The sequence below is a fragment of the Mustela putorius genome, unplaced genomic scaffold (genome assembly GCF_011764305.1).
Source record: "Mustela putorius furo isolate JIRA1106 unplaced genomic scaffold, ASM1176430v1.1 tig00003909_pilon_pilon_pilon, whole genome shotgun sequence".
NCBI lineage: Eukaryota > Metazoa > Chordata > Mammalia > Carnivora > Mustelidae > Mustela > Mustela putorius.
Window position 1 is genome coordinate 10,092,221 of NW_025422057.1, and position 72,089 is coordinate 10,164,309.

Here is a 72,089-nt window from a genome sequence, read left to right on the forward strand (position 1 = left end):
CATTTATCAATAAAGGGAGTATATATATATTTATATATATATTTATATATTCAGGGTTTTCTTTCCAGTTGGAAGCTAGATAATTTTATTAGGAAAAACAGATAAATAACAGTTGCCAAGAAAATTCTGAGAAGCAATGAGGGGGATAAGCCCAACCAGACAAAACATGGTAGAAAATCTGTTTTAATTATAGAGGTTTTACACACACACACACATGTGTGCACGTGTGCGTGTGTGAACATGCCTAGGAGTGCACCCGCACACACACAAAGTATCTTTAATTTCCTTGCATTAAAAAAACAATCTAAGGGGCACCTGGGTGGCTCAGTGGGTTAAACCTCTGCCTTCGACTCCGGTCATGATCTCAGGATCCTGGGATCGAGTCCCACGTCGGGCTCCCTCCTCCGCAGGGAGCCTGCTTCCCCCTCTCCCTCCGCTGCTCCCCCCACTTGTGCTCTCTCTCCTTCTCTCACTCTCTGTCAAATAAATAAATTCTTTAAAAAAAAAGCAATCTAAGAATAAACCATTCATTTAAAAAAAGACTACTTTTGGGAAGAGGGAACTCAGCTTGGGGTGACAGAGATGGAAACTAGCCTCCTTAAATATATTTTGTTTTGTTGATTTGATTTTGGAAACATGCAAATGTTCCACATCATTATGAAACTGATTTTTAAGACAAAATTTCAAAAAGTAATCTCTAAAAGCTGAGAACAAAATGAAACAAAATGAAACAAAACTGTGTATTGTGCTTGTAGCATAAACAGGGATAGATTCCTCCAAGTGACTTTTAAATATGGTAATCTGTGTGTCCCTAATGAGTACACTCTAGGAACAAAGAGAACTGCAAAAAGAAATCTTAAATTGTTTTCAGTAATCATATGGTTGGTGCTTGTGCTTATATTATTATTCTGATACTGTCATAGGCGTGGTCTGGGATAAAGCAAGTGAATAATCATGTTAGTGTCACTGACAAATGGAATTTGGGACAAGAGGAGAGATACAATTGTAAGACTGAGAAATTTTAGTAAGTACTGTCCACTCAAAAGACCTAGAACCAAAAAACAAAACAAAAAGACCCCCCTCCAAAAAAAAACCCATAAAAGACCTAGAGCTCATGACCAAAAGAACAGCAATGAGCACACCTAGATTCAGATTTTGGTTTTGCTAAACAGTTCTACCTGCCAAAGCTTCTTGGCAAGATAGAGGATTTCAGGTTTGGGAGGAAATAAACAAGGTGAGCCTGGGACAACTTGTCATAATTGAAAGCAAGGAAGCTATCAAAGACTAGAAGGGACACGTCAAAAGAACTCAGGAACCAACTTGCAAAAGCTCCCAGAGGGCAAATATTTTCACATCAATAAAAGTAATAACTAAATGGATTGAGACCCATCAAATATGTTTGAATCCATGAGTTCAAGATGTTGTTGGAAAAATCACTGGTGATCTTTGGAGAACACAAGGAAATCACTCATTATTTGGAAAACTGGTAAATAAAGAAAAAAAAACATGTATCCTATGTTTTTGTTTTTGTTTTGTCTTGTTTTGTTTTACATGAACTGTACCTGAGGAAACAAAAGTTGGTAAGAGGAAGTCACCCTTCATGAAAGTGTTACAGCTAATGGAGAGGGATGACAAAAGGCCCAAAGCCAGTAAGGATAAAACCTTAGCTTCTGATACTCCTCTTTGGGGACCCAGGTTGGAGAAGGGAGGGTCTTTACAAACCCTGATGACTTAATGGATCTGGGCAGTGGCCCTCACAAAAAGAGAAACAACCCAACGGATGAAAGAACACACCACTACCCATGAAGTGGTTGGTCTTGCCAAAAAACAGAACTTGAATCCAATGGAGGCTCTAGCTCCAACTACAATTCCAGAAGCACAGGGGCCAGAGAAACATGTTAATTCCAAGAGGGTATAATTGTCAAAGTGCAGAGAATAGGGGACTCTACAGGACCAATGTCCCAGTTTCTTCAACACAAAATGTCAAGGAGATAAAACAGATAAGGGAGAACCAACAGATTTTTTAAAACTTTGGGAATAATAACCAATCACATTGTATGGACCTAATTTGAATACTTCTTCAAATGATTTTAAAATGCCCAAGATAATCAAGAAAATATGGACACTGAAATATTGACGATGGAAGTTGATGATAAGAAATTATTACTGTTGGGGCGCCTGGGTGGCTCAGTGGGTTAAAGCCTCTGCCTTCAGCTCAGGTCATGATCCCAGGGTCCTGGGATCAAGCCCCACATAGGGCTCTCTGCTCAATGGGGAGCCTGCTTCCCCTTCTCTCTCTGGCTGCCTCTCTGCCTACTTGTGATCTCTCTCTGTCAAATAAATAAATAAAATATTTTTTAAAAAAGAAATTATTACTGTTAATTCTTTTTAGATGTGGTATTATTACTGAGATATTTTAAAGTGTCCTATTGTTTTACATATACATTATTGGGATATTTACAGATGAATCGATATGATATATGATATTGTTTCAAAATAAATTGTGGTTTGAGGAGAGAGATATATGGGACACAGATAAAATAAGATTGACTATAAATCAGTAATTTTTGAAGCTGGCAATGGTACCTCCAATTCATTAAACTAGTTTCTTGGGTGCTTGGGAAGCTCAGTTGGTTAAGCAACTATCTTTGGCTCAGGTCATGATCCTGGAGTCCTAAGATCAAGTCCCAGACTGGCCTCCCGGTGGGGACTCTGTTTCTCCCTCTGACCCTACCCCCTCTCATGCTCTCTCTCATTCTCACTCTCTCACATAAATAAATAAAATCTTTAAAAATATTAAAAAAAAACAACAACAGTGTGCTCTGAAGGGGCATGTGCACTCCAATGTTTACAGCAGCAATGTCCACATTAGCCAAACTATGGAAAGAGCCTAGATGTCCATCAACAGATGAATGGATAAAGAAGATGTGATATATATATATATATATATATATATATATATATATATATATATATATATATAATTTAATATTATGCAGCCATCAAAAAACCAAAATCTTCCCATTTGCAATGACATGGATGGAACTAGAGGGTATTCTGCTAAGCAAAACAAGTCAATTAGAGAAAGACAATTAGCTCATGATCTCACTGAAATGAGGAATTCAGGAAACAAGACAGAGGATCATAGGGGAAGGGAGGGAAAAATGAAACAAGACAAAGCCAGAGAGGGAGACAAAGTATAACAGACTCTTAATCTCAGGAAACAAACTGGGGGTTGCTGGAGTGGAGGGGGAGGGATGTGGTAACTGGGGGTTGGACACTGGGCAGGGGATGTGCTATGGTGAGTGCTGTGAATTATGTAAGACTGATGAATCACAGACCTGTACCCTTGGGTAAATAATACATGATGAGTTAAGTAAAAACAGAAAAATTTAAAAATTAAAATTATAAAATTAAAAAAATTAACTCATCTCTCTACTTTTATAGACATGTGAAACTTCTGTAATAAAAACTCAAATAAAAATAGAGGATAAGGAAAGACATAAAATGCCCTTTCTCTCATTTCAGAATACCTTTACGCAGATATAATTCATAGTGCACACACACAAAATGAATCTGGACTTTCTAATTCCCCAAACAGACAGTTAACTTTAAATTTAAAACAAAAAACATTTAGCGATCTTTATTCCAGTTCACTTCAAATTTATTGCCATCGCAATAATTAAAACAAAAGAAAAAAAAACCCAAGCCAAATAAGACACGAGGTATCTGGGCATTGATTTCAGCACATTCTTAAATTTTCCTTTTCACAAAAGACTTGGAAATGTCAGTGCTAAAAAGAGACAGCTAACCAACCGTCACAAAATGATCTAAGATAATTAGAACGCTTCCTCCTTCTCCTCTCTCTTTTCCCATCTGTTTCTTTTTTGAAGCACTATTTTCTTAATTTACAAATTGCCATTGATAAGATTATAATAGTTGTCAGGAGCAGAGTTTTGAGGGATGCATAGAATAATAATTGGCTTCCTTGTCCCTTGCGTTGCACTTGTTTTAAAATTGAGGTTTACACCAAGATTCTATTGTCCTATAAATAGAAGCACATTATTCCCAGCAAACTGCCCTGAACTTTGACTTCTGTAAGGTGGTTGTTTTGAAGTTAGAATAGTCAGGGTCTTGCCTGGCTTGGAAAAGCAAACTGCAAATGGCAGCTGGATTGAGGGGGTGCCCCAGGTGGGGAAGAGATACACGGCCACCCCGCCTGTGACATCCACTGCTGTCCTTGTTGGGAAGGGCTCTCAGGTGGACCACGGGCCCCTCCCATTTGAGTGAGAGCACTGATGAATTTTATAAGTAATAATAATCCTAATTTCTCTTACGAAGGTGTTATGATGACCAAAGAATGAAGAGGCAACATTTAGATTCGTTTGCACGGCCTGTCTTCAGCAGGACTCCTCAGAACTTTGCGGTGCCTTTTTACCAATGATCTGATGACCTGTTTTGCATTGTAAATGAGATCGTTTTGGAAACAAAGTGAACCACTGGGGCAGAGACCAGCGATGGAGGCTTGTTTGGTGTTGTGGCCTTTCTCTGTTCATTCGGCAAACAAAGATTTATCAAGCATGAACCATTTTCATTGCACCAGAGGCTGTGGGAGATGTCTCAGGAAACGTCTGGGATCTCAACATGATGAGCATTTAGGGGCGGGGCTGAGACAGAACAGTACTTCTAAGTTTGTATTCTAATTAAGTATGGCTCAGAGAAAGGGATATGCTATTTCAGATGAGTTGATTTTCACAATTTCTGGTCTCAGTGGAGACAGTTCAAGGGAGGATTCCTACAAAAGGTTATATTTGAGCTGGGCGTTGAAGGTTGGTAGAATGTAGACACGGATGCACGCCCATGTGCAACCCCGCAGGGACCCGTGAGTGTATGCAATTGTGTGGGGGAGTGGGGATGAGTGGGGAGAGCCTTTCTGATGAGAGAAATGGCATGAACAAAAGGCCAGGAGGTGGGCAGGTGGGGCAGTGTCTGGAGAACAGGGACACGTTTGTTTACACCTGGCTTTATCCTTTGGAGTTTGGGGTCACTGACCCTGCCTCCCCCGCCTGCCATGTCTGCAACATTTCTTCCAATGAGGGCATGGATTGTATCTGTTGGAATGGAAAATTTCTTTCAGAGTGTTTATGAGGATGATTCTTTCAATTCCACTATCTACCGTGATAGTGAGATCATTAGATTGTGAATGATGGAGAAATATGATCTGGTTTTCTGAGTCTCTTGGTTGCTGGCTTCATTTTAGAACTGGTAGATCGTTTTAAGAAAATTCACTGCCAGAGCTTAAAAAACCTGATAAATTTATGCTGAACTAATTTAATTACAAAATATTTATTTACTTTATAAAAGGGATGCCTGAAGTGGATTCCTATCAATAACCTAGATTCCCTCATTGTATTCACAGTGTAGTTTCTTTTGCTATAATTTGGTTTACATCGAATTTTGAGGTTCAAGTGTGTGGTATGAGACACACTGTAACTCAAGATGGAGAAGAACATGTGGGTTTACCTCCATCAGTAGTGTTTTTTGTTGTTGTTGTTTGTTTGTTTTTGTTTTTAAAGATGAATTTATTTATTTTAGAGGGGGGAGAGAGAGAGAGAGAGAGAAAGAGAACAAGTATATGTGAGCATGGGGAGTAGGGGCAGGGGGAGAGGGAGAGCAAGTCTTAAGCAGACTCTGTGCTCAGTGTGGCGCCTGACATGGGGATCTATCTCAAGACCTTGAGATCACAACTTACGCAAAAACCAGGAGTCCATCACCCAGTGGACTGCACCACTTGGGAGCCCCTCCATCACAAAGGCATCTATAAAGGAAGAACTGTGTTCATGGCCTAACCCAGTGGTCTTTTTGTTTGATGTCCAAGAGTGTCCATGTCAGACCCCTGAAATCTTAGAACTTGTATTTGCATTTGTTTTCATGAGAAAGAACTTAATCTTACTGATACTTAATAGGTGGATGGACAGCAGTCATTTTGAAGTAAATATAAACAAATCAGGGTTGTGTGTTCACAAAGTTTGGGGGGCTGGTTTGCATTCAACTGGTAAGGAGCTGGGTGTTGGACACTTTGAACAATAGCCTTGTGATGGACCAGCTGAAGCTTCTTGCTTTTTCAATTAAAAGCAGGGGTATGTAGGAGTGTTTTAATCTGGGGAGGGACACGCTCGGGGGGCACATTTTAGTAAGATCGCCTGGGTTACCCTGTGCAGAATGGATTGGTGAGGGGTGGGGTGGCTAGTTAGCAGACTACTAGTCTAGTACTCTGAAGATTCTACGGTTGTGGGATAAAGAACTGGGACCAGGAGGCGATGCAGGCCATGTAGACAGTCCTGACGCTGTCAATTCAATAGCAGATTTGGAGTGATTTTGTTATTGTTTAGTTTTCCATTGTGCCTTCTGGTTTTATGACACAGATGTGTTTATCCAGGACTGTGAGGAGGCCAGTGTTGTGGCTAAGAAAGACTTGCCCTAATGAAATGGTGTATTTTCTGAACTTTGAATCAGGAAAAAGCCACTTAATACTAATATGGGACTCATGTGCTGAAAACAGAGGAGGTTTAGCCCTCTGAGCCAGGACTCCAACTCAGACAACTGTTTACTTACTTACTATTGGTCTTTCTCACTCGGATATAAGGGCAGAGATGGTCGATTTCCAGCCCAGGAATGGACTCTGACACATAGGAGGAGCTCAATAAATCTTTCAAGTGTGTTCAACTCTGGGCTTGCCCGTGAGCATCGATCATCCTTGTCCTGAAGCTGCCCCAGCCTGTGTTTGGGGAAGGGGGGGGTGGTGATCGCCTGGCTGGATGGCAGGCTTCGGCGTCTGTGCCCCAGGCCCTGAATCGTTCTGGAGAGCTCTCATTTGTAGAACAACCCTCATTTTCACACACATTCCCAGGGCCTGCGGGGGAAGAGCAGAACGGGAACTGGAGAGGTAGGTGTGTGGTGTCCAAATGGCCACGGGCCTGACTGCGCGAGTGAGGCTGGTGTGACCCTTCCTCATGGCCAGGAAGGGCGGGAGAAGGAAAACCACTAAGGAGGAGAGAGGCGGTGACATTTTCATCACGGACCAGCTACGCTTTTTGCTGCGACAGGAGTTCTCTTTTCTTTGTTTCTTAAGGAACACTTTGGAAAGCAAACACATACTCTTCTCTCCTCCCCCTCTTTTCATTGGTTTAGGTAGATTACAGGTTAATAATTTCAAAACACTCATGGCTAAGATTATTGAGCCCTCACCATGGGCCAGGCATTGTGCTAAACACTTGAAAAAGGCTCCATTCACTGAAAGCGAACAGCAGCCCTCTGTGAAGTGCTGAAGTTAGCCCCATTTCACAGATGAGGAAATTGAGATTTTTCAGAAAGTCCTGAGTCAATGTGTTCATCACTTCCCAAGGCTCTTAAACTGTGAGCCCAGCAATGAAACCCCGGTGGGCTGACCCCAAAGACTACAGGCATCTCTAACACATTCCACCACCTCCTTGAATAACATTAGCTACCTTTTGCTTTTGGGGAGAAAGCCCTTTCACCACTTCCCACAGAACAGCATTTCCAATGCAGTAGACTTCCTACCCAAGGCACCTGGGGCTTAACCCAGACTCTGACTTCTTGGACAGAAGCGGGTATGTTTGTATTCCTCTCTGTATCCCACCTCCCTGATGGTAGGGACTCGGTAAATACCCACTCGATGAACAGTGGGTGACCTCCTTTCTCTACTGTCAATCCTCACAACCTCAGAAAAGATTTGAAGTTCATTTTGACTTTCAGGAACCATCAAAACACAGAAGTGCGTGGCAGCATGCTTGCACTGACTTTGAACGTGGCTTCATGTCTCCGTAGTGTCTTTGGGTGCCTCTTTTAAAATTTAATTTAATTTTATTTTTTATTTATTTTCAGCATAACAGTATTCATTATTTTTGCACCACACCCAGTGCTCCATGCAATCCATGCCCTCTATAATACCCACCACCTGGTACCCCAACCTCCCACCCCCCCGCCACTTCAAACCCCTCAGATTGTTTTTCAGAGTCCATAGTCTCTCATGGTTCACCTCCCCTTCCAATTTCCCCCAACTCCCTTCTCCTCTCTAACTCCCCATGTCCTCCATGCTATTTGTTATGGTTCACAAATAAGTGAAACCATATGATAATTGACTCTCTCTGCTTGACTTATTTCACTCAGCATAATCTCTTCCAGTCCCGTCTATGTTGCTACAAAAGTTGGGTATTCATCCTTTCTGATGGAGGCATAATACTCCATAGTGTATATGGACCACATTTTCCTTATCCATTCGTCTGTTGAAGGACATCTTGGTTCTTTCCACAGTTTGGCGACCATGGCCATTGCTGCTATAAACATTGGGGTACAGATGGCCCTTCTTTTCACTACATCTGTATCTTTGGGGTAAATACCCAGGAGTGCAATTGCAGGGTCATAGGGAAGTTCTATTTTTAATTTCTTGAGGAATCTCCACACTGTTCTCCAAGGAGGCTGCATTCCCACCAACAGTGGAAGAGGGTTCCCCTTTCTCCACATCCCCTCCAACACATGTTGTTTCCTGTCTTGTTAATTTTGACCATTCTAACTGGTGTAAGGTGATATCTCAATGTGATTTTAATTTGAATCTCCCTGAGGACTAGTGATGATGAACATTTTTTCATGTGTCTGATAGCCATTTGTATGTCTTCATTGGAGAGTGTCTGTTCATATCTTCTGCCCATTTTTTGATATGATTGTCTGTTTTGTGTGTGTTGAGTTTGAGGAGTTCATTATAGATCCTGGATATCAACCTTTTGTCTGTACTGTCATTTGCAAATATCTTCTCCCATTCCATGCGTTGCCTCTTTATTTTCTTGATTGTTTCCTTTGCTGTGCAGAAGCTTTTGATTTTGATGAAGTCCCAAAAGTTCATTTTCGCTTTTGTTTCCTTTGCCTTTGGAGACATATCTTGAAAGAAGTTGTTGTGGCTGATATCAAAGAGATTACTGCCTATGTTCTCCTCTAGGATTCTGATGGATTCCTGTCTCACCTTGAGGTCTTTTATCCATTTTGAGTTTATCTTTGTGTTCGGTGTAAGAGAATGGTCAAGTTTCATTCTTCTACATATAGCTATCCAGTTTTCCCAGCACCATTTATTGAAGAGACTGTCTTTTTTCCACTGTATATTTTTTCCTGTTTTGTCGAAGATTAATTGACCATAGAGTTGAGGGTCCATATCTGGATTCTCTACTCTGTTCCACTGGTCTATGTGTCTGTTTTTATGCCAGTACCATGCTGTCTTGGTGATCACAGCTTTGTAATAAAGCTTGAAATCAGGTAACGTGATGCCCCTAGTTTTATTTTTGTTTTTCAATACTTCCTTAGCGATTTGGTGTCTCTAATCCAAAAATTTGTATGGAATCTTTGGGTGCCTCTAATGAAAACTCATCAGGGGAGCAAGTGGCTCAAGATGAACTTGCCAACAAGGTAAAATTGCACTCTGTAATGAAAAGCATGAAAACCAAGTTCTGGTGAGACAGCAAGGGTTTTATTTGTTTTCACAGTGAGTGGAATTCCCCGGCTTTTCCACCTTGTTCATCTGTCACAATCCCACCATCCCACTCTGAATTAGGGCACAAAGCTGGTGGATGTGGGCCTTGGGGCTTAGCTGCAGAGATGAGACTTAGCACATGGATGAGTTCTGGTAGACCATGGTGTGTGTGCCATCGTGTCACTGAGCGGAACAGTAGGACTATCTACTGTCCTCCCACCTCAAGATTGGAATCCATATCTGTGTTTTAGTCTGGAGGATTTACACTGGGATCCTACAAGTTACATGGGATGGTATATCTGCTCATTGATTTGAAATTTCCTTAACCCATTCAGCAGGGATTTTTCCAGAGTAAAAGTATATTAAGGAATGACCTGTAACCTCAGGATCCTCCTAGGTCTCACTGTAATGTAGTGTCACTTTAATCCATGAGGATCTGACCTTTGGGACATCCATGTGGGGGAGAACATTGGGCAAGAGCGATCTAGTTACAGCCCGAGATATCTCCAGGGATAGAAATCCTGACTTGATGACAAGGGGTGACACGCCATTGGACCCAAGGCATGGTTTACATTGCATTATTGGTGAGAAGGGTTACCTCTTGGTTAAAACAACAACAAAACTCTCCATTTTCTTGGAACTGCTGGAGCACTGAGTGGAGAATAGTTGCTGGAGTAAGAAGTAAAAGCTAGTCTTAGCTTTGACAATGACGTGTTTTGTGCCTGGTGCCTAGTAAGCACTTAGTAGATATTTGATGAGCATTACATTCATAAAGTCTTGGACTAGATATTTAATCTTTCTAGATTTCACTTTTTTGTATCCATGAAGGAGTAAATGTAGATCCCATGACTTCGAAGGTCCATCCCTTCTTTCACAGTCTGTGACTGTGATTCTTTCTGTAGGAAGGCACACTGGGGAGAGGGAGAGAGAGATTTAATTAAACTTTTTAATTAAATCAGCACATCTTAAATGAGATCAGGCAGCCAAGGCATCCTTTTAATCAGTACTTTATAAATGGTTGGTTGATGGATGCCTGGGGAGTTTCAGAAACACCAAAATTATCAACAAGAATTCAGGGGTCACTGTGGTCAGAGGTTGGCTGTGGTAATTTAGTCCAGCATGGGCGGTATAATTTCATGGCTGAGAACATGGATTGGATGGCCAGAGTCAGTCCTGGTTTTCCCACTCACTCACTAGCCTGGTCCATGGACAAGTGTCTCCTCTTAAACTTTTATGTTTACAATTTATGTGACATGGTGGTAACAATACACCTTTCCTCATACCATCCCTGAAACGGTTGAATGGAAATTTCTCTGAAACACTTGGCACAATGCCTGGTGTGAATTAAAGGTCGAGCATATATTTAGGGGACAGCTAAAGAACATGATCACTGTGTACCCAATGTTGTCCAGACAGCTTATCCAAACAGTTCAAGCAACAGCATTCTGGGAAGTTCCTTAGCTCTTTAAGAATGAGGAAGAATGCCTCAAAATATCTTTTTTTTAAAGATTTTTATTATTTATTTGACAGACAGAGATCACAAGTAGGCAGAGAGGCAGGCAGAGAGAGAGAGAGAGGAGGAAGCAGCCTCCCCACTGAGCAGAGAGCCTGATGCGGGGCTCGATCCCAGGACCCTGGGATCATGATCTGAGCCGAAGGCAGAGGCTTTAACCTACCGAGCACCCAGGGACCCCTCAAAATATCTTTTGTAAAGAAGATGCATTAAGAATACATGTATTTTTCTGTTCTGACTTAATGGTCATCTAATTAGAATATGATTTTCCTTATTTTGAGAAGGAAATGCTTTAACCTGTTAATGGAACAATTCTAGTCTGCTAACAGTGTACTACTTCTCATGATGGATCCATACACTGGCATTCTAGTTACTATAATTCTATTTTACTATAATTATGAAATGAATACAGAGAACACATGAAATATTAGGATTGCAATGAAATACAAAGTTTGCAAACTGAGAAATATTGCAAATTCCTGGACAATGGTTTGGAAGCCACTACAGGCTGGCAGTCATCTTCCATTCCTGCTCTCACTGAATCCTCACAAATATCCTGCCGTAGGGATTTAAAATGAAGAGAGCTTTATTTTTTGTTGAGGGATTTGAAACTCAAAGAGATTGAGAAGCACCTCTCAACTCTTGTGTGTTACAGGGCAGAATTAGGGCTCAAACCCAGGTCCTTGACATTAAGCCTGGATCTTTTTGTCTTTGCATATAATCCTGGGGTCCTCCTTCATATGAGTTTGGGTTAGAATATAGTGGTCAGGAGTGGTTGTGAGTTTTATTACAATGTCAGAGTCAGAATTCAGAAGGTCCTTTGTACTTCTTGAAATAAGGAAGGCTGTAGTTGGATATTCAGGAAAAGGCACAAGATATCTATGACACGTCCTCAGCCACACTGAGTATATTGTACTCAATAACCCAAGATGCTTTAAGGTTAATGTGATGGTGGATTGTAAACCAACTTCTTGCTCTGCTTGGTTTCTCATGTGAAATTTGTTCAAAAGGTTATTTAAAGAAAGAAGGATGGGGAGTCTGGTTGTCTCCATCAGTCTACCTTCAGCTCTGGTCATGATCTCAGGGTCCTGGGATGGAGCCCCACATCAGGCTCCCTGCTCAGTTTGGAGTCTGCTTCTCCCTCTCCCTCTGGACCTTCCCCCTGCTCCTGCTTGTTCTCACTCTCAAAAGTGTATAAATTATCATGTAGTTTCACTTATTTTTGGAACGTAACAAATAGCATGGAGGACAAGGGGAGATGGAGAGGAGAAGGGAGTTGAGGGAAATTGGAAGGGGAGATGAACCATGAGACTCTATGGACTCTGAAAAACAACCTGAGGGTTTTGAAGGGGTGGGGGCTGGGAGGTTGGGGGAGCCAGGTGGTGGGTATTAAGGAGGGCACGGATTGCATGGAGCACTGGGTGTGGTGCAAAAACTATGAATACTGTTACGCTGAAAAGAAATTTTTAAAAAAGTGTATAAATAAAAATCTCTTAAAAGGGGGTTAATGCATACTTTATATTAACTTTGATTACTTTTGTTGGTGCGTATGAAACGGTAGCAGATTGACACCAAGCTCCGGTAACATACTTCTCAGAACGAGCACATGCCAACCCTGGCCAATGACAAGTTTCTAATTTTACCCACTGGACTTCAACGAGCATACTTTCCATAATTGTGTAGATCTGCACTTCAAAAAACCCATACTACATTGTCAGAGGGGAACTCTTCCGGGTTTCTACAAAAAACTTCACTTCTTCCCTCTTACCCCCATTCGCAGTGAAAATACACACAGATGGCAAATAATGTGCCGCCTCCATTAAGGCAGACATGGCCCTTGTGACCGGTTACCTGTAAGAAGACACAGGCACCAGTTCAAGGCTGGGTCATTCACACTCTGTGTTGATCATTCCAACCCCACAGAGCATGCGATGGCTGGTGGGCGTTTGGGGGGAGGGACTTGCCCATGCTGGGAGAAGCCTGATAAGCTACACAGCACTGTCCACTGTCATTATCAGGGAAGATTCCAAATGTAAGCTTTGGGTCCAAAAATTGTGCAGGCATAATTAAGGAAGAGTTGGCTCCTCCAGTCTTCATGTTGACTTCTGGAGCCTTTACTTGCCAGCATAAAATGCAAGCAAAGACAAGCATCCAGACTATAATACGGTGTGATGCAGCCTTCTTGGGTTAGAAAAACCCCAGTAAGGAGTCAAATACTCCAGAGTTGCTGGTGAGCAGTACATTTGGTCAGTGCTCTGGAAACAAAAGAAGCAATTTTATTTGAACTATTATTTTTTTCCTCAGGAAAATTCCCACAGGAGTGTTTTGCTGACCTCTCCGGTGCCACTCTGAGTTATTTTCCCTCATGTGGTGTGTCGAAACCACATACAATTTGTGTGTTGGAAGGATCCTTGAATGTCCCTTTGTATTTCCCCTAATTCAAGTCAAGACCACGTTTATTGGGCAGACAAATCATTATATAGTGACATTTAAGACCGGCAGAGAGGGTTTCTCGCTCTGTGGGCACAGAGCCTAACAGTCTTCACTGACAATGATTTCTTTTTCGTACCTTCACCTACCCTTGTTTATTGAACCAATCAATATTTGCTGAGCACTTAATATGTGCCACAACAAGAATAATAGCAACAACAATAATGCCAAGAGTATCATTGTGTCCTGATCTTTAATGCTTTCAGACATTTCAGGCAAATAGAGAAGTCCTGGGTGTGCATGATTTCATTTCATCTGCACAGCCCTATCCCGATCCCCATCCCCCAGACAAACCAGGGATGGTAGGGCATGTAAGCTGATACGGGTGCCACACCACCATCTGGGACATAGGTGTTGTCTTCAAGCAGACTCAATCATTCCACAGGGCTTTACTGAGCACTTACTATGTGCCACTGGAGACACGGGGGGCCTTAGGAGGCAGAGAGTTCCCTGACCTCCAGGATTTTCCTTCTAAAAGCATATGAAATGTAATGTAATGTAATTTACAAGTAATGTTAGTATTAAATGGATCAAGATCTCCAAATTGTCTTGCATGGAAACTGCATCTCAAATAGCATCTGTAAAAAAACTATGTATGTAACTCAGACACCTGACTGTTTTGTAAGAGGGGCTCAGTGACTTCCATAGCCTTCCTTCCTGTATCTGTCTGTTGTCTCCTTGTGTTGTTATACCTGGTATCTGGATATCCCTGTCTTACTGTGAAGTTATTTATAAGATAGGTTCCCTTGGGATGGTCTGTTTTTTCCTGTTTCGGACACTTCTTTTTTTGTTTGTTTTAATAGCTTTGCTGAGATATAATTCACATATCATTTAAAGTGTACAGTTAGGGGGTTTGGGAGAAGGGGGTGGGATTATGGACATTGGGGAGGTATGTGCTTTGGTGAGTGCTGTGAAGTGTGTAAACCTGGTGATTCACAGACCTGTACCCCTGGGGATAAAAATATATGTTTATAAAAAATAAAAAATTTTTTAAAAAGTGTACAGTTAATGATTTTTAGTGTGTTCCTGGATAGGGGCAACTCTCATTAGAATCCCTTTTATTTTTTTTTTAAGATTTTTAATTTATTTGAGGCAGAGACTGTGTGCGCATGCACACATGTATACACACAAAGGGCAAAGAGAGAGGGAGAAACAGACTGCCTTCTGAACAGGGAGCTAGACTGGGGGCTCGATCCCAGGACCCTGAGATCATAACCTGAGCCGAAGGCAGACACTTAACCAACTGAGCCATCCAGGTGCCCCATCAGAATCCATTTTAAAACATTTTTATCACCACAAAAGAAACTCTATACTCATTAGTGGTAACTGCTCATTTTTTTCCAATGCCACTCTTCCCTAGAAACCACTAATTTACTTTCTTTTTCTGTAGACTTGCTTATTGAAGAGATTTCATATAAATGTAATTATATAATGTGTGATCTTTTGTGAATTGCTTCTTTGACTTAGCATGATATTTTCAAGTTTCATTTTTATTGTAGCATGTATCTGTTCCTTTTTATGGATGTTCCTTTTTATGGATGAATACTATTCTGTTGAATGGACATACCACATTCTGTTTATCCATTCATCAGTTGATAGACATTTATTTCCACTTTTTGGCTATTATGAATAATGCAGCTGTAAACATTCATCTACAAGTTTTTGTGTGGACATATGTTTTTTATTTCTTTTGGGTAGATACCTGGAAGTGGAATTGCTGAGTCATATGGTAATTTTATGTTAAGCATTTGAGGACCTGCCAGACTGTTTTCCAGAGAGGCTGCACCATTTTGTGCTCTCCTTAGCAGGGTCTGAGGGTTCTGATATTTCCACATCCTCACTAAAACTTGTTATTATTTGTTTTTTAGATTCTAGCCATTTGACAGGGTGTGGACTGCTATCTCATTGTGGTTTTGATTTGTAGTTTTCTGATGACTCATACTGCCAAGCATCTTTTCATGTGTTTGTCTCCTTCAAAGGGATATTTTGTCCCATAACTAATCTTTGCATGAAAATTTCTTGGGAAATTTTCGTAAAATACAAAAAAAATCCTTCCAAATCTTCAGAGTCTCTGGAAGAGGGGAATAGAAGTCTGTGTATGTGTGCTTTTAAAAAATCTCCTCAGGTTTCTCTGATTGATTGGCTAGGTTTGCACTTGTTGTTATGAACATGTCTGATCACTAGGTGGGCCTTCTCTGTTGAGCTTTTAACATAACAGATAATCAGTCACTGGGCCCATTGGCCTAGATATGTGGTTTACAAACAGTAGATTCACAGTGTGAGATACATTTTACATTCTGACTCAATTAATAATATGTGTGTGTGTGCATGTAAAAGCTGAAACATTAATTGCATGCAATCATACCTATTCATATTACAGAAAATATAGTTAGATTTTTTTCTTTTTGGTTCTGTCCTTTTTTGTTCATGAAAAAATTGACCCAAACCTACTAATTTTATAACCAATGAATGGACACTGACCCACAGCTTGAAAAGGAGCTGTCTTAGCATGCATCTCAGGAGTCTTGGCACTTCCCCCATCATTTCCCTCAGCATTTCCTTCAGCTCTGGAAGCCTCAGTTTCCCCTTCTGTGAAATGAGGAGGGTATCAGATCAGAGGCTCTCTAACCTCTTGGATTCTGTACATTTGTTAGCTAATAAGCATCTCTTCAGTTGTCCTCTGCTGTTATCTGTTCTCATAACCTGGTCAGATGTGTTGTGCTTCCCAGTCCCTCCTGAGTTCAGTCTCTGCACCTATTCCATGTACCCTGTGCCCCTCTTGCATTAGGAAGGCTAGCACTGACTCCAACAGATGTGTCCTGTACCATGTAGAACTCAATAAAATCAGTCATCTCCTGTCTTACACTTGTGTCTACTATTTGTTTTATTAGAAACATTGAAGAAAAGAAAAGGAATCACTGATTTGTCTGTACAAGCAAGGCTCTTCTCCTCATCAATCATTCAACAGTATTTATTGAGTGCTTGCTGTATGTGTAATGATCTGTGTATGTAGGGTGAATAGAAAAGTCTTGAAGAATTCCTTTTTTTCAATGACTGTTTTTTTTCTTCATCTACAGATAGAGATGGAAGACAGAATGAGGGTGGGCAGAGGTTACCACATCATGTTCCAGTTGTGTAACCAACTCCCAGTCTTTGTGATGAGGTGGAGAGTATGGCAGGAATAACACTATAACTTACATTGTCTATCGGTTGGGAGGGGCAGCCTCAAATTTTAGCTTAGCTACCAGTATAGACAGTCTCATAAATATTCCTGGCTCTCGTGTCAGGATTCTTTTGGCTAAATGTGACAGAAAACTCAACTCTAACTGTCTTAGTCCATACAGGGAAGTTGTTTGTTTTTTGTTTTATTTTTGCTTTTGTTTTTATTTTAATTTACATCCCTGAAAAGTTCAGGATGCCAACTCAATTCTGAATCCAGTTGATGCTGTGAGAACTTAGTTTCCCCCATTTCTTGGCTCTGCCCCTTCCATGGTATTGACTTCATTCCATCTGGTTATTCTCGGTTTTCCAGGTTCTCCTTTAAAGGTGACAGCTCTTGACCTAACCTCCTTTTGGTATTGAGGTAGAAAGCCCTGTTGTTACCCCCTGAATTTTTATTAGAAGTGATGCTACATCTCACTATGGGGGTCTCATGCCTGTTCCAGAACCAGTTACAGTGGCCAGGGAGATGCAACATGCTGATAGGCTTGGGCCTGGACCTCTGAACAATGTGGTCTGAGAAAATGGGGAGTCCATTCTCCATGGGACTTCTCAGCCTCCATAACCACATGAGCCAATTGCTATTGGTTCTGTTCCTTTGGAGAACCCTGACTAATACCAACACTAAAAAGTGGGAGAAAGAAGGGACCAGAGAAAGTTGAGATGGGCAAACAGTGAGGAAGTAGGATATCCAAGAGATGGTGGTACCTGGATGCCAAATGAAAAAATGTGTCACAGAAGAGTAGTCAACAGGTTCAAATACTTTTTATGGGTCAGGCAAGACGAGGATGAAGTATGGAACGATTGGATTTAGAAATATGGAGTTGACCTTGACAAGAACAGTTATAGGAGAGATAGGGAAGACTAATTGGAATGAGTAAAGAAAGAGTTTATGAGTTTAAGAAAGAAAAAGAAAGATTTGAAGATAACAAGTTTACTAAAACATCAACGATTCATTTGGTTATGATTTTGCTATTCAGGCAGAGCTTAGCCTCCCATAGCAGAAGTGGTTCAGAGATAGCTCGACTGGAGTTAAAGAATCCATTTCCAAGATGGTTCACTTACATGGCTAGCAAGTTGGTGCAAGTTGGTGCTGGTTGTCACCTGGGAACTTAGGGAAGGCTAAAGGGCAGGAATCTTGATTCTCCAAGAGAGCCTCTTCACAAGTCTGCTTGGGTTTCCTCGTATCATGAAGCTGGAGTACAAGATAGGAAGTGGATTTCTTAATGCCTAGGCATGAGCGTCCAAGAATGTCACCTCTTTTGAATCCTGCTGGTCAAAGCCATCACAGATCCAGCCCCAACTCAAAAGGAAGGAACTTAAGCTTTACCTCTTGATGGAAGGAGAAACATGCGCACATAGGCAGGAACAGATATCTGTGCCCATTTTTAGCAATTAACCACATGCATGTACCTAGGACAGAGATTTTCACCGCGAGAAATACAATTTCTGGATGAAACACACACACACACACACACACACACACACACACACAACAACAACAACAACACCAAGGAGATGGTATACCAGAGATGTGCCAAGAGGACAAAGTGATGGAAAATTACCTTCCAATAGCCTCATTCTGGATCAATTAGGCAGACTGTAACCCGCCGTAAACTGTCTTTACTTGTGTATTTCCTCTTCTGTGTGTTCACCCTCCTTCCTCTTTCCCCCTCCTCCAGGCTGGGAGAATAAGTCAGCGATGTATTCTTTTCTCCCTCCACATTGTTGCCCCCAGGTAGACTGTGGACCTTGGCAATAATAGAGCTGTCTTACACTTATGACTTGATCAAAGAAGTGGGAGGCACGAAGGGTCAAAGCTTAGAAGTGATTTGAAGTTTCTCTTCAAAACCATGCCATTATCCAAGAAAAATGAGAGCAGGTTCTGCCCACAATGAGCCTGGAATCAACAACAGGCACTGGTCAATGGTGGCCTGAAGGCTAAAGTCAGGGCTTGCCTGTGTCTGTATGGCCTGTGAGTAAGAATGGAGTGTACATTTTTAAATGGTTGGGGAAAGAAAAAGAATAATATTCTGTGACATGTGAACATTCTGTGAACATTCAGTTTCAGCACCCACAACCTGTTATCGGCATACAGCCCTGTTCATTCATTCATGTATTGTCCATGCCTGCTCTCCCACTACAGGGAAGGAGGGATGTAGTTCTGACGCTGTGTGGCTTGCAAAGCCTACAGTACCTACCATCAAGCTCTTTATGGAAAAGTCACCATGTCCTACTCTTGGGGCACTCTGTCTGCAGAAATGGGACTAAATCATATTACCCATATAACCCCAACTCATTAGCACATTTTAAAAAGAAACCGGAAGGGACACCTCAGTGGCTCAGTCCGTTGAGCGTCTGTTCTCCACTCCGGTCATGATCTCAGGGTCCTGGGATGGAGTCCCACATCGGGCTTAGCAGGGGGCCTGCTTCTCCCTCTGCCTGCTGCTCTCCCTGCTTGTGCTTGTTCTCTTGCTCAGTCTCGCCCTCTGTCCCTCAAATAAGTCAATAAAATCTTAGGAAAAAAAAAAAAAAGAAAGAAAGAAAGAAACTGTAGGTGGGATCAGTAGACATATCACTAATCACACTGCCAAGCACTGCTGGGGGATTCTGTGTAAGGAAGAGCCTCGAGCCAGACCCAGGCATTTAGTCATGAAGATGTGCAAATGGCCACCCTTTTCATAAAAGGCACTGGATTTTAAGAAATCAGTTCTGAGTTTTTCTCTCGTAAGTTTCTCTTCAGCCCCTGACAATCAGCATCAAGGCTGTTCTGGGGAAGCGGTAGCAGCAAATGGAAGGTGGAGGTCTGCGGAGGGGCCCATCATTCGCAGATGTCTTGTGCTTTTGTGGATGTGCTGCTCCTACAGCGGTTTTTATGACGTCCACACAATGGCGCGTGTTTTCTGCTGGTACTTTTGCTCCTGACGTGTAAGCTGGACTCGGCTCTGACTGGTGTTTCTGAAACGCTGCCACATGGAAGGATTTGAGCCTCGCTGCCCCAAAGGCAACATGACACGAAAAGAGCACAGATTTGAGGATCAGAAAGACATTGGTTTAAACCTGCAGCTTGTTCAAGGAACTCGCTTGTCCTCCTTCGCAATTTCTGTAATCGCTCTGAGCCTCTGTTTCTTCATCTATAAAACAAAGGTGATAATACTGTGTACCGTGAGGCTGTCCTGTCAACTTCATGAACAATCTGGCACTCTCGCCCACGCTCACTGTTACTCTAACACACGCACACACACACACACACACACTGCTGGGAATTGAAATGAAAGAATTTTAACATTGAACTCTTTCCTTCTTGGTTCAATGAATCACTGCCAATTATCTTTATGATACAATAATGCAAAATGCCAGTGAAAGCTATTTCCACGGACCCTTAACTCTTCAGGTAGGATTTTTCCCTGTCTCGCTACTGAAGTTCGCATTAATTTTAAATTAATTTTAAATTAGAAGGGAATCACCAAGAGAACAAAAAATGCTCTGCTAGTCCCATAGCACTCATGGGAACTTCAGGGAAACTTCACCCCGAAAAGAGGGACTTTGTAGTGACCAGATGGGGACCTCCGTTTGCAAGGGCTTAACAGGTGCTTATTTCTATCTGGCCATTCGGATGGCCTGGCCCTGCCCCCAGGGGGCGGTTTCTGGTTTCTAGGAGGCAGGTGGAGCTGCAGAGATGAGTGCAGGTTTATGGATGCTGGTTTTATTTTATTTATTTTACTTTTTTATTATTTTTTTATTTTTTGGATGCTGGTTTTAAATATGTTGGACCTTCTGGAATTATGCTCTAGTTCCCCTCCCCCACCTCTTAATTTCTCACCTCTCTGGACTTTTCTTCTTCTTCTATAACTTTATCTTCTAACGTCATATTGAATCTTTCCTTTCTACTCTCTGCTTTTTAACTTGAAGATTTTTTTTTATTGTTCCTGTTTTATGACTACTCTTTTTTTATAACGTCTGATTCTTATTTCATAGGTAAAATCATTTCTATTCACTTTCTGAGGAGAGTAATTATAGTCTTTTTTCCTTTGACATTGCTTTGATTTCCCACATGTTTACTTTTGAAATTTTGTTTGCTTTGATCTTTGGCTTATAGGATTTCCATAAGGTAATGGTGCTCCTTGATTGTTCATGTTTAAGAGTGGGGCGTGCGTGTGTGTATTGTTTATTTGTGCACTCACTGTGGAATGATCCACCTTCTTCTTTGGGGAAGACTAAACCTCCAGCCCTCCTGGATTTTTCTGTTGGGCTGGTCAGTCTTCTAGAGAGGTATCTCTCCATCTTCTGTCTGGAAGGTGTGAATCTGTCAGGTTTTCTCACTGTTGAGTGACAGAAATCAGCTGGAGTTTTCATGGTCTACCATGTGACTTCCAGTTATTATTTTTTTATAACCAACAAATGTTACTGCTCCAAAAAGACCCACCTCACATCTCTTTTTCCTATTTCTGTGTACCCCTCACTAGGCATCAGATGCTTTTGCCTCTGATTGGTGGGCACCCGTGGTTTTTCTTTGGAGAACTTTCCATAGGACACTGGAGCACTTTGCTGGCATATGCAGAGTTGAAAATGCCTGGGCGTTCACATGGGCCCTACCCGCCAACCCCCAGGATGGTTCTTGAACAATGACTCTCAGGGTGGGAGCGTAGAAGCCCAGCAGTTGGCTCAAGATGGGGCAGCTGGGAAGCTTTCCTTAGACTTAGGGTTTTGTGAAGATTTCCCTAAGATTTCCCACATGTCGGGCTTCCTCCCTCCTTCCTTATCCTGCACTTTCTTACCCATCTTCTCCCCAAAACTCTTTCCTTCTTTTGGGGACTTTTCTAGGAACTTGATCTAAGACATCCCATTTCCAGTATGGTGTCTGTGCTGGAGGTCTCTCTTTTGGGAACCTCATTTCAAGTATCTGAGAGCCTGTCATGCAGGAGAAAAATTACACTTAGAATGTGTAGCTCCAAAAGAGAGATCTTGGATCTTAGATGGACTTTATTAGGAGGAAGGGTTCGGTGTATTAGAGACTTCCTTAGTAAGTAGTAAGTTTACCATCCAGGGAGGTATACAAGCTGAGGCTAATGCTTGCTTGATGAAGTGTGTGAAGATAGGGATTCACCAATTCATGGGACACTGACCTCAGATTCTGTGGCATTGGTATTTCAGCAGAGGACTTCCTTAATGAAATAATATAATTTAGCAGCAGAAAAACCTCATCGGGGGAGGAGATTTTCAATTTTGAAAGCTTTTTTCAGTACCACGTGGTGCTCTTTTGAGATCATGAGTATAATTAGAGCTTGTAAGATTGTAGAGAGGGGCCCATGTGTGAATTTCCCAACAGCAATTATGGCTTGATTAAAAGAGTACCCAAACAATTGCAGTACAAATGCATTGACAGTAACTGCTTTGTGTGTTCTTGGCATTTCTCTGCCTCACTTTCATTACCAAGAGTGTAAGTCAGAATTAAACATCCACATGCTTCCAGAATCACGTGCCTGTAACCCATTGTTCCTGAGATCTGTTTGTCATCTCTCTGATGTCCGTGTACATACACGACCGCTGATTCAGCCCCCACGATTTCATCTGCAGCCTCTAACACAACTGGACATTGTTTTCAACCATGAAGACAGTCAGGCTGGGCTCAAAGAGCTCTGGGGATTACACTGTGTACAGTTGTATGGACTAAAGGTGTGCCTTGATCAATGAAGACTGAGCTTTGTAACTCAAGGTCAGGGGCAGGGATATTATTGTCTCCATCAAGGTATTCCTATGGCTGTTGAGAAATTTGGGCAGAAGTAATTCTGTCAGCACATGAAGGTACTTAAGTACCTGGTACTCAGCTCCTTGAAAACCTGGGTCAAAGAAACACTTAGAAATGTTAGCCTTTAAGTGATTGGAAGTTTCTCTTTCAGAAAATAAATATTATCTCCACTTCCATTTTTCTTTCTATACTGCAAAACTGTAGGGCAAAACCTCTAAACAAGCAAATGAGCTAGGAAGCAGATGGTAAGTGAAGAAGCTATGGGTTCCCCTGTCTTGGCTGACTCTAGAGGCATCTACACCAGGAAGATTGGGTCCAGTTTCTGTATTAGATCCTGACTCTGGATACAGTCACTGCGCTTCTTACTTCTCCCTGTAACATGGGGGATGCACGAATAAGTGTTACAGTTCCTTCTTTCTGTTCAGTCAGTCCATCAGTAAATAACTGCCAAGTTTCCACTACTGTCAGAGACTTTTCTAGGAGCCAGGGATATAAGATGATCCACAATACAGATGTGTTCTCTGCCCTCATGATCTTTATATGCTAATGGAGGGGACAGTCATAATAGGATAAAATGTCCATTGGTAAGGAGAGCTCCGATGACAAGCAAAGCAGAGTAAGGGGCAGGTCCTGGGACAGCTTTGGAAGAGTGGCCAGAGAAGACTCTAAGACATTAAGCAAAATGAGAAGAGGAAAGGATGCAGGTGACTGTCCAGGGTATGTTCAGGCAGATGGCACAACTAATACAAAGGCCTTATGGTGGGCACACATTGAACACACTGAAGGAACAGCAAAGAGACCTGTAAGTAAGAGGAAACACAGCAGAGAGGTGGCAGAAGTGGAGGGGACCAGCCATGGCAGGTCTTTGAGTCCATGGAAAGAAGTTTAGTCCTTCTCTGAGAGCAGTGATGAGCCTCGGTAGAATTTTGAGCAGGTGTGTGATTTGCCTTTCATAGGAACCCTCTGGCCGACAAAATGAAAATGGTCTTAGGGGCAACAATGGAAGGAGGGAGGCAAGTTCAGATGCCTTCAGGATTTATTTTGGAGCTGTAACTACCTTTTTTTGAGTATAGAAGAGGAGCTATAGTTGAAGCCACCAAGATTTTCAGTCTGTGAGCTACTCTCTGGTGGGGCCATTTACTGAGCCTGGGCATGGGCCCTGGAGCTACTTGACCAATTATCTAATTCAATTTCACCGAACTGTATAAGGCCACTGTCTATGGGACATTCTGTTGGCATCTGGAGATGCATGTATTTTATATCTTCGATGTCTGGCCCATCATCTTGTCAAATTTTTTTTAGATAGTCTTATCAGATCTTTATGTCCATATAGACAATCCTTCCAAGACTGGAGGCTCTCACTTTCCTAAATTCTGTCCTTAGGCTTCAAACCCATGGACAAATGTAGGTCCTAGTCATCCCCATTTCTGTAAGTATAATTTTGGGCACCCTACCCTCTGCTTGCAAGCTCCTATTGACTCTACCCTGTCCTTGGCTTCCAATAAACCAGCCTCTTGATCCCTGAAAGCCTTGCTCTCTATACTCTGTCCCCATCTACCTGTGCATCAGACCCTTCCCCTATTTCCTTTCCTTTCTCACCAGACACAGATAGTCATTGACTTCTCTGCAGCATCTTCAGTACCCTGTGCAAATACCAGTCTCCCGCCCTGGGTGGATCAGACACTCCACTTTCCCTATTGTCCTCCCTAAGCTAAGGTCTCTCAAAATTGATAGAACAATTTCCAGGTCTGGTTAATGTGGGTCTGGATTTAGCTGGGTCTTGCTATTTGTCCACTGTCTTTGTCTTCTTCTATGGTAGACAGACCCCCCAGATGACTCCCAGAGGTTCTACTCCTAGCATTGGTGCCTTTGTATAATGTCTTCCCCTTGAATGTGGGCAGGACTTTTGATTTGCTTCTACCAATAAGATATGGAAAAAATGATGGGATGTCACTCCTATGTGTGTGTTCCATTATGTAAGAATCTATCTTAGCATACTGGAGTAAGTCACTCATGACGTACATGAATTAAGTGACTTTTTGGAAAAGCTTATGTCTCAAGAAACTCTAGGGCCTGAAGGTGGCCTCCAGCTGACTCCCAGCAAAAATCTGGGGGTCCTCAGACATGCAGCTGCAAGGAAATGAGTCAGCAACTTGAACTTGGAAGCAGATTTTCCCCAGTCAAGTTTCCAGATGAGAACACAGCCCAGGCAACACCTTGATTGCAGCCTTGTGAGACCCTGGGCCCACACTCCTAACCCACAGAAACTCAAACTATAAATGTGTATTGGATCAAGCTGCTATTTATGGTAACTTGTTATACAGTGGTAGAAGAGTATATACCATCTTTGATCCCTTTGTCATTTGCCAGGGGATTTTTTTCAGCTTTTGACGCTTTGTCTTCATTCCCCCTACTTCATGTCATTGCTTAGCAGAATGGTCTTGAGATCAGAGAAAATGAAAATATTGGCTATGAAGTCTATTAACTTCCTTCTCCATCACCTCCAAACTTATCCATATGTTCCCCCATTCTTCCCTATTTTTTCTCCACCCGTGGGCCATTCCCCCAACTTATGATTGGACTCAACGTTCCCAGGTCAACCAAAGACATTCTTCTATACTCCTCTTCTTACAGATTTATTGGTCCTCTCTACTTGCTTCTTCCTCTCATCCTCTGTACAAAGCTCCTTCTCTCTCCTTGAAACAACCAAATAGCCAACATCTGCCATTTTGTCAAGGTGTAGTTCTTCCTTTCTCATTGTCTTTATTTAAAAATGTTCTAAAAAGTAGACTCCATGTGCCTGAAACTTTTTATCCCTTCCATGCTATATCTTGCCTCTCACCCCCACACTTTGCTGAGAACATTCTGGGTATAGGTCACCATAGGCTTCTAGAGCCAAATTCTCTTTTCAGTCCTTACCCGGTGAGGGGTCTGAGTCATTGCACACTGCCAACTACTGTCTTCTTCAACACTCCTCCGGCTCATGTGAGACTACTCTTGGGGGTGTCCCCCATGTGTATGTGGGTTTCTCTCTCAGTTTCATTCATGGTTTTCTCTTCTATTGTCTTCTTTCACCTTTGGGGATTGAAAAAGTTATTTTTTTGTAATTAATGAAGAAACCCTTATTCCAGAGTTTTATCTATTGCATTTCTCTGCTATAGTTAATCCCTATGGAAATTTTTATAGGTGATTAATCAATTCTTAATTATCTACTCTAAATCTTTTGGGGTTATTAACAGATTTTTCTCCATAATATATTGCCTAATTTGTGTCTTCCACTAATAGGAAACTATGTTAATTAGAATTAGAAAAAAAATTGTGAATTATTCCTCATATTTTTCTGATTTCACAAGGAGTAGAGGAATGATTTGCTGGAGGCAGAGGAGAAAGAGAAGGGCCATGTGTGGAAATAGAGTAGAAAAGCGGGTGACATGGACATTCAATTGTTGATGGATTACTTATGTTTAATAGTGCCATTTTATTCAACTGTCTCCTGTGGCATAAAATTTTATCTGCTAGTTCCAAGGATAATTTGCTGAATGTTTGTATTTAAAAATTACAGAAATTTAACCTAAGCATGTAGACCTATACAAGTTTCCCAAATCTGAGTTTATCAATAAGCAAACATTTACTGATCGCTACTCTGTCTGTGACATTTTGCCCATCATGTGGGTAGGCATCATTATTTCCAAATTGTAAGTGAAGAAACAGATCCAAAGTGTTCTGAGCCAGTTGGCCAAGGCAGAATTTCAATTCAGGTGCAAATCTTTTGGCAGAAATGCTATTTTTCTGCATTTGCTCTGGGGTCTCCTTTCATTAGGGTACAATGGAAGCCCACATTTCCCAGCATCCTGGAGGTGAGCAACTACCCCACAGACTGAGTTCTGGCCAAAGAGGTTTGCATGATGTAACATAAGCCATCTTCAGAGATGGTCCTTGAAGCAACCTAATGCAACTTCTGGTCCTCTTCTCTCCTTACACTGTGAAATGAGAAGCAACAAATCCTAGATGGAGCAGCCTGGATCTCTGAGTCACTACATGGAGGAGAGAGGAGCAGGGGAGCTTCCCACACCTCACTGAACTTTGCATGCGAGAGATACAAATTTTTGTTGTGTTAGTTGGCTGAGATGTTGCAGCATCCAGTGTTGCGCACTTTGAGAAATTTCTCTGGAATCGGGGTGATGTTGTAATCAGTGTTTGCTTAGCAATCCAACAGCAGCTGTTGAGGAAGACGCTAGGGTTTCCTCTCCTTGGTGAGGTGACATTTGAGCAGAGACCAGATTGATGTGAGGACTTGAGTCATGCACATATCAGGGGGGAGACGGGATGGGAAATAGGAGTATGCTTTTAGGGACAGGGAACTATCAAGGAGTTGTCACCCACCCATGCGACTGGGGCACAGTGAGAAATGAGGGAGGGCAGTGAGGGATGAAGGCAGGTGGAACTGGTCTCAAATGACCTGAGACAAAATCACAGTGGCTGCTCTGGCAAAGGGTGTCCCATGGCTCAAAGCCTGGTTTTAGTGATTACAAAGACCCTAGTGACAAAGATACACATGGAGAGCTTGAGTGAGATTATTTTAAAAATAATCTATTGCTTTACATATGATCTTAAATGCGTATATGCAACTAAATTCATGAATTAAATATTAAAGTATACATTTGAATATATCATCTACCTTTCTAATACATATGCACACTTATATATATAGCATACATTATAACTGGTCTATAACTACATCATAAAATATATTATATATATTATGCATTTATTTAATATCTCATTAAGAATATGACAAGCTGCCTTATATTAATGTCTTATATTCAAGGACATATACTTCTTTTTTACAAAAAGTTATTTGTTTATTTAAGAGAGAGAGAGCATGGCAGGAGGGGCAGAGGGAGAAGGAGAGAGAGAATCTCAAGCATATACCCCGCTGAGCATGGAGCCTAATGCAGGGCTTGATCTTACAACCCTGAGATCACAACCTGAGAAAAAATCAAGATTGAGTGCTTAGTGGACTGAGCCACCCAGACAGCCCTCAGGGACATATACTTCTTTTATTTTTATTTTTTAAATTTAATTTTATTTTTTCAGTGTTCCAAGATTCATTTTGGAATTTGTTCATGCACCACACCCAGTGCTCCTTGCAATACTTTCCCTCCTTAATACTCACTATCAGGCTCACCCAACCCCCCACTAACCCCCTCAAAACCCTCAGCTTGTTTCTCAGAGTCCACAGTCTCTCATGGTTCGTCTCCCCCTCCAATTTCCCCAAACTCCCTTCTCCTCTCCATCTCCCCATGTCTTCCATGTTATTCCTTATGTTCCACAAGTAAGTGAAACCACATGATAATTGACTCTCTCTGCTTGACTTATTTCACTCAGCATTATCTCCTCCAATCCCATCCCTGTAAATACAAAAGTTGGATATTCATCCTTTCTGATGGAGGGATAATATCCCATTGTATATATGGGATAATATGGGATAATATCCCATTGTATATATATATCTTTTTTATCCATTCATCTATTGAAGGGTATCTTGGCTCTTTTGACAGTTTGGCAACTATGACAATTGCTGCTATGAACATTGGGGTACAGATGGTCTTTCTTTTCACTACATCTGTATCTTTGGGGTAAATACCCAGTGGTGCAATTGCAGGGTCATGGGTAGCTCTATCTTTAATTTCTTAAGGAATCTCCACAGTGTTTTCCAAAGTGGCTGCACCAACTTGCATTCCCACCAACAGTGTAAAAGGGTTCCCCTTTCTCCACATCCTTTCCAACCTCCAACACTTACTGTTTACTGTCTTGTTGATTTAGGCCATTCTCACTGGTGTAAGGTGGTATCTCAACGTTTTGATTTGAATCTCCCTGATGGCTAATGATGATGAACATTTTTTCATGTGTCTGTTAGCCATTTGTTTGTCTTCTTTGGAGAAGTGTCTGTTCATGTCTTCTGCCCATCTTTTGATGTGATTATCTGTTTTGTGTGTGTTGAGTTTGAGGAGTTCTTTATAGATCTTGGATATCAGCACTTTGTATGTACTGTCATTTGCAAATATCTTCTCCCATTCCATGGGTTGCCTCTTTGTTTTGTTGACTGTTTCCTTTGCTGTGCAGAAGCTTTTGATACTTCTTATGTATTTACGTATGTTTATCTTACATACTTATGCAAGCTGAAAAGGGACAGTCTTGGGTTTTAAGCAACTAAATAGTATATGGCCCAGAAACCACTGAAATTTGGATCTGATAGAAACATAAGAATTGGGGGTACTTGGGTGGCTCAGTCCATTAAGCAGCTGCCTTCAGCTCAGGTCATGATCCTAGGGTCCTGGGATCGAGCCCTACATCAGGCTCCCTGCTCAGCAGGGGTCTGCTTCTCCCTCTCCTTCCATGCTCTCTCCCTTTCTTTCTCTCTCTCAAATAAATAAATAAAATCTTGGAGAAAAAAAAAAAAAAGAAACCTAAGAAATGGACTCCAATGCCCTTAGTTTATAGACAAGGAACTGGATGTCCATCTAAGGAAGTTAGGCCACCTGCTGAAATCCTCCAGGGAGGTCCAGTATTAAGAGGCAAAGACGGAAGAGTCACCTGCCGCGACACTCCCCGCCAGCTTAGCTCCACTCCCAGGCAGTACTGACTGGCTTATTCCTTCTACAGGTGCCTTTGCTGCCTGCGGCTGCCTCTGTCACAATGTCTCCATAATACTAAAGTGTAGCTTCTGTGAATTGAGCACCTACTATGGGCAGGATCTGGAGCCCATCCAGACCCTGTGCTCCCACCCACTGTGCTTACTGCCCTCCCCCTGCCTTGTCCTGGCACTCCATCGGTGGTTTGTATCATTGAGGTTATGTGGAACAAAAAATGACTTGAGGGCACAAGGCAGGTGTGTGAGTATAACTCAAAGCTGGCCTTTTATTCTTGGAAGTTAAGCCTCCTGGAAGGCGTTTGAGGCGCCGTCCCCATCGGCACGCACGGGAACCATGCCGTCCTCCCAGCCCCATCTTGCCCAGCAGCGAGGTGGCCATTCCCGACAATGCTGCCTTGTCTCTGTCATTATCACCTGACCGCCCGGGAACCCCGCAGCCTCCCTGACTCCAGTCTTATCTCCGAACAGGACACCCTCCTCTGCACATCATCAACTGCTGGGGATGCCAGCTCCGCTCCTCAATTGGGCTCTATTCATTTGTGACCTCAGGCAGGAGCGGAGGAGGGACGGGCCAGCTGCCCCCTTTCCACCTGAGCGGCTGCGATATGAAGCCCCCGCTTTGGGACACTGAGACGCCCCAGCCTCGCTGCGCTCCTGGGCACCCACACCCCTGCATGAAAGGCCCTTCTTGTTCTGGGGAGTGCGGCCAACTGTGAGATAGCCCCTGGGGTGCTTTTCATGTGGCCGCATCCAAGTGCCCCAGTCTGCATTTTAATAGTGGAGTTAAAGGTAACTTGATAGGCAGATACACTCTGAGCTTGGACTAGGGCCTACGTTCCTTTATGCCTACTTTTTAAATGAAAATAGCTGTGATGGTTAAATTTCCCCAATATTTCAGTGTGCAATTTAGCAAGGAGCTACATTCATTATGTAGTTAGCAAGAAACGAAAACTCCTGAAATATAATTTGATTCATGTCGTCATACACACCTACGGCTTCTCTGTTGATCTGATAAACCGTGGGATGCAGATCACAGGATTCCTGGTTATCATCTCATTGTGCGGCCCCTCCCCTGCCACGCTCTACTGACTCCTAGAAATGGGGCTAAAGGAAGAGGTAATTAATTCCTTAAGGAGACACAGGGTATTCTAAGCTATATTGAATTTTTCTTTTACTTTGCATGTCGGTGTTGCCTGTGGGAAATGGCTCTTGTAGAAAACCCTTGCCAGATGCCCTTGGTAGAGTCACATGCTTCTCTGGGATTTGCTCCTCTTATCTGCAGCTGAGAGGGTCTCTGCATGGTGGGGCTGTAGGTCAGCTTCTGGTAAAATGCATGTGCCCTTTGTGGTTCAGATTGGTTCCTAGAGTGGCTGACCATCTGGGTTTGCTGGAGATGGTGGGGTTACCTGGAATGCTAACACCAGGAAAGTGTTGGGCAAAAGCAGGCTGCTGGTCACCTTTATGAACAATGTTCTCCCGCCTTTCTAAAAAGTTTAATTAGTAAAGCCCACAGGACCTGTGTAACATTTGTGTTTTTGTTAGTAAAAACCCATGCTTGGTGAGTGGTGACTCTGTCTTTTTCAGACAGCAGGACATTTTCAGTAGAAACGGTGGTGGCCACTATGATGAGATGTTGGAACTGTGGTTCTCCTCCAGGGGTGTTCAGTCCTCGCAGGGTCCAGGAAGTGAGCCAGGCATGACCGTCAGGGATCAAGAACTCCAGGTCTCCTGTAATAAGAGCGATTTCATTCAAAAAACCGGTAGGATCCCTACTGAGCAGCACTGGATGTGGCCAAGCTCCTTCCCCCATTTCAGTTCGCTCCTTGATTGGTTGGTGGTCCAGCGCATTGGCAGAATGCAGCCATTCCTCGGGGTAGTGGGAAAGCTGCTTTGTAAAGAGAAGGAGTACCTCTACATTCATTCAACCCCTTCATTTATTTTAGGAAATATTTACTGAGCACTTACTATGTGGGGATAAAGTGGAGGAATAAGGCATGGTTCTGTCCTCAGGATGCTTGTGGTCTAGCAAGGAAAGCAGTGCCAAAAAGCTGAGGATTCTGGGAGGAAGGGAATTGACAGTGATGGGAGTCCAAGGCAGGACAGCTCTCCTCATCCCATGACCACTAACACAGGGTGATGTTCCCACTTCCAAGGCCAGCACTGTAAGCTTTCCCACTGCACCTGTGACCTGTTACTGCTGGTATCCCTTCAGTGGGCAACTCTCTTGGGTAAGTTGGGATGATCCTCTTATCTTCAAAGACTTCAAAATCTGGGGCATTTTTCCAATAAGGAAAATGCTTCTTAACACCCACTACATGTGGTAGCAATAACCTGCACTTTCTGAACACGTTTGAAGTTTGACAGCTCTCTGGATAATTACCATATCATTTGGCCAATGAGTATTTCCAACCAGTCTCTGAGGAGTAACTGAATGCCAACTCTTTGTCATAGCCTTGAACCCTCCCTAACCTGAGCCAGGGACTGACCTCTCCAGGGCACCTGCCTCGGTCATCACCACCCCTGCCACAGCCACAGCAGGGACTAGCGATGAGCTACTGGTTTGTAGGAGGCGGAGCATTGACTCAGGGTACCGCTGCCCTGAATGACTTGTTTCTACAGATGACAGTTCCCTCCCTGGAGGAGAGTATCCCGATCAGCATGGCCTACCGGCTGCCTCGGGCTCAGGTCCACCTCAGTGGGTGGTGACAGACACAGCCCAAGAGGGCACTCTCGTGCTCTTTCTCTCAAATAAATAAACCTTAAAGAAAATCAACTAAGTATATGATGATAACAAGAATTTTTAAAAAATAACATAGTAAGAAAACAACACTTTAGAAAGGCTTACTAGGGGGCAGCTGGGTGGCTCAGTCGGTTAAGCATCTGCTTTCAGCTCCAGTCATGACCCCGGGGTCCCAGGATCAAGCCCTGCATCAGGCTCCCAGCTCAGCGAGGAGCCTGCTTCTCCCTCTGCCTCTATCTGCCACTCCCATTGCTTGTGCTCTCTCTCTCCATCAAATAAATAAATAAAATTAAAAAAAAAAAAAAAAGAAAAAAGAAAGAAAGTGTTCTTAGGTGCCACTCTCCTAAGCACATTCTTTGTAGTAATTCACTTGTGCCCCAGGCACATTTTATTATTATCCCCATTTTGCAGATGAAGAAACAGAGACCAAAAGTCTCAGTGAGTTGCTCAGAGCATAAGTTAGAATTCAAACCTATACGATATGGCTTCAGAACCTAGATAGCGTCTATCATTACCTGGGAAACACTGGAATGTGATACTTCACTGTGTGATTTCATAAATCATATCTTTGCCTCTCCCACAAGTGTGATGACTTCTTGTGGATTTAGGGGCTCTGGCCTTGCTGGGCCTGCTGGACCTCTGGCCTGGTCCTCGGCTGGGGTAGCTTCTTCTCCAAGTGTACCTCGCTCCCCGCCCTAGGCTCTAATTGCTGGCCGACGTGGGAGATGCTTGGGGCACAGCTAATTGCACGGAGCACCTGGGCAGCTCTCATTTACTGGTTCTAATGAAATGACTTCAGTGCTAGTGGTGCCCGATACCGCGCTGACGGCTTTCCCTCTGCCCATTAACAGCGGAATTCCTAGAGCCTGGAAAAGGTCTGCTGGGAGAGAAATAACTCTGACTCGGGTGGGACGATTATTTCATTTTTACCATATATTACGTCCTTTAAAACAAACAACTTGTAGACATCATTTCATTTTGGAACCCTCTTTACCGATTCCCCAAATCCAAAATTTGGCAGATTTGGGTGATGGTAAAATTTCCACTTCAAGTGAAATTTTAATTTCCCAGGGATTTATTGCCATCTTTCCGCTGCTGGGTGTATTCCCCTCTGCACTTAGAGCACTCTGTCCATTTGAACTGGTCTCCAGCACCCAGAATGTGTGTGTGTGTGTGTGTGTGTGTGTGTGTGTCCGAGAAACCAGGGGATTGGCTTTGCTCCCTCTTCCACAGCTTCACAATGGCAAATTAAATCAGAAAAACCAAACAATCAGTTCCTTGCTGGAGACGGGTAACATCACCCCCAGTAAAGGAGAAACAGCCGTGCCCTCTCGCTGGACAACCAGATGAACCGGGATGATCTCATGGGTCTTTTCCACGCTTGCCGTGTGATTCAGACGATAGAGATGATGCTGGCTCTCCAATGAGCCAGGCCAGGGGCTGCCAGGAGAGAACAAACCTTGTCTTCTTTCTATTTTATTCCTATCTTTATAGGCTGGAATCCTTGGGTTCTTAAACATTCTTGCGTTGAGCACCTGGGGAGAGATTTATTTTTCCACGCATAGCGAGGACTCGCTTTTAAGGCCACACAGCCCTGCCGTTTCAAAACCCAGTGCTGGGCAATGCTCCTCGGCCAGGTTTATGTGGAAACGTTGGCCTCCCCGGTGCCACTTGCCAGTCCAAGGTAGAGAAAGCAGCGCGCCGACGCCAAGTGGCATCCTTGTGCGCGTGCTCCCGGATGCAGCCGGGCAGGGTGCGGAGAAACGGGGGCAAGGTTTATGGGAGCCGATCAATCGGGGGTGGGGGGTGGAGGGTAGGGAGGGCTCTGGATAAAAATAGCGCGCGCATGAACTCCTGCCCCCCTCTCCTTAATGATCTCTCCGCTGACTAGCTTTTGGCTCTCAGAGGAACAGCGGGCGCCCAGTCTGTTACTCCACTGGAGAGAGCTGGAAGGAGCCCGCCTGCCAGGTGGGCTTTCCAAGCCCGCACGGCTCTAAACTTCTCCACATGTGAACAAGTGTTTACAGTTTTAAAGATGTGTTGAGTAATTGCACATGCGAGATAGCTCCCCTTTAATGCGCCCAGCATGTTCCCAGGCTTTCCAGAGAACACCCTGGTTGACAATGGAATTGTTGGCCTTCTCCGCGTCCAGGCTTAAGGAGGCACTGGTTTGTGTTGAGACGTAATTGGTAGCATTTGTGCCTTTGTAGTTCTTTCTTAGCTACTGAAAATTACTGCCTTAATCCACTCTTTACTTGCCCGGATTTCGGTCAGAAGCCCCATGGAACCCCCTTCACGTCGTGGATCAGAGTGGCAGTTCTTAAGACTTATTTCGAAGCTCACGCAACATCTCAAAATGCTGGTTAAAAAACAAACAACAACAACAACAACAACAACAAAAAACGACAATAACATCAGTTCACTCTCGAGTTCTCTTCCATGTCCAAGAATTCTGAATCCCCTCAGAATAATATAATAATTGTTCTTTTGCTACTGAAAAGCCATTGAATACCCTCTTGTTTTTACTGATGGGTTTCCGACTCTCCCTCCGCCGCCCCCCCCCCTTAATTATTCCTTGCTCTTTATGTTCATGGGAAAATAGCTGGTGTCACCTCAGGGAGAGAGCGCATTCTGCCCTGCTTGTTATTTTTTATAGTGTTCTTTGTCTTCTCTCTGGCTTCCAGCAAAACACAGCCAAAATGGTTTGGCAGATCACTTTGCATTAGTAAAACTCTGTGTCAGCCGCAGCTAAGGTCCAGAGTAAAGGACTAACGTCAGCTTGCAAGTTGGAGAAATATACCGAACCTTACAACTGTGCTCCCAGCAGCCTTCTGATGGGATTCCATGGGCGAGCAAGACCAACGGGGTGGATGACACCCTTCCTGTGTGTGTGTCATCTGCCTGCTGGTCCTCTGGCTGCCCCGGGATCTGCCCGTCACAGCTGACAAATCATGGAGCTTCATGACCGGGCTGGTGAATATCAGTTAATTTGGGGGCTACATTTTCCAATGGGAAAATCTTTTTACTACTCTTTTTGCAATTTTCCCAACTGAGCACTTGGGCATTCTCTGAGAAGGGGGGCCCAGGGGGACAGTATCCTTCCTCCTAGATGGGTAGTGCTGTCCCTGCCCCAGCAGCCCTGCGTCTGCTGCTTCCACTTCTCCCCCTTCCAGCCCTTCCACAGCCGAGCAGACCCTCACTTGACAGATGAGTGTCTGTTTGGCAAACAGACCTTCCAGTTTCTCCAGTCTTTTCAACATCTGAGCTTGGGCTTCTGCTTTGCCAGAATTAGACATTAATTGCATTTAAGGGAGAGGTGGAATCATGGTCAGGAGCCTTGATTCCACCCCAGACCTTGTCCATGGGACCTCACCACCTCGCCTCCACCTAAGCCAAGGTGGGGCAGCCTGATGGGTCCCCTTAGGAGGCTGGTCTGGTGGCGAGGCATCCGGAAGTACCCGTCTTCTCTTTCCCTTGTACCCCACTCCTACCGCTGTAGCACCAGAAAAAAGGGCAGTTCTCATTCTGGGGTAGTTATGTGTGTGTGTGTGTGTGTGTGTGTGTGTGTGTGTTGTTGTTGTTTTGTGCCATTTTGTGAGATTCTTGAGTCGTTACTGTGGTTGCTCATTTTTGATCCATTCTCAAGATCTGGCATGGATCAGGTTCTTAATAATTCAGGTTCTTAATAATAGTGTTTGAATAAATCCTATATTCTCTCTGGACCTGTGCCTATTTCTGAGGTTGGTATTAACCCCACAATTGGCATTAAAGATAAAATTTCTGCTGCATGAAATAGAGGCAAAAGGACTGGACTGGGAGTGGGAAGTAGAAGTTCAGATAGAGCCTGTGGAAGGTCTGGGGTCCACCAGCAGAGCAGTCAGCTCTGGGGAGCCCCGATGTGGCAGAAAGCAGATCCAAAGGTAGATCCAAGGGCAGTCCTGGGAGCTGCAGACAGGACAGAGTTCTCTGGGCATCATTCATTCCAGCACACAACGAGTGCCTGGGGAGAGCGACGGGCACTAGCTGGGCTCCTTGTGGACCCAATAAGGAACAAAAGAGAAGCAAATGCTCTCTTCCTTGTACATACTGCTTACTGAGAAAGATGAACAATAACATATAACATTAATAATTCTGGAAAGTTCCTCCCTAGCCAAGGTAAAAAAATGGACCTTAATCCAGGGCTCCTGTGGACAAGAGTAGACAAGGCAGGAGATTCAGGCTGGGGCGTCAGCTCCAAGAATCAGAAGGGACATGTGGGATCATGAGTGGGGACAAGGCAGGGGTGGAGAGGCAGCAAGGGGAACTGGATATTGAATCCAGAAATCCAGGCTGGAGCTCCTTCAATGTATCCTTCCTCGAGTCAGGATCAGCTCTGAAGGAGGCATGGCTGGCCTTAAAGTTCAGGCCACTTTCATTTATTTTTTTCATTCATCAAATATTTATGGAACATCACGATGTGACTGACACCATTACAGACACCTAGAAAAATCAGTACAATTCTTGTTCGCACACAGCTTGAAGTCTAATGAAGAAATAAGCAACTAGTAATTAGAGAAATTTATCTGATTATTCATGGTTGAATGTGCTATGAGGGAAAGAAATAGGAACCTGGTAGAGTAACCAAGGGGTCTAACTAACATAAAGTGTCTTCTAGGGAGGCCTCTCTGGGGATTTGTCATTTGGCCTAAAGGAGCTGACCTGGTTTAGAGAGAATAGATGAACATTCTGGTTAAATCTCACATGCAAAGGGCCTGTGGTCTGCAGAATGATGCCCCCTACAGATATACGCACACTAATTCCCAGACCCTGTGGATATCTTACCTAATATGGCAAAAGGGACTTTTTAGATTTAGGTTATAGACCTTAAGATGGGGAAATAACCTGGAAGATCCAGGTGAGCCAAATCCAATCATTAGAGTCCTTAAAAGTAGAGAAACTTTCACGGCCGCAGAGAAAGATATGACAATAGAAGAAAGGTCAGGAAGAGGCAATGTTTGCAGATAGAGGAGGAACCACGAGCCAAGGAATGCAGGTAACCTCTAGAAGTTTGAGGGGCAAGGAAACAGATTCTCCCCAGAGCCTCCAGAAAAGAATGCAGTCCTGCCAAACGTGGACTGCAGCCCAGTAAGACCCGTGTGGGACTTATGACTTCCAGAAATCCAAGATCATACATCTCTGTGGTCTTAAGCTTCCTCAGGAAACTCCTACAGGCCAGAAGTAGGAAAGAGCTTGGTCCATTCTAGAGGCCAGCAGGGGGGCTCAGCACAATGTGAGTGAGTTAAGCAGGGGATGGTGGACATGATGATATGACTTACATTTTGTGATTCCACGTGGGTGTTAGGTGGAGAAAGCATTAAAGGGCAGGTATTGGGGAGCTGAGGGGGGGAGACTAGCTAGAGGCTGTTTGAATAACCTTCCCAAAGGTGGTGGGAGCTCAGACTAAGAACGTTGCAGAGAAGAGAAGAAGTAGCGGACAGGCTGGTCCGCTCTCTGGAGGTGGAATTAATCAGACATGATGGTTGATAGGATTCGGGGATCACGAGAGGAGAGGGATGAGGGAGGACCCCCAGGTTTCTGGCTAGCGCAGAGGCTGGGAGCAAAGGTCAGGGGCAGCAGGGAAGGGGGCGAGCAGGGCCCCGCCGCACGCGGCCGCTGCGCAGATGGCCCCACCCACCATTAGCAAAGCTGGTCATTGGGAAGCAGCTGTCATCTCAGAAGATGAGAGAAAATCCTCTGAAAAGCAAGAAGCGTGTCTGTTACAAAGCCCATTGGTTGGGACTCTTTCTGAAGACAGGAGTGATAGCGGAACCAGTTCCCAAAGTCTTAGGCCTCAAGAGAATTTGCTTATTTTTAAGCTGAAAGTTGGGGGGGGAAAGGGGGCACATGGGTTTAATCCCAGTTGATTCAGTTCCCTCTCGTGGCCTCACTTCCTCTGAGGGGCTCCATCCACCTCTCCTGCCTGCCAGCAGCCCCGCACCCAGCAGAGGAGAGGAAGCGTCTTTGCCCCGGAATGCCCAGAAAAACTATTGAGGTGATTTGGATTAGACCAGCTTAGATCAATCCCCCCGCCATGCTCTCCCTCAGAAAGCCATGGCGCAGGGAAGAGGAAGGAGCTGAGCACTTGGATGTAGGGTGTGAGTCTAGTCCTTGGCTGTGGCTCCAGAGAGGGCAGAGTGTGGGTCTGAACAGAGGCCAGGGATGCTATGGGCAAAGGGCGGGGGCGGATAGACCCAGAGCAGCGAAGCCCCAGCCCCACCCCAGCCACATGCACACAATTCCTGTGTGCCATAATGGTTCAGAGCAGGTGTTTGCGGCCCCCACATGAGCTTATTGACTGAGAACTGGGTGCGAACAGAGCACCGAGTCACAGATTCGTTGTCTCTTTCCTGGACAGTTGCTACTCACCCTCACAATGGGTACAACAGAAATTATGGGCTGGAGGAACCAGGAAAACCAGATGTGAAACGGCAAATGACTGAATACTTAGGAACTATAGACAATGTGTGTCTGAGGCCGCCAAGGGTAGGGGCAACAGAACATTCCATGGGTGTCCCCAGGCTTGTCATCCTGAATGCTGGCCATATCTTAGGAGAGGTCACTGGCCCTGTGGTTCCTTCCCTTTCTGCCAAAAAGCAGCATCCCAATGGATGATGGTCTTTCCTCCCCTGGGTACTTGTCCCTTGAGTTTGAGTGGCCATTTCCAACCCCCCCCCCACTTTGGGTGGTCATGAAGAGCTTTGGTCAGCCTCAGAGGGCAGCATGTTTGAGAAGACATTGTTTGTAGGGTTGAGATCACAGCAGGGTCCATCTTGGCCCTACTCCCTTTGGATGAACTCAGTAACTGAGCAACCGAGAAGGGCACCCATTAGGGTCGAAGGTTCTAGAGCACCAAAGCATGAGCCACATCTCAGAAGAAGTTCTAACATAAATAAGAACCTTAAGGCCTCAGAGCATGGGCAGGGGATGTTTTAGTCCATATAGCCCCTGGGTGCTCTGGGCCCACAGCAGGTGCGCTCCCCTTTCCCAGACATGCTAAGAGTTTGCTAGGGCAAGCAGCTGCAGCTCCCAGCCTGAGGGCTCTCTATGGCAGGAGTGTTTGTCCCATGCTAGGACAGGCTGGAATGCCTGGCTGGTGACCGTCCCAGGGCATCTCCAGCCAATGACTGGGGGCTGTTGGGAGCTCCCACAGTGGCCTCTACTTCCAGAAGGATATCATGTTTCAAGTGCCCACTGGGCAGTGGTGTGCTGGGGAGGAGGTTCTGAGGATGGAAGGGAGCATCTTAGTTATCCAACCCCCTCCCCACTGCCAGTTAGGAGAGGCATCCCTCCGTGTGTGTGTGTGTGTGTGTGTGTGTGTGTGTGTGTCTGTCTGTCTGTCTTTCTGGTAGCCTCAGGGGCTGTGGACTTGCTTACAGGGTCCGTGCTTGAGGCTGCTGCCGCCCTAGAGACCAGCATCCCTTATGATCTTTTGGAAGCTGTTAGCGCCGGTCCTGCCAGGATGCCCCACTCAGGGAGCCCCTTTCCCATGTGGCCTCAGAGCTTCCGGTCCTGCCCCAGGACCCCGGGGCGGTGGGCTGGGCAGATGGAACAGAGAGGCCCCCATTCCTCCCTCAGCACCTCACTCCTGCGCTGCCTTCCTTTCGCACCAGAACGGTCCTGTCTCGGGTTCACCGTCAGGGGGATTCTCAGAAATAGCGTTTCTATGGCGAAACAATGTCCCTTGTTTGGAAGTACACGGAGCTTATAAAATATGCTCCTGTGTTTTCCTGGATCAGGGTATGTTGTGGAGTCTGGGGATTTATTTACAATGGAGAAATTGTTTTTGCGGATTGTGGTTAAACAAAAGGATTGTTTTTGGAGAGCTGAGTAAAGGAGACATTGTTTGTTATATTTGTTATTTGGGACACACGCTGGAAAGGGATGTTTTAGGGGGAATATGATGGTGGGGGCGGCCATTGGACATAATTGTCCTTTTTGGGGGTTGGGGGAGCGAGAAGTTAAACACTAAAACTCTGTCAACATCTGTCCTCTCTTTTCCAACCTGGCCTTTCGCACTCCGGCCTCTACGAAGGAGATCGTGTGTGCGGTTGCCTTGTCCTTGTCCCCTCAGCTGGGGCTCCAGGGACAGACCCCCCTACAGCCCGGGGACAGGAGATGGGCCGCGCGGCCTGCCTTATCTTGCTGCGAGGCTTTGCCTCTAAGGGGCTCTCAGCACTTCGGAGACAGCCTCTCCACATCGCCCACAAAGTCCCCAAGCAGTAGGGGAGCGGAGCCAGTCAGAGTTCGCAGGATGACAATAAGAGCTGAATCTCAAATCTTGGCATTGCCACAGTCACGTCTCGTGAGGTTCCCAAGTGGCAAAACTAGGGCACAGAGAAGAACCGATTAACAAGACTCCATTCTCCGGAGAATCCGGGCAGTGCCGTGTCTGTTATTGGAGAAGATGTCCTTCCTTCTGTTATTGGAGAAGGTGTCCTTCCTTATTTAAGGAAGTTGTCTTCTGCCTGGACCTAAGCTTTATGTATTTTGAATGATACTCTTGAGGGAGCAGAGCTAACTTCAGTTATTGGGCAGGTGGGTAGGTGTGTGTATGGCGGTGGGGTGGGTGTTAGCTTAAAATACTTAAAATATCTATCGCGCAGATGCCATTTTCATAGTTTCAGAGATCCTGAAGTGCTTTTTGTCTTTCTGGAACCTTATTGAAGTGAAAATATTCCTAGGAAGTGTGTGAGCTCCCGCGTGAAGAATTCTTCATTCATCGGCTAAATCTGTAGGAATTAGTTGCTTGCCAACAAGAGCAGGTTTACAGATGTGTGTTTGGGGGGAGAGCAAGGGAGCTGGCTGATGGAGATGGTGTGTGGGTCCCACACCTCTTACTTGGCAGTTTCTCCCAGAGCAGGGGACATCTTATTCAAAGGAGCCCACCAGTGGATCAGACCCAGAGCGGGTACCGTGAGGGCCCAAGTCTAAGCCCTCAGCTCCTCCTTCTTCTCGAATGTGCAGGTTTTCTACCGCAAGCAGCTCAGGCTCCCAGCCTCCTGCAGACAGAATGAATGGGTGTCGCCCCGGAATTCACGTGGTGAAATCCTAACCCCCAATGTGATGGTATGTCTGACTTTAGGAGGGGCTTACTAGGTCAGAAGGAGAGCGCCCTCGGGGTGGGGATTAGAGCCTTGATAAATGAGTCCCTGGAGAGCTCCTTAGCGCCCTCTGCCACTGAGGAGGCAGCAAGAAAACAGACATTTATGAGCCAGGAAATGGGCTCAAGTCCACAGGCACCTTTAGCTTGAACGTCCAGCCTCCAGAATTCTGAACAGTAAAGGTTTGTTGGCCAAACCACCAGCCTGACTGGTCTAAGAGCCCCCTGAGGGCACCCTTCAGCTGGATGTGCGCTCATCCCTGTTCCAGGGCAGCCCGGAATGCTGGGCGGCCCTCCAGAGGCAGCTCTCAGAGAAACACCCCAGGTCCCCAGGGCCCTCCACCCCGGGAAAGCATCTTGCAGAGGCCCCAGCAGGCAGCTATCTGCTGTTGAGCAGCTCTTGGGAGGGGAATAGACACAGGTGAGGCTTAATCGGCAACACCTGCCCTTGTCGGCGGTGCAAATTCTCCCACTGAGGTGGAAGTCAAGTTCCTCACGGATGTCGCCGAGCTCAGAGCCGGGGAAATATGCACAGAGTTGGCTCCTGGGAGTCAGTCCCAGCACATGCCTGCCCATGTTAGGAGGCCCCGCCACCCGTGGCCGCCACCTGCTCGTTAACACGCCCTGCCCTGGCCTCCTGCCCTTCGCTGCCTGTGTCCCCCACAGCCTCCTCACGCTTCCTTGGATCCCCTCCCAAATAAACCACTTGCACCAAAATACTTCTTTCTCGGGATCTACTTCCGGTGGGGTCTAAACTAGCTGGAGAGAATACTCATGGCTTGTTGTTCTTTGAACCGAGTGGGCAGAATTTTCCAGTGGAGGGAGAAGCGTGAGTGCTGGTGGCCTGGTCCCAGTCTCGCTTTCAGCTTCGCTGCCCACCAGAGCCCAACACCTTCCTCTGATGTTTCCTCCAGCCACTGCCACGTGGTCCTTCTTCGCCGGGCCTCGCCCCACAGGCCTCTCCCTCTTCAGTCACTTCCTCAGGCCCAGGTGGCACCCTGCCCCCCCCCCAGCAGTTCCTGGTCTCTCAGGGCACAGTGAACCACTTCCTCCCTGTTTTGTGGAGCTGTTTGGACCCCGGTTGTGACCTTTGCTGGGACGTGGTCTGTATTAGCTTTCCCTGGGTTCGTGACCCTCTGTTGCCACACCGGGGAGCCACGCTTGGCTGAAGCAGTTTCCAGCCCGGGGCCTTGTCGTCAGCGAATGTTCGCTGAAATAAATCGACCAGGCACTGGCCCGAGTTTTTGGCTCTCCAGCTTCTGCTTTAACTCTCCCCAGGTCACAGCGGAGCGCGCCCCCCATCCCCATGCAGGTCCGCGCCGTCTGGAGGTGAACACGAAGGGGCCGCCCGAAGGGGAGGGACTGTTCCTTCCCAGGGCGGAAGAACTGCCAAGCTGCAGAGGAAACTTTCCAGTTTCCCCTCGGGGGTGCTCAGCGTAGCGAGGGGAGGTGAGATAGGATCTCCAGGCCCCAAATTTCCCTCTGATGAAAGACTCAGCCCTCCCAGCAGCCAGCACCACGCAGCAAACATTCTCAGATTGGCAAGATCCCGGGGGTGGGAGCACGTTAATTTTTTCTTTCATCTCTTAGTTCATCAAGTATCAAGTGCCTGGTCATGTTCAGGTATTAGGAGGCTTTGTTTGAACAGCCTGGGCCCCAGCCTTGGCTCCATCTCTGCCACGGCTGGGAGACGTTGACCATGTCCCTTTGCTGCCCGCATCCCCCTCCCCACTCCCACAAAATGAGGAATGACCGGGAATCTGCCTTCTAGGGCTGGGGGGACTCTGGGAGTGGGCGATGGACATAAAGGGTTTAGTGCTCAGAACCCAGTACAGGCGAGCATCAAATACGTATCCACAGTAGTAAAATACCAGTGTGGGCCAACTGCCACTCTGTGCCACCCTCAAGGAGGGATGCAGCCTTTACCCTGAGGCAGGCCAGGGTCTAGGGAGAGAGGCAGACAACAGGCCAGTGTCCCCAGTGGGGTGCCGAGGGAGAGCGAGGTCTGCAGGAGCTCGGGGGGCCCAGGGGAGCAGGCACGTGGCAGCGGCACCCCCATCCACGAGCTGTCCTTCGTCTCCTCTGTCTTCTGATAAAAAATGTTTGGTTTGGCAAAAACTCTGTCGCTTTCGATTCCTGTTCTGCCGTAATGGAGGAGGCTGGCTGAGGCCACGCTGACCCTGATGGAGACAGAGTGGAGGTGCTGGCGCGATCCTGCCATTTTCCTGTCCCCAAGGCCTCCTCTGCTAAGCTCATCTGACACGGTGGAGGGGCGGTGGGGCCGTGAGAGTGCCCCCCCACTGTGCTGTCCACAGAAGCCCCTCAATGGCAGAAAGGGCAGGCTGACTCCTCCCGACAAGGCTTCTGTTCAGATGGATTCTTGAATTTTCCAACTCCTTAAACTTTTCGATTGCTCTAATCCCAGATACAAATCCTAAAAAAGGGAACTTTCTTACCCAGTTTCTAGCATCTCTGGGCTCCACGAGAGGCTAGAAATGGTGTAACGTATGAATCTTTTAGGTTTGAGGAAACAAGGGGTTGCAAAGTGGGGGGTGCGATTTGCTCCTTGAGGCATTTTCATGGAGTGATGCCGGCATCTGGTGCAGTAGAGACCGGGCTTGCGGCAGAACATCCCGCAGGTGCAGGATGGCCCCCGCCGCAAAGAATGGTGGTTTCATGACCCCAGCGTGAGTCATGCTCAGGTGGAGAATCTGTTCTAAGAGAATGCAAAGGTGTGTGTGTGTGTTTGTGTGTGTGTGTGCAGAAGAGGGCAAGGGACATGAGTAGCGTGTGAAGGGGGGATACTCTCCAGTATTTTTTCAAATATCTGCCAAGTAATGGAGTAAGACTGCATGTTAGCCTTCACTCTGTTGGAATGTGATTTGCTGCTCAGGTCAACTCACTGGGACAGTTCTGGATCTCGTCTCTAGCAGGAGGCATCGGGGACCCAGATCTATGAGACACTAGCGGAGCCTGGAGCTGTGTAGGGGACAGGCCGCGGTGCCCCTGAAGGCCCCACGTGAGCCAGCCTGCGAGCGTGGCTGGAGAACTCAGCCTTCCAAAGGCCAGACAGGACAGTTCAAGAGCTGTGGTGGGGTGGAGTGGAGAAGCGCCTGGAAATGATAAGTACGTCTCCCCCATCCCAGCAGCCACAAGCAAGCCGGGTTCAAAATAAACAGGATGTCCTCCTACCAGGAGACACGGAGATGACGCTAATTGGCCTGGAGGCGCGGTGCTGGCCGGCGGGCAGCCCTCACTCCCAAGGAGCCGGGAAGCGGCTGTGGTAACACATCTGCTCGGCATCGGGGCGCTGGGCGGTCAGGGCCACTGCCCCCTGCGTGGCACTTGCAGAGCAAGTGGCCTGGAGGCCTTTGCCCCTTCGCTGATTTCTGGCAATGACTCCTCTTTTGAAGTGGCTGAGCGTTCCAGGGCCCTTGGATGCTATGCAGGCTTCCTGTCGAGTTGGGTCTTGCTGGAGGGACTATTTACTTTAATGTCTCCTGCTTGCAGATGACTCCCCCAGGCCTGGCCATGAGGACGCTTCGTTTCAGTCTTTGACCGCAGGGCATTTCTAACATGGGTTGTTTCCAGGAGAAATGCAGTCGGAGACGGTAACCCTGTGCGCTGAGGGTCACCACACCTCCCGTGTGTCAAAAGGACCCTAAGTCCTGTTCAAGGCACCCTGTACCAGGCAGAGACCGCATGTCTCCCGTGGGGATTTGGAAGGAGACTAGGACAACAACAGAAGGCTCTGTGGGGTAAACTTCTTCTTTATCCAGGCTGATCACTTAGAGGAGTGGAGGTGCCTCTGTCTTTGAATTAATTGTGTTGAGGTTTCTGAATGTCTCCTATGGTCTTGACAAGGCCCTGGATCCTGGGGATGCTCAGGAGAGGTGGCGTTGAGAAAAAAAGTGGTTAAAAAGACATACACAAGGGACACCTGATGGTTTAGTCGGTTAAGCATCTGCCTTTGGCTCAGGTCATGATCCCAGGGTCCTAGGATTAGTCCCCCATCGCGCTCGCTGCTCAGCGAGGAGCCTTCTTCTCTCTCTACCTGCTGCTCTCCCTGCTTGTGTGTCCTTCCTCTCTCTGACAAATAAATAAGTAAAAAAAAAAAAAAAAAAAAAAAAAAAAAGACAAAAAAAAGACCTACACAAAGTATCATGGATCCTGAGGCCAGTGCATAGGACATACAGAGGCCCTGCTCTTTTGTGAAATAAACAGTATGGAGTGACGGAAGTGGGACAAAAAGGGGAGGTGGTTAGCAATAAGATGAGATCCCCAAGAGGAGTGGAGGATGGCGCTCACTTCCTTGGATCCTCAGCAAACCGTGTGATTCGGCAGAGTCTGGATGTGGAACCAGCAGTCCATTTAAAATGTCTTAGGTAAGACTTGGCAATCCATCAGTAGACTGGGTGGGGACATCAGTGAAGGGTTTTTTGTTTTGTTTTGTTTTGTTTTGTTTTGTTTTGTTTGGGGGGAGTCTGTCTGTCCTTGTCAGGTTGGTTTCCACTCACAGGCCAGTTGTCGGCCATCAGCCCACCCCCGAATGAAGGTTCTATGGAAGAAGCTGTGTTGGCCGGAAAGCATCGGGTTTGATTAGTGCTGTCTGCTCAGGTCCCAGGAGAGTGGAGTGCAGAAGTGTGTGGCTCTCGTTTGCCCTCCTGGGTAAAGCCACGACCCTTCAGAGCACCTCATGGAGGGCATGAGTCTCGTCTTGTCTTTCTGCGTGAGGTTTTGTGGGGTTCACCTCCTGTTAAAATGGTTGTTGTGTGTTAACCCCCGTCCTGCCTCCAAGGAAGCTCATGTGACGGGACACCTTGAGTAAGGGGACAAGGGGGGGGTGGCCACCACACGTACATACTTCCCTCCAGCAGACATGGGGCCGTGTCTAGATGCTCCTGAATGTCCCCTCATCTCCAGGGAAGGTAGTGCCTTACTTGGTCCTTGACGATCTCTGTGCACAGTTAACAGGTTGCTGAGACCACACAACTCCATAGAGTTCCCCCGAACTCCAGATTTAGAGAGTCTTGTTTTGCTTTCTCTTATGTATTCATTTTCTTTTTAATATATTGAATTGTGGCCAGAGTAACCTTATTTAACATATCGAGAAGACCTAAAATAACAGCTCCAAGTGCTTTTGAAATGTGGTTAGAGACATCTTACCTTGAAGAGGATTTTAAAATGAATTTGTGGAATATTTCTAAGTCACTGGCCTCTAAGCCTGCAGAGAAATTTCTTACATAACCCGTGAGTGGCTCTAGATCACATATTCTCTGCTTTATGTTCAAAAGCGATGTTCCTTATTTATTTTTCTAAATACAAAAGTCAAACAATATGCATTATAGAACATTTGGAAAATATAAAGAAGTACACATATGAAAATAAAAGTCAGCTTTATGTCCTCTGCCAGGCAGGGCAATAGTCACTGTCAGTGTGGTGGTATTTATCTGTCCAGTCTTTTTGGTATATTTATAATTGATATACACTTCAAAATAAACTTTATAGATATTTTCTCTCTTCTTAGGCAGGTTTTCCTGAAGGACCCTATTTAAATAGCCTACTAGTCTTCTTCTGTTATTTTCTATCTCTTACCCCGCTACATTTTTTCATCGTAACATTGACCTTTATCTTAATAGCCAATATCCAAGGATGTTACATTGTATAGCCATTTGTTTGTTTACTTGTCCCCACCATGATGACATGAGCTCTAGAGGGGCAGAGGTGATCGGTCGACCATATCTACATCACGAGGGCCTCACAACGTGCTTGGAAATGTGGTAGGTGATCAGTAAAAAAGTTGTCGAGTGGGTGAGTTAGTGGGTTCTTACTCAAAGTATTTCGCCTGCGATTGGATTTCCCTGTTGTTCTTTCTCACCAAATATGAGACCCAGTGTCCTTACCAGATAGAGGGCACATTGTCTCTCTCACTCCTGCCCGGGTCCTCCTCCCCACCTCTTGCCTACATTTTGGCGATGAATGTGTTGTTGTCCAGCCTCTGTTCATGGGCGCCATGAGATTGAACCATGGGGGGGGACCTTCCCTGAGGACCAGCACGTCCTGGTACATCGCTTGTCATGGGCTCCTTTCTTGGGGCCTCTGCTGCTTCCTTCACTGAACACCACCACCCTGCCAGCCAAGTGGTTGCTTGGCACTGTGATCATTTCTGTAGCCTCACAACTTCTAGAGAAGCAGGGACTTGGTCTCTCCAATTATCTTGTGATTACTGGAGAGTTTCTATCATGCCCCCCCAACTTTATTTTAAACCTGTACGTAGCAGTCAAGAACAAGGGCTTTAGCATCCTCTGGACCTGGGCTTGAGCACTGGTTGCTGAGTTCTAGCTGGAGAGCCTTGAGCCAATTATAACTTTTGTGGACCCCCAGATTCTTCATCTACAAAATGGAATGAAACTCCAAGTATCATCATTATTTTTAGGACTTGATGAAGAGGCCAGTCCATGCCATGAAATACAACTGTTATCTCTTGCCCTCCCCCCTCTTGAACCCAACTCTCTAGCCACACAAACACCTTCTACTTTTCTGTGCTACTTCTCACACCTGCTCCTTTGCTCATTCTCTCCCTCTTGCCTGAGGAAGCCCTTCCCTAACATCTCTTCTTGGCCACATCCTACACATCTTCTAAGAGCCACCTCAGGGCCACCTCCTGAGGAAGCTCACCATGATTGGCATGCCTCCCTTCAGCACCCACAGCCCTAGTAAGCTGTCACAGGTCCACAAGGCATGTCTCTATCTGCATGTTGCCCACTTTGTGGTTGGGTAGTCTGTCTTCCTTGCTAGCTGAAGAGCATCTTGAAGGCAGGGGCTGTGTCTCCTTCTCTTCCATTCCTGATACCAGTCTGGCGCCTGGCCCTTAGCAAGCTCAGGAGTTATCTGTTGCTCTTCAATGAGTTGCATGTATTGGATTGAAGACTATTTGTCTCCTGGGGGATGCTGAGGGCATGAGGTTGGAGAAAAGAAATGGCGATCGGCCAGGAGATACAGCAGAATACACGCTAGTGATTAAGAAGAAGGCAGAATAACGGTAGCCAGACTACCTTCACCTTTCAGACAGGGGCCATTCAGTCCGGGGTCTTCTGAGCAGCTTCACTTGTAAATGGAAATGGCTCACCCTTGCAGGGTGAGAGCTGGCCCCATCTCTTGCTTTCTGATGAGGATGGCCAAGTTCAACATGCAGGAGGGATGGATGCAAAGACATATGTATCACACCCAGGCGGCTCAATGTTCCCGGCTCAAAACAAGACCCAACTGAAAGGATCAAAGCCTGCACATGGCCAGGCAGTGACAAATTTATGAAGTCCCGTCATCCACATGAAAACACTATGTATGTTAATCTGCCCAGTGGAAATAAATCAATCTCGAGTTTCTCTAGAAGGAATTGTGAGTCAGCTACACTTCTCCATAAAGATGTAAGGGATCTGTTTAAGCTGACTTCTACATGTCTCAAAGAATCAAGGTTTTCTTCCCAGTGGAGACATCTAAATGCACCTTTGCCTTCCCCCTTTCACAAAAAGGCTTGAACATCTAGCTTTCAATGAGTATACAAGCTTTGTTATTACACTTAGATTTACAAACAAAATTGTTGGCACAGGAAAGCCTGTGGTAGGTAGGACAGACCACCCATAAGTATGCGTATGAAAGCCCAGTTGGAAAATCTCCTTATGTCAGCCAAAAGTGTGACTGCATTTCTAAAAACTTGGCTGTTCTCTTGGTGGTCGAAACAGTGAACCTTTTTGTTCATTGAATACTGAAAAAACAAGTATGCCAAAGAGTGCCTTTTCCTAAAGGGTTTCAAAACTCTTAGCTATTTTTGACTCTTTCTGTCAGGGCTTGAGAACATTTAATAAACGTGAATCAGAGATGTTTTATTGTTTTGTGTGTATGCTGGAGATTTCAGGTCATGGCCAATAAGAATTGGCCGATTTGCTGGCAATGTGCCTTACAATGAAGCCTCTGTCTGTCTGTGTCCTCGAGCCGCAGGGAGGGATGGATGCTGGATGGACCCATTTCACTTCTTGGGGATGTAGAAGAGAGATTTGGCCATTGGATGGGAGGGCAGTAAAGCACCATCTTTCATCCTAGAGAGTCCATTGTGCACGATGGCTGGCCAAGTCTTTAAGCATGGTCTGTGGTGATGGGAAAGAGAAGCTATGTCTCTAAACTGGGAGGAGACTAGTGACTGGAATTTCATGAGCTTGTTCCTTACAACCAACTGAGCCAAGAAATTCTTCAATTATTATGTGTGACATACATAAAACATATATATGTATATGTAATGTAGTTGACATATTAATTCTATCATGGATGGGTAATACTTTATATAGTATAGTTGACATAATTTCTCTGATATATTTTTATGTCTTTGTCTTGACCTCTGAAAGACTGAAAAACTTTTTTGAACCATTTTTTTTAATGAAAAAGTAGTTGCATGTACAAAGCAAAATATATAGAGTATAAAAAGCTCTGCCATAAAAAATAACTCTTCCTTTCATCCTGGGTCCCAAAGTCCCCTCCCCATGGCAACCACTGTTAACAGTTCTCTTTCAAGTGAATCATTCCAGAGCAGGTCAATACATGCACACACACACACACATAGACACACACAACTTCAAACCATATAGCCAGATCCAACGGGAACACACTGTATTGTTCTCCACCTTTTCCCCTTAGTAATTTATTTTGGAGATCTTTCCTTAAGGCACACATTCACCTACCTTATTCTTTTTAATGACTGTGTAGTGTTCAAAATGAGACGTAGCATGATTTAATGTACCAACCCTCACCCAAGGGCACACAGTTCATTGCTAGCTTTCTGCTACAACAGACAGCATTGTTGTTTATCTTCCCTGTACAGATTTATCTCTAGGAGAATCTCCTAGATGTGGTTTATCAGTGTCCAATGGGTACATGCATTGTAATTTACTATGATTGCCATTGTTGTTATCGCTGTTTTTTATAGATATCCAAACAGATCAAGCCAGTTTACTCACCCACCAGAGGGCCAAGAGCACCTGTTTTATTATCCCTTCATAAGCTCAGTGTATTTCAAACTTCAGTCTTTGCCAATCTGATGCATGAAACATGCCACATTAAATGCGAAGGGTTTTGAAGATGGAGTCCTTATGGCTTTCCCATAGATATTACAACATCGTGGATCTTGAACACTCCTTAGGCATTGGTTGGTCCAATCTTCTCATTTTATAAGTTGAGGAAGGAAGCTCGGCATGGGAACGCCCTCTGCCGTTCCCTGCAGCACTGCCCTGCCCTGCCCCCACCAGGGCAGAGCGGACAGCAGAGCTAATAGGGCTAACATGGGCTTTCATGCCTGTGGAACCACCGCTCCTGGCCAGCACCATCGGACCAGTTGCTCGACTCACTGGTGAGATCCAGTTGTATAATGCCCAGTTTGCCTTCCCACCTCACCTCAGGGACTCCATACTGGAAACACCTTATTAGGGATAGCAACATCCATTTTGACCGTGTGAGAGAAGTTCTGAGAGGTTTGTCTCCTGGAAGAGGTCGTGCATCCCCTGATTGTCTCCTAGCATATGACTGTAAGATATGGGTGATTGACAGGAGATCCTTCCTAAGGGGGAGGGCTTTTGTTTTGGGGTGAGGGAAAGGGAGCGCAGTCAGGGGGAAGGTGAAATGTGAAAGCGAATAGCCTCTGTCTCAGTCTGTTCAGGCTGCTAGAAAACAAACAAACAAACAAACAAAACCCACCACAGATTGGGGGGGCTTAAACAACAGACATTTATTTCTCACATTCTGGAGGCTACAAGTCCAAGATCAGGGTGCTGGCAGATTTGGTGTCTAGTGAGGGCCTGTTTCCTGGCTCAGAAATGGCCATCTTTTTGTTGTGTCCTCACACGGCAGAAGCAGTGAGGGAGTTCTCTAGGGTTTCTTCAATCAGGGCACTCATCCCACTTGGGAGGGCTCCACCCTCACGGTCTAATCACCTCCCAAAGGCCCCGACTCCTAATGCCATCACATTAAACTTTAGGATTTCAACATATGAATCTGATGGAAGGACACAAGCACTCAGTCTGCAGCCTCGGGCTCTGGTCCTCTCTTCACTAGTGTGGTGTCTTTGGGTAAACTCCCTAATTCTGTCAAGCCTCAATTTCCACATCTGTAAAGTGGGGATAATTAGAGTATCTACCTCTTATGGTGTCCATGAGGATTCATAAGGTAACATAGGAAAAGCATTTGGCACAGTGCCCAACAGGTTGCTAAGCTCTGATAATGTGAAGATGTTCCACATCAGTGTTCTTTACTGCTCTCCAGAGCTCATCTATCCTACATCTTCATCCCAGCCACCTCTGACCTTCACTTTCTTTATCTGCACTTCTTTTTGCTCTCAGATAACTCTCCCGGACAAGGCATTTTCTAAAATAGGAACATTATGAGGGAAAGTCACTCCCTCCTGGAAGAAATAAGCAGCACCCCAAGGAAGGCAAGCAAAGAAAGCTCCCTCCCCCAAGAAAAACCAAGCCCTCTCTCAGTTGTGCTGAGCCAGTTCTAGAGACTTAGATGGTTTGGAGCCTCAGTTCATCATCCAAAGGCATCTGGGAGAGGGGTGTCAGGATTCATCCCAACTTCCTCAGAGCCAGGCACCAGAGTCTTTTCTGTCTGTGTTCAGCACGCGATTGTTCTGAACTTGACTGACATTCTCCCCTCCTGTTTGATTTCAGAAGCTGGCGCCCTTGGAGATAAAACCCATGTGGCAGACAAAATGGCCCCCTAGAAGGCTGGCTGGGATAAATAGCTTTTCTAGACTGTAGAAATGCCAAATAGAAACTATGTCCCTCCAATATTTTAAATCTAAAATACTGATGTCTTTTCTCTCTTCTCTAGTAATGGTACAGTCTAACTCCTGAGTTTTTGAAGCTGGTGGTTGGTTGTGGTTCTTGGCTTTAGGTGTTCAAAGTGTGTGTGTGTGTGTGTGTGTGTGTGTGTGTGTGTGTGTGTATTACCATCTCTTCTTATTAGCCATTCTCTTCATACCAGTAGGAGAACTGGATTCCAGGAGATCTGCTGGCTTCTAGGAGCCATAGAGGATATGTTCTGTGTGACCAGGTCAGAGGTAGGGTTTCTATAACCTGTGTAGTTTTTGGACCACTCACAAAAACATCAAGCCCTTTTGATAGAGCTGAAACCGATGCTCTATCCGTGCTTTTGCTAGAAGAGATTCAATGTAAAGATTAGTTCTAGGAACAATAGCCCTTTTTCACCTCATTTTTATGTTACACATTCTTCTGATTTTGCTAGCACTGCCTCCCCTCAGACAATCAGGACTCTGTCAGAAAGCTTTCAACCATGTTCCAAACACATTTAAAAAATAACACACACACACACACACCCTAAGCACAATATGGGCACTTCACATCCACCTTTATCCATTGGAAGTCTGCAGAAAAATATAATGAACTCTTGTTTTATGAAGAGCATGTAATGGGCCTGAGGTTGGTGGTCAATGGATCAGGGCTCCAGAATCAGCAACATCCCCCTTCGCTGCAGGGGGCTGTTGCCTCTCTGGGCCTGTTTGCTCAGCTGTGTCACAGGACGTTGGGTTGAATGATCTAGATTGGGGGTGGAGTCCCTCTACCAGCGTCATGTCTGAATTCCAGCTTCATGCTGCTGTTGTTCATTCCTGATGCTTTCCTTATTGGTTTATTTTTTTTTTCATTTTTGGAGATTTCTAAAACAAAATAAGTGAAGAAAGTAACAACCATTCTATTCCCATCCCCTCAAATGAATAGGCTGGTGTTATGAACTCTGAATCTCTTTCTTTCCTCCTGCCCTCTTTTAAAAATCGTATGGTTAATATACTAAATGTGATATGTGCTCATATTAAACAGAAACTTGTATAGTCCATGCAGACTAGTACAAAGATGAAAGTTAAAAAAACACACATGAAATCCTACCCTCAGAAACAAATATTCTTAATATAAATTGAACATCATTTCTTCCCTGTACACATACATACTTATGGATAGACATGCTAGGTAGATGGATAGAAATCATTTATAAAGATGGATTTAATCTGTACATATTCTTTTAATGACAAGCGCTTAGATTTAACTTTGAGTATAATAAAAAAAAATCTGAATTGAAACAGAAGATTTGTTGGAACCACAGGGGTTTCTGTACCCTATGAAAGCTTTTTTTTCTAAAAGAATTCTTTAAAGCTAAACATGTAATTTTTAGGTGATGAGAAAAGAATTTATTGCTCTTGTAACTGGAAAGTCCAAGGAGAGAGTGTTATTCTCTCTCTGGATCTGGAGCTGGATCCAGAATGACAGTGAGATGATCAGGTCTCTATCTTTCTTTTCACCCATGGCTCTTGATCTTCCTTTCTAATTTGCTTCATGCTCAGACCAGCTTCCCCACTGGGATGGCCCACATCACAATGGGCAGCTCCACTTACATTATAATGAAATAGAGACGCTGGAATTCTCAAAAGACTGGAGTCATTGCATCTTCCTTGCTTAACTATTTGTTTCAATCTTAATCAGTATTCACTAATTTCCTGCCTGATAAGATAGAACGTTAGCAGTATCACACTTCTGCCTCTCCTCTTTCTACCAGATTTATAACATTTACCTTTATCACTTTAATTCCTGTAGTTGTTTAGTGTTGCCCTGACATAAAAATGAATTCAGTGTCCACCACCAGTCATTTTAATATGGTTCTCCATTCCTGATGTCACTATTTTAATTTATCATAATTGGCTGGATTTTGTGTCAAGCAGCTTTATCAAAGTTGTTCGTTATGACTATATACCCAATGGTTTTTCATGTTTGAGATTATCTCATGTTGCTTTTATACTTGGATGGTATCTTAGATTGGTAAAAATTTCTTGGAACATACTTTCTTTCCTTTGGCATTTGCCATTGTGCCAATGTCTTCTGGCTTTGAATTTTGCTAAGAATTCTGAGGCTAACTTGATTCTCCCCCTCATTCAGAGGGACTTTTTTTTACCTGCCTTTTTGCTTAAAGAATTATTTCTTTGTCCTTTAAGTTTAATAATTCAAAAAACGGTATGTCTTAATTTAAGCATCCTCTTTCATATTTTCCTGGCATACTGTATGCTCTCTCAGTCTGGGTCTTTCTTAATTTGTACATTGTCATCTGCTATATATCTAAATGCATCTTTATCTTCCTTTGTATCGTCTATTGGGGGGGGTCACCAATTATTTTTATGTTGGATTGTTTTTTTATGACTTGTATATTTATTAACTTTTTTCATTGTTTTTCCATCTTTGTGATTCTCTAAAAATTTTATTTATTTATTTATTTATTTGACAGACAGAGATCACAAGTAGGCACAGAGGCAGGCAGAGAGAGAGGAGGAAGCAGGCTCCCTGCTTAGCAGAGAGCCTGATGCGGGACTCGATCCCAGGACCCTGAGATCATGACCTGAGCTGAAGGCAGAGGCTTAACCCACTGAGCCACCCAGGCGCCCTTTGTGATTTTTTTTTTAAACTCTGTTTTTAACTTGATTATTTCAAACCTCTATAGCAGTAATATGAATTCAAATTTTAGTTCATGTTTACCATTTCTGGTATTCTTCGTTTCATCTTGCAGTTCCAAGTTTCATCTATTGTCTTTTCTTTGTTGTTGTTAGCTTAAAGAAATTTCTTTGGCATTTCTTGTATTTTCATTTAATATATTGTATTTTAGATTCCAGGATTTTTATTTGCCTCTATTTCTCAGCTGAGATTCCCCATCTTTTTACTAAGACTGTATATTTTTTAAAAGTCCTTAAACATATTTTTACTGGATGCTTTAAAATCTTCATCTACTAATTCCAACATTTGTGTCAAATTGGGATCCATTTCAATGACTATTTTGACTTCTGGGTTTAGGTTATGTTTTCATTTCTTTTCACATTTAATTTTGCCTTGATTTGTTCTCATTGTAGCCTGAACATTGTGGATGATATAGTGTAGAGACCTGAGATTCTGTTATCTTCCTCTGAAGAGTATGGAGTTTTCTTCTCATAAAGAGTTAAATTACTGGGTAATCATCTTGAATTTGTAAAGGTTTGGTTTTATGCTTTTTAATGTGGTTCTGTTTTGGTTTTGCCCTTTGTCTAAGGGTGAATCTTTAGTTCTAGGATGTAGTCTTTATCCCTAAAAATAGACTTTCTGGGATTTCAATGAAAAATGTGAGGTATTTGCCAAGACTCTGTAATTTGTCAGGATCCAAGCTCAACATTTTGTCTACCCTACTATGGTTGGCAGCTGAAATCTCTGCTCAGCCTTTTTAAGTTTCTAGCTGTTTCTTTCTGCTAATCCTTGAAGTATTTCTATCCATGAGCTGTTCAGGGGTCAGCCACAGATACAGGGAAATAATATATACATATTTGGGGCTCAACATTAAGGCTTTCTTAATTTTCAGATGCTCCAGCAGCTCAAAATTCCATCTTCAAACACTTCAAGCCAGTGTTTGTGTTTTTCTGCTTGAGCTTTGGCCACTCAATACTCTGTGGACTGAAGAGTTTGCTTTCTTAAGGAAAAAGTCATCTAAGCATAGCTCTTACCTAGTGCACCTCCAGCTTTCAAAAGTTAAATCTCTCCCTGTTCTGCCTGATTTGAGTTTCCTTCTAGCAACTTTAATAGTTGCCTTTTATATTTTGTCCAGAGTAGCTACAATAAAAGTTATCCCACCATTACTGGACTTGAAACTTCATAGGAATGTGATTTTAAACAGTATCTATTCTGTACTATTAGTCTCAAATAAATTGTTACTATTCTCATTTTGTTTCCTTAAAGCTGAACCTCCATTTTCATCTCACTTCTTTGGTTTAATATTTTACTTTAGGAATATTACTTTTAAAAATGTTAGAAGTTTCATTTATTCAGGAGCACTGCAGACACCAAAAAAGGGCCTGCCATGTTAAGATGGTATTAGAAAGAGAATAAGCCTTACTCCACGGCATGGCTGAGTTACTTCCAGTCATCTCCAATGTTATCTTTCCCAAAGTTGTGTTATCCTCAGTTCCCCCTTCTATATACAATTGTATCAATTAGGACTCCTTTTGTTGCAAATGGTGCAAAATTGGACTCAGATTGGCTTGAGGATGGAAAGGAAAATGATGGATCCACATGACTGAGAAGTCCAGGGATATGTCATTTCACACAAAATCTGATCCACAAGCTCAAATGTTGTCCCTAAGACCCAGTTTCTTTCTTCCTCTTTCTCTCACTTATGCCCTTGGTATAATGTAAGTACCATTCTCAGCAGATTCTCATCTTAAAATGGAAAGATGGCTCACCCAAGCCTCACTTTGGTCTGGATTTGAGTCCAATAGAAATAGGAGGAACTGAATGTCTCTCAGCAAGTGCCATCGACTCTCAGTAGCTCTGACTGTCAAATCCCTTATTCCTGAACCCAATACTGTGCCAGAAGAATGTGATCTTCTTGTTGGCAGGCTTGAGTCAGTGGCCTCCTCCACATGCATGGCTAGAGTCAGCTCCACTGAACCACGTGGACTGATGGTGCAGGAAGTCATTTCCCAAAGGCAAACTGTAATAGTGTCAACAAAAGAAAGATTACTGGACTCTGGAGGACAACAGAATGACAGGTGTTCTCTGTGACAGAAGTATGTTGGGTGGTTGGTTGGTGCCAGTTGTTATTTTAAAAATCAAAGGTCCTGAATAAGGACCAACCTGAATAAGCTTCCAACTTTTATACTGATCAGTTGACTTCATGGTATGTCTCGGGATCTATAAGAATGACCATGTGAGTCTCCAAGGCAGATAATCTGCGATATTAACAGAAAGGTGAGATGTTCCTGTGGCCCAACTACCATTTATTTTCTGCAAAGATAAATCATTCCAGGTTTATTTGAGGTAAAAATAAGTTTTTTTAAAAAAAGTTTTATAAAATTAAATAGAAAAGTATTTCTTCTGGGAGTTAAGATCAAATATGTATTTAAAAATATTTGATATTTGAAGCAAAAATACAGTGCCAGGGCCCATGGAGGCTACGAAGGCCTCTGGTTGTCTCAGATCATTCTTTCTTATTTATCCTTTTTATCTTTATCTACCATTTAAAATTTTAAATTAAATCTTATTTATCCTCTTAAAAGAAGTGAGACTTTCTTCTGGTACAGTCTGTTTGTGCAAGGTTTTAAATCTTTAGAGAAATATACAAGAAAGGATCTGTCTGTTTTTGGTAAACAGAATTAGAAAGAATTAGGAAGAATTGATTGCTCTCTTTTGCTGTGTAGCATGAAAGAGAAATTCTCTGTAGGATAGGGCAAAGCTGGTTTGGCTGTATTCTTACTTTGGGGCACTTCACTTTATGGTCTCTGTTTCTTGTTACTTCTCAGATTATCTGGGAACTTTTAAGGCAAATGTGTGGACTGGTTAGTTTCTCTTAATCAATGTAAGCATCGTTTCATCCTTAGCTGGGATTGTGCTATCCTGGTGTAGATAAAAAGGTTATCATGATGTTATTCTCACATCTAACCTTTAGAAGTTAAAAATAAAAATTTTTTAAAAATGTGCATCTGAAGAGTTTCCCAGATCTTTTATCCCAGTTTGATGTATGGAGGCTGCTGCTTAATTTGATACTTTTAGGATTAGAACAGGTTTGAGACCGTTGAAACACTTTTTCTTCTTGAGTGTCTAACCCATGTTTCTTGGATGTTTCTACAAAGTTCTTAACTGGCACACCACCCTCTGTCCTAGAGGTCAAGAAGAAACCCAATGACTAATTATTATTTTTACAGACCTTTACAAGCAAGAGTCTCGGGACTAGGGGTCCCTCACAGTAGAGGGAGGTGCAGATCTGGGCATATCACTGCATGTTTTGAAATTCCTACCATTTTCCAAATATTATTTGTACTCTGTTTTATTTAAAAGACAAATATTTCACATTTGTAACAGATAAGGAAGTTGGAACCTACAAATTTAAAAGCAACCTCTTGCAAGCTACCCAATATCCAATGACTTATGAAACTTTCAGGGTGACCAAGGGCTGCCTGCAACAGCTGGGGGTCTGAAGGTGTCAGCCAGACCTGTTATGGTTTCTGTCCACAGACTGCACCATTTTGAGGGCATCCTATCATGTGTCCCACTTGCTTTCTGGAAAGCTAGTGATGCCACATATTGAGGAAAGAGGTATTTTTGCTCTGAGAACTTGAGCAAGGCTGTCTTGCCAAGGCCCTTCCAGCCTCTGGGCCTGCTCCCCTCTCATCCAGTCTCTGAGCCACAGCTCAAGTGATTTTAAAAAGCACAACCTTGACCTTATTACTTCCCTGATGAAAGCCCAGAAGTCGCCGTGTCACTGCACAATAACAACCCTTCAAGGGGGCACCCTACTCCCTTCAGGATGAAACCCAAATTCCTGTGTATGCCCTGAAAGCCTGGCGGTCTGACCCTCCTGGCTCTCCAGACCCTTCCTGGCTAGATCCTTCCCACCTGGGGCTGCAGATGGGGAAGGTGCCTTGCCTTCTCTTCTCCTGTCTGCCCTGCTGGCCCCCTGCCTGGCCCCTTGGCCCCCTCTCTCCACCCTCCCACTTATCATGAAGCTCAGACGTTAGTTTTCCTGGGGAATCTCCCTGATAGTCCCCTCCCTAAAACCTGAGCCAGAGCACCTCTCCCATCTCCCTCTCCCCACTGACAGCCATCAGGATGGGCCCAGGGATGGGCCCAGGATGTGTCAGATGCCCAGTAAGTATTGGTTGAATGAATCCAAGCTTAATTTACAATCCTTTCACAGATAGGGCTGGGAGGGCAGAAAAATTAGTTGAGAGCTGTTTTGTTTCCTTTTAAAAGAATTGCTTCTGAGAGTGTTATCATTGAAGAATGTGTGTGAGTGTGCACGCGTGCGCGTGCCAGTTTCACATCCTTCCCTGTCTGCCATCTTACAAAGGGTCTCTTTTGATTTGTGGCTCTCAAGACTGAATGTCAGAGAATGAAAAGCCCTGGAAACAGTTCATTTGAATTTGAATTTGAGGTGGTGGAAGCAATTGAATGGACTTCTCAAATTGTTTTATTGTTTATAAATAGTGATGACGTATTTTCTTCTAGTTTTTTCCCTTTTTCCTCTTAGAACATCTTGTCTAAGAGAACTGGAGGAGAACCTGGAAAACTGTCCCTTGAAACATCCATTAACTGAAAAATGGTGTTAAAGAAAAGCATCTGCCTTATGGAAATGTAGTTGAGCTATCATCCATCCATATGGGATGCATTTTACTTGAGTCGAAAAAGTTTCTGAAGGGAGGAATCCCATAAATATACAAACTGCTCAACTTTGTTATTCAACTCAATTCAAAAGTGCTACAGGGAATTTAACATAAGAAGCACTGGCTTTTGAAGACCACACCTACATTTTTATTATTGTTGGCATATTTACTGAAACATGTAGTGTGGATGATTGATTTATTTCCATGCTGTTTTGCTGAGCTCATGTTTAAGACTTGATTTCTGTTCAAGGCTGAGCTTTGTCTTTGGGATTTTGTTCAAAAGATACTTTACGATATAGGAATAGTTCGCATTTTGACCTCCATTTCTGTAAGTAGCAGAATTGCTCTTGGAACCTCCCATATTATGGGTAAGGTGTGAAAATTAGATAGTGCCGGAGGATCTTCTGAGAGTCTCTGTCTCTGAAGTGCTTCCAGGTTGTCTCCCCCTCATTGGCTCCAAGCCCTAGGGCAGGACCACCTGGATCAGGGTCATGAACTCACATGAGTCTTTGATGCGATAATGGTCCTAGGAGGTACTACTTACCCAAACATAAAAATAGATCTTGCAGGAGCTTAGTCTGGGTTCAGAATCCTAGGCTTGTGTGAAATTTGCATGTGGCTCACACTCTTTGCTCTTCCTTTACCCATGCTGGAGCGCAATGCAGTTAGAGAGAAGATAAGACCCTGGCCAGCTGAATGGAAAACATGTAATAATATGAGTATCTCACCACTAAACTCCAATCTCTTTTCACCAACTCTGAGCCACCTCTGACATGACCAGAGGTCCTTGGGGGAAATGCCCTGGACTTGCATCAAGTGAAGAAAGTATTCCAGCAAATGCAATTGTGAGAATTCCTTTTACTGAAAGAAGCTCTTTGTGGAAAGGAAGGAGGGGAGTAGGAGGAGAGCTTGGAGCTCAGCCCGATAACTCCCCTGCTCTTCTCTTGCAAAACAATCCACCCAGGCTCCAGTATCTGGAGACCACTGTGATCCCACGTCTTCTCCTTCTGGACTCTCAGCAGTATCCAGGTTTGTCTTAACTGTTGATCTGACCCATCCAGTCTTCAGGTTGTTGTGAGCCTGGGAATCTTTAGGCAATGGCTATTGTTAGGCACTCGTAGACCTTGAGGGAGGGAATGGCCAAAACACCTGTTCTCAGGAGGCTTCCCCAGAAAGGAGCATCTCACTCAGATGATGATAGGTTCAGGACCAGAAGCCCCTAAGACAAAAATCTATCATCTTCAACACTGCCCGTGGAAGCTTCTAGAGGAAGCACTGTGATGAACATTGATGTACATTGACATTCCTCTTTCAAAGTTTCCAACATTGCATTTTCCTCCTGGTCTGGCAGTTAATCACTCCTTCCTTGTGTTAGCACTAAATGAAATCGTTGACTTGCCTCTGGGAACCATGTTAGAGAATGCTTACTAAATAAGACTATGTCCACTCTGTGAATCCCACAATAAAAATGTAGGGAGGGATGAGGAGAGATGCAACAGAGCCACCTCTGACATAACAGACACTTATCTCCCAGTCCACATTTATTCAGGCACTTGTTCACTGAGGGAGAATTGCCGTATGCTTCCTTTTCTCCCCTAATCCACTCAGCTTCACTCCCACACCCTCCACAACAATTGAATGTCTGCTTGAAGTTCCTCCACTATAAACCAAGCAGGAGACTTCATGATGGCAGAGTGCCTGTTTCAATTACTCCTGTACTGCCCACACCTACATGATCTTCTGTAAACATTTGTTAAATAAAATAAAATATTTAGGAAGAGATTACATGAGAAATGAAATGGATGAGAGTAGATGTTCCGAATGGTATTAAATGGATGAAATTGACTTAGTAGCTGAGAGAGTGAATCCATTGGCTGAACGTGACCAAGGGCAGCATCCTGGAAGGTTTGGGATTTGAACTGCCCTCTGACAATGGGGTTGAATTAAGTTGGAAGACAGGGCCTGGAAGACACAATGACTAAATAAGTAGAGACAGGAAGCTATAAGGAGTGGTCCTAGAATTCTGGGTAGACCAGTTAACTAAGAAAGTTAGTACAGTGGAAGTATAAAAATCACATAATTAACCAAAAAGTTAGACTAAATTGAAGTAAAATCTTATATTTCCCAATCTTTTGGTCCCTTTCCTTGATATTTCTTCTTCTTCTTCTTCTATTTCTTCTTCTTCTTCTTTTTTTCCCTCCAGCACCTACCCTCTCTGACTTCTCAGTTATGTGCTAGGCTTCTCTTTATGGAATTTTACATCTGTTAGAAACCTACTGGTTGAACATTCCTAGGTAGGATCTGAGGGGCTCAGGTGGTATAATCCCTGAAATGGGGGTTCTCAGTGACTGAGACGAACTGAGTCCACTATCTCCATGAAATGTAATGCAAATAGGTAAAAACAGGTGCTTCAAAATATATGGGCCAAAGCCAATATAAATGTGCTACAGTTGACTTCTATATATTTTTTTCCAATGTATATTGACAGGGATAAAAGAGATTACTGGTTTAGAAAAAAGGAACTCTCCTGAATGAGGGTTGCCAATTTGAACCGATGGGATAATTCGTATCATGAAGATGGCTTCGTTATCAAAAAAGTGTTAACCGGTGGAGAAGGCAGTCAAGTTCAGAACATTTCTCAGGGTTCTAATGATAGAGCAAATGCAATAATCAGCAGCACATTTCCTGCATTACTATGCAAATCGCACTACGACGAAATTAATAGTTGTCATTTGTTGTGTTTCCTGGTTTCTCTTATCCCTTTCATTTTGGTATCAGAGATTAAGAAAAAAGGCATACTTCTATTATCAGTCAACTTTTGACTACATGTATTTTCATTCTTCTTGGCCAACCTCTAGTTCACTGACACAGACTTAATGGAAAGAAATGATAGTACTATTAAAAAATAATTATGGACTTAAAATAGCAGGCACATTCTTAACCACCATGGATGGTTATAAGGGAGATGGGTTATGATTAGAACCTTGAGAGTAACTGTGAATTATCTTCCTTCTGCTGTTTGGGGGGGGCAGGGGGAGGAGTACACATTGATTCTGAATGATATTTTTCCTTTTTAAAATTATTTTTGGCTGGAGAAGGAATTTAAAGATAATTTGGCTGTGGCATGCTCTAATAAGCTGGTTTCATAGCTTATCAGTGATTTCCAAGGTGTGTGGGAGGGTGAGCTGGGTTACCAGAATAGTAGGGGGACCATTTCCACATAGAGTCCCTGGGAGGCTCTAACATATAGCTTAAGGGGGACCATTCCCATCACTTCTTGCCAGTGTAAGCAATTTCCCTTGGATTACATAATATTCTTTGGGTATCTTGGGGATATAGGAGAGCTGAAAGCTCTCAGCTTGAATGGATTTTACAGCTAAAAGAACCCGGCTACTGCTACTTAATGATCAGTTTTTAAAGGGTAAGATTGGCTGCTGATTATTGAATATTGATTATGTGCTAGTTACTTGGCCAGGCGCTTATATCCGGCTCCGGCTAAATCTTGTTCTTTCTCACCGTATGGATGAGGAAGTAGAAATTCAGCAAAGTGTATTGTCCAAGATTCCAGCCAAGTGGCTCTGTAGTTGTTTGCATCCTAGCTTTTCTGGCTCCAAAGCTAAACAAGATCACTGTCAAGTCTAACAACTGGGGCATGGCACTGCAATGGGCATCTGGTTTAGCTCGTCACCCTCTCTTTCTGTCTCAGGGTAGCAGCACCCTGACTCTCCTTTGAGGGTCATTCCCTTCTCACTCTCAGTTCCTGTGGCTCATTCTCACCCAACTAAGTCCAGGGATGCGCAGCCTCCCGGCTAGAAGCCCATCTCACCATGGAAAGGTACACCCCCCCTTCTGGCCCGAGGCCTCTCTTTCACTGTTACTTGTTCATTTAAAAGTGCGCCCTGCTTAAACCGATATGCACCTTGCATACCTACCTGACTATTGGATGCATCCTTAGAACATAGAAACAGAACAGCAATCTGGGCTTGCAAAACTATAAAGACACACTGAACAAACCCACAGCTCAGATTCTATCATCCATAAAACAGGACAGTCAATGCATTCTCAGTCTATTTTCTAGGGCAATTTTGAGAATAAATTTACATAGGAGATTTGAAAAAGTACATTAAAACACTCCGCAAAGTAGTTATTCTATATCATTCTTTGTAACATGGGTTGGGGGATGGGTACTAAGGGGGCTGAGTGACGAGGAACTTTTTAAACGAAAACCACTTTAGGCAGGTGGAGGTCTGAAGTCTCCCAGGGGTACTAGTGTAGAATAGGGGTTCTCAGTCCTTCCCCACCACAATGCGGAGGATAATCACAATCTTCATTAAAGCCCAGATTCCTAAAAACCCTGCGCTCCAAATTTTCTGGAAAGTAGAGCCGTCCATGGACGTGTTGCCACAAGGAGGCACAGGGTATCCATATGGGCGGCTCTCTTTGGACTGGGCTATGGTCAGCACAGGAGAGGGTGAAGGGCGATGGGATCTCTTTCCTCAACACAGTCCACATCACCACCCTTTTCCCCCTTATAGAGCAGATGGAAATGCAAATGGGTTCAAAGAGGTCATTCGTGACTAACCGGAAATCTGCTACAATTGTTTTTAATCTTTAAACTTTAGCAGCATAACTGTTTAAACATAAAATTAAGCAGAGATTCCTGGGGATGTAGCTTACAAAGAAACTTGGGAGCCACCAGTGGGTGGTGACCCCCCAGAGGATGATGGCCCACGTGGGGTGGGCGGTAGAGATACGTGGTCAGAGACATGGGGCTACCACGTGTCAGATCATCTGGGAACCTGCTCCTTTCAAAGATCAAGAGTGAACCTCCATTACTTCATCTCTGGAGTGGGGGTCACGTTAGGACTGGAGACAGTATATGGAAGCATCTAGCCTGCAGATGCTCAACAAATGGAAACCAGTCTTACTTTATAAGACACAACAGTGGAGTGCTCTTCCAGGTCTCCGGGACTCAGAAAGCATTATGGAGCAGCGGGTTTTTGCTGTTTCCTGCTGGGTGTCAGGAGAAAAATGGAAACAAATGAGGCATCTAACGCAGGTTCTCCTGGAGCTCCCCGCTAATGGGGAAAACAGACACAAGCCTAAGGAATTCCATTGTGGTTAAGCGTGGACAAAACCTACATGGAAGAGCAGAGAAAGTTCCATGGCATGGAATTTGCAGGGGAGGGGGCAAGTGATTGCATGAAACCAAAATGGCTTCTGCCAAGATGCTTCGGAGCCCCCTCCCCTCCCCTGCGTATTGTCTGCCCCATTCTACCGTAACACATTTAGAATGGTGCAGAAAAATAACCTTTTTTTTTTTTTTTAAATCCAGTTTGGCTCCTGGGAACACAAAGACATTTCTTGGCGCCTTCTTAGGGAGCAAAAGAAATTTTTAAGGGTGTGACTGCGCTGATTACAACGACGTTGAGGCAGGAGCCTCTATCACATGTGTCTGTTCCCTGGCCAGGTGTAATCCAGTCCGGCCTTTCTTACACAAACACACACTACCAGGCAGCAGCATCGCACTCGGGCATGTAAAAATGCCAGGTTCCTTTCTTCCTTTAAGAACTGTTGCCCTTAAAGAAGGGAACGGGATGCTTTCCTGCCATACAGCCGTAACAGTGGAGTGAGGGACGAATGGCCTCCCCCCTACCCGGCTGCCGCCCACCCACGCGAGGGTAATAGTGCTAAGTTGCCTCTTTTGTCTGGCCCAGCCTGGCCAAGCCCTGGGATCTGGGAGCCCAGGAGCTGGCTGGGAGTGCCGGCTTGGTGATTGGCTGCCTGATGCACAGGCTGGGTCAGGACCACATCCAGCCCTTTGTCTTTCCCGAAGTCGCGCTGAGCATCCTCTAAGGCTGGAGAAGACCTGGCTCTGTCCAAGCCCCACGTGGAGGAAAGGGCGGGAATAATGGCTCGCTCGGAGCAGGGACCCACACTGCCATTGCCAGCCTCTGGTCCAGAGGTAATGACAGCTGGTGGGAGCCCTTCACGCAGGAGCCCTGTAATTAATGCCCCACCACAGAGAACTGGGCTTGGACAGCCTTTCTCCTAAAACTGGGTCAGGGCGGGGCAGTCCCAAATGTAGATGTGCATTGTTAAACTATAGAGACAAATAAAGGCTCAAGCCAGTAACAGCCCCACACTCTTCTCAGTCAGCCGCTAAGGGAAAGGGACGTCCATTGTTTGCGTGCCAACCGGCTGCCGGACTGTGCTGGACCCTTTCAGCATGTGACTCGATCCAGGCTTGTAACCATGAAGAAAGTGGGTTATTATTTCCATTATGTAGGTGAAGCAGACCCTCTGAGGTTAAGGAAGTTGCCTGAAGCATTTGCATTAATAAGCTCAGTAGAAGAGCCTGGCCCAAACTCAACCTTGCCAGATGAACACCATTTTCATGCGCTCCCTTCTGGAATCATCCTCTGGGAGGAGAGAAACCAAGTTTGTTGTGTTTATTGTGGTTCCCTCTGTGTCTAGCCCGGTATCAGTTCTCCCTAAGTATTTGTCGATGACAGAAAAGCTGCTTATCCCATAATCTTGGGCCAAGCATCACAGAGAAGGAGCACAGGACTCTTCTTATGCAGGTGCTAGAACCCAGCAGATGTGATGTCCCCTCTTATTGATCTCCCGCTGTAGGGGAGTGCCATGTTGGGAACCACGGAGGGAGATGGACAGGGCATCCGCAATGCACCAGCCCAGCGGCCAGCACATAGAAGCGTGTAGAATAAAGGTAGAAGGAGGGTCCTGCCTGCCAGTCTCTATCTCTCCACGCTGTGGAAGCCAGAACAGTGTTACATTTATTGCTTTTCTCCGGGTCGACTCTTGGGAGGATATCATTGAACAGCAGATGCTGACTAAAGTATAATCAGCCTTCTTGACTTGAGGATGTGAAAGCCGAGGGCCAGGTGACTGGCAGTGGCCTGCCCCAGGCCATCCCCCAGTTAGCAGCAGACCCAGAACGACACCCCACACCATGAGGAAAAACCTGGGGCCTTCTGCATTCCACCCTACCCTTCTGAGCTCTGAACTGCAAGCCTCCTCCTGGTGAGGTGTGACAGCAGAAAGACTCTTCTCAGGCAGCAGGACAACTGATCTTTCGAGAAAACTCAAGCTCCCTTTGGTAACAGTTTTCATTAACCCACCTGTGGACAGCTTACTGGATGCTGGGACTGTTCTAGATGCCCATTCAAGCTTTGTGTCATTTAATCCTGGCAGAAACCCTAGAGGAGAAGCACCGTCATCACTGTGTTGCCAATGAGGAAGACTGAGCCCCCGTGACTTGCCTGAGGTAAACCTGAAGGAGATCCCAGGCCATAAAGCCCTGGGTCTCACCGACAGATTTCACTGAACACAGTAACAACTTGGCCATGTTTCCTGTACATTTTGCACTTTTTTTCTGGTTATAATATCTATATTTTTTAATCTAGTGAGGCATGCTTGAAAGAGCGTAAGCCAAGAGATCCTGTTTATTATTTAGGCAACAGTTTCAGTGCTGACTTTCATATGAACCTTATCAGTGTCAAACCAGAGTTTACTAACACTTTGCTGACTTATAAACAGGCTCCCACACGCTTACTTTCGTGCTTATACAAAGAAACACATGTAAACATTTCAAAACATTTCTGGTGGGTAATTAATTTTTTTCCTTTGGGAATATATCCAATGGATAATAATAATGAGGCAATGCATATTTTGGAGATAAATAATATTAAAATGGCTAGCTTTGGGGTCTTTCAGGGATTTTGGTTGCTTAGAAATTGTCATTAAATATGTGTATACTTAGAGATCCATTTTTTCTGGCGTGCCCTGAGGAGTGTGCTCAGGAACTGGAGACGGAAGAGAGGGACCAGTCATGAGGGTTTCTTTTGTTTATTTGGAAACTCTGTGTCTTCTGGAGAACTGAAGACTTCGGGGCTTTGGGTGGGGGTAGCGTCTTTGTTCTAAGCACAGTGCTGCACATCTAAGAACCTTCTCTACAGCTACTTCCAGATTCCTTCCCTGTTCTTCCTGTTCTCTTTTTCATTTTTCCCCTGATCTCTCTTCTCCATGTGGTAAAGGTAGACTGAGAGGCTAGTGGGGGAAAGGAGAACCATGTTTATCATATTTTATGATCTCAGTGCTTGCAGAAGGAGAAACATTCCCCATCTGAGCATCCTCTCTGGGTCTGTCGTCCATTTTGAAAGATGTCTCCTCCAGGAGAAATCCCTGTGTCACGATGGTTTGCTTCTCTCAAGCTATATTAAGATAATAGCATTTCTTGGGGGCATCTGGGTGGCTCAGTGGGTTAAGCCTCTGCCTTTGACTCCAGAGGCATGATTCCAGAGTCATGGGATCGAGCCCCGCATTGGGCTCTCTGCTCAACAGGGAGCCTGCTTCCTTTCCTCTCTCTCTGCCTGCCTCTCTACCTACTTGTGATTTCTCTCTGTTAAATAAATAAATAAAATCTTTAAAAAAAAAAAAAAAGATAATACCATTTCTCTAGCCAAACATTTTTGGTTAAGTGCTTCAAGAAAGACACCAGCAAATTCAAAGCTATGACCTGCAGACTTGAAGGTTGCATATCAATTGCCAGGTTTGAAAATCTCTCACCATCGGTTTAGGTGGAGAACTGGAAAGGTCTTTTTTTTTTTTTTTAAAGATTTTATTTATTTATTTGACAGAGACACAGCGAGAAAGGGAACACAAGCAGGGGGAGTGGGAGAAGGAGAAGCAGGCTTCCCTGCCGAGCAGGGAGCCCAGTGCAGGGCTCTACCCCAGGACCCTGGGATCATGACCTGAGCCGAAGTCAGATGCTTAATGACTAAGCCACCCAGGTGCCCCTGGAAAGGTCTTTAAGACATTCACTGCCTCTCTTTTTTTCCTGGAATATAGTAGGATTCACACTTCCCTACCCCTTCTGACACCGAACATGACCTTGTGACTTGATATGGTCAGTGAAATGTCAGTGGCAGAGCAAGGAGACAGAGGGTAACTTGCCACATGCTCTTTCCACCAGCTGTAGCAACTGGCAATGCTCCATCAGCCAGAGAGGCCCGTTCATCTGTGATGGTCACATCCTACATAGTATAAGTACTCTATAGGCAGGGGTCTAGGCCCAGATGTCCATCTGTGGAGAATTCCTTGGCTGGATGAGAGTTGCCTTCTGAGGTTCCTTTCTATTCTAAATTCCCCATTACTGTGAAATTTTAGGTCGGAAGTTAACTTTGCTGTTTCACGGCATGGTATCTCCATAGGATATTTTCTGACTCATATTCAAAGATCCGGATGCATAGCTGGTTACTGCCTCTCATGAGCTATTATAAGCCAAATATTAAACATTGTTAGCCATATAGTAACCTTTCCAGACCTTAGCCAAATCACTTAATCTTCCTGAACCCCAGTTCCGGAAATCCAAAAATGCAGTGGCCACCAACACTGCCTACTGTAAAACATCTCAGAAATCTTAAAGCCAAAGCAAGATGATGTCTTGGAGGTCTGGTCTAGCCCTCTACAGGTGGAAACCAGTATCATCATTCCACACTACAAAGGGGCATTACGCCCACCAACTCCTGTTTGCTGGGCTGGTATAGGGGGTACATGCATCCTGATTGGGTCAGAGCTCTGCTCCCTCACTGGATGGAATGGATTCTTTCTGAACTCAAGAACTGGAGCCCCCTCATCTCCTCTGACCAGGGCTACATGCTGGGCTCTGTTTTACAAATAGAAGTTATGCATTTTGGCTCATGCATTTGCAAAGCACCCAAAATTTCTACCTAATTTGGTTGATGCTTTGTAAAATGACATCTAAAGAAACATTGTAAGGCTAGAAGGGTCCCACAAAAGGTCCTACAAGAGCCCTGGTCCTTTTTCCTTCTCAGAGTGCTCAAATCCCCTTCAGTCATTGGTCCCAGTGTGTCCTGTGTGTGAAGATTCCAATCCCCAGAATCCATCATTTTGGCCATTTCCTAATCCATGGGAGGCAATACATTTACTAACTTCTGAATACCTATCTTTCCCAGCAGATAGCATCCTTTTTTGGTTATATCCCCACTAGTTTTTATTAAATCAGTCTTTTGCTGTAGAGTAAGTCCTGAGCTTTGACTAATTTTTTAACCCTAAGTAAATGTTTGGACATTTCAAGATCGCCTGTCCCCCCTCACCCAAATGGCCTTTTAATTTTGACATGTCTTTTCAGTGTAACATTGTTTCCATTTTCATATGCTTGGCATCACCCAGAGACTCAGAATAAGTCAATCCTTTGATTCTTTCCTTCTTCCCTTTTCTCTCCCTCCCTCCCTCGCTTCCTGTCTTGTGGCATTCTGACCAGCTCTGGGCTGATCCTGGCTTCTTCAGGGAAGCCATTCACTGGACATCTTCCAAAGCAGCCCCTGAGAAAGTGATAGCGGTAACCCCCATAGACTCATCCTTGGAACAAGCACCCTCAGGACAGGTTGCCTCCCCATTTGGGAGTGTGGTTACAGAGCTTGGCAGGAATGTCAGGCTGAAACTGATTCATTCATAAGCCTGGCCACAGCGCACAGAGAAAAGCCCTTTCCCTGCCCTGGACCACCCCCCCCCCCCCGACCCCAGCCAAACAGCTTCAGCTTATCTCTAAGAAGATTAGAGGACCTCTGGCTCATCGCTGGCTTTCTTTCGATGCCAAAAGGCCCAGCCGATCAAAGTTGACATTACTTCACATAGCTAGTGGCTTATCTCTGGCCTGTCCTGGGACTGCTGACCTCTCAATTAAGGTTTTAACAACAGTTTCTCTTTGGGGAGGAAATGCTCAGAGCATGGAGGACAGTTTACACTACGGGACTGCTGGTCCTGACCCCACTGGCTGGGCGGCCTGTCGTGATTGCTAACCATGCAATTAGCGGCAATTTTTCAGTTCCCTTGTAAAGAAAAAAATGTTATTTCTACCGAAACTATCTCCAAGTGTCCTAAAGCATTCTATTTTTCATATCTAATGAGGTGACAGTGGAATTTGTTAGATGAAGAGGACTTTATCAAGCTTTAATGCTAACATGCCTCTCAAATCCAGAGCCTTGCGGGCGCGTCAAAGGAGACAGCGGTAATCCAAAGCATGGTGTGATGGATGCATTTTTGGGGCATTCCTTTGCTTTCTCATGGAGACCAGCCCCTCACCCCCTGTGTTGTTTCAGCCTCCTTGGAGTTTTGTCGGAAATATGGCCTGCTAGCTTGATCAAATTGAAATTGAAAGCCAAAGAAAAATATTTTGCACCTTGGCCCTGAAAGTTTTCCCAAAAGATGCGAGCTTGTGAGATGAATGTTGTAAACTTGTGAATTATGGGGGAAATATAGATTTTTATAAAATATAGATTTTATGGGGGAAATACAGAAGATAAATTCCTTTTATTGGGTGTTTGTTCCCGTTAGCTTGGAAGATACCATAGACTTATGTAACGAGTCTCTCTACTTGAGAAGCTTACACCATAATTAGGGAGATAGACTATCGCAACAGACCAGAGCTGAGGCTCTAGAGCAGACAGATGTGGGTTTGAATTTCAGCTTTGCTCTTTGCAATCTCCCCCTCCCCCAGCCTCTCAAAAAGATTCGTCATGTCGTGAGTCTCTGTTTCTTGGTTTTTATAACTGGACGAAGCCGTCTCTGAGCTTCTCAGGGTTGTCGTAGGAATCAAATGTTGCCCGGTGCATGGCATATGGGACATGAATGGCCATATACCATGCACTGAATTGAATGAATGGCAATTGCTAGTCATTTCATGATGATTGTATAAATTCTGAAAAGTTTGCTGTGAAAGAGGGGGTAGAATTTACCAAAAGGCTGGGAGGCAGGAAGCCCTTCTTGGAGCAGAAGTAGACAGGAGCGCAAGCCGAGCATTAAAGGGACAGCTGGTAAACCCCAGGAGCCACATGCTGGCCAGTTGATTTTTACGCCTGCCTTCCCAGTCTTTCATACCTTGTGTGCCTGCCCAGCTTGCGGAGAATTCCTGAGGAAGCCACAAAGTTAGTTTTCTGTATCTGTTACAGATGAGGGTCAGTTGTCATTTCCATCATAAAATCCATGCTTCATGGGTCTAAAGCTTGGAATTTAAAATGACATGGGGCTTAAGCTCTACTTAACGCTTTTGATTTAAAACCTTCTCAGAGAACAAGAGTTTTTGGTCTGCATGGCTCATAATACCACCGTAGGCTCTTTGAAAGTGAATTCTGTATCTGGCTTTGCGCAGCCTTTCCAATCACAAATAGCTTTAAACAAGAAGTCATAAAAACCCAACACTTTAAAAAGGCAAATGATCAGCCACATTTGCACTCTCTGTGGAAGAATGACTTGGTCACCCGAGAGATTTCATTTTTCTGCATGAAAATGAATTTCTTGAAATTCATCTTGTTGAAATTCATTCATTTCATGAATTTCATGAAATGAATTTCTTGAAATTCATGAATTTCATGAAAATGACTTTCCAAAGTGCCTACTTTAAAAAAGGACAGTTTAAGCAGAGGAAGGAGAGACTTTTAGAGGCTATGTACTTAGCCTCTGAAGATATCCATTTAATTCATCTATATTATTACATGGCATTTTATTTTAAAGATAAAAATGTGTTATATACAGTATCAGTAAATGTTTTGTTTTCTGGCTTACGCATCAAAGACTTCCTATGGCTAAATATGCATCTGTTAGCAGACAGATCCAAAAACATTTTATTTAAAAATAACAAGATCAGTATCCCACAGGAAATGTCTGAGGGCCAGGATCAGCGAGGGATTTTAATTTTTGTTAAAAAAAAAATGATTACTCTGATTTCAAATTTGGAGACAAACAGAGATGTGAAAACACTCAGAGAAGTTAGAAACACCTGCCA